A 72089-nucleotide genomic window follows, 5' to 3' on the forward strand; every position below is an offset into this window, starting at 1 on the left:
CCATTTCTAAAAATAGAAAATAGAAAATAAAAAAATATATTCATATTTATTTATTTATTTCCATTTTTGAATGCATATAAATAAAATAAATAAAATTTCTATAACTAGGAATTATATCCCAACATGGAAATTAATTATTTACTTATAAATTATATTTACATTTATATAATTGATAATTTTTAAATTCGACATGCCTGAAATCCATTTTTTTTTATTTTCTTTTTTTCCTTTTTTAATTAAATAAAAAATCCTGAAAATTTATTAAGTATTACTTATAATAATGAGAAAAATTAATTAAAAAAATCATTAATATGAAATACCCTCTCCACTCATTTCCAGAGAGGACATGAAGTGAAGGTTTTCTCCAATTTCATTTTTATTTTTAAATAATAAAAAAATATTTAAATAATTTAATATTATATTAATTCAATAAAAAATCATAATAATGATGATTACATGTATGAATGGCTTCCATTACAAATTTTGTTACTATTATTTTCATAAGTTCATGTGCATCGTGACCCTCAAGCAAATGAGAATGAAGTCGCCATAGACTTTTTCCAAGAATTTTGAGAAGCACCTGGCGTAATCAGCAGTCCCACATGGGAAAAAGGATGAAAAAACGAACTATTTTATTCCCTGTCCTGAAGGAATGCCTGGAATCTTGAGCCGCACTCAAGAAAAGTAAAGGCTCAACTGGTGACTAATGACTCTCTCCTCCTCTCTCTTTTAAGGACAAGACATCAAGGGTTGAGCCTCCAATGATGGTGGAGCATATGTGCCATAACCCATAATGAATTTCACATGGTTTTCATGGTATTCTCGTGAATTTTTCAGATCTTTCTGCAATTTGCGCCTGACCCCTTTCATTTTCCTTTTGTCTCGATGTGTTTTGTCTGGTTTTTGGGGTGGATTTTTTTGTTTTCTGTGATATGGGCCCAGTTCATGTTTTTGGGTGATATTGGTCATTCATTGTTTGGACAAGGGGTAGGATTTTCAGTTTTGTCTTTGTTTTTGGGGTTATGAGAATGAGTCAAAACCCAATGTTTGTTTGCTGAGGACGTGGTGTTGAGTGCAGAGATTGAAGGAAGAGCCTATTGTAATGTGTTTTCTTCGATTTCTGGAATGAATTTCTTGTTTTCTGCGATGCCCAACTGCTCATTCACGGTTTGAGTAAGGTATTGGAATCGGTTTTGTGTGTTTTTTTAGCGTTGATTTGTGGGATCTTGTGCTTGTTTTTGTTTTTTGGTTCATCGAATTGAGTCAAAATTCCAGTTTTTTCTTTTGTTTGTATGATCTATTTCCTGGTTTTTGAGATTCCCAGTTCATGTTTTTGATCAGTACTGCTCATTCATTGTTTGAATTGATAAGGAATAGGAATCAATTATCTCTTTGTTTTTGTCTTTACTCTTTAGTTTATCAAAGTGGGTCTAAACCCTCTGTTCATTATGTTGAGTACTTGAAATTGAGTTCAGAAATTGAGAGAGGGAGTCTATTGCAATGTGTTTTCTCTGGTTGGCATGATCAATTTCATGTTTCCGGAGGAACCCAGTTTGTGTTTTTATTAATACCGCTCTTCCCCTTTTGGGATTGACAATCACATGATAAGGGAATGGATTTAATTTTGTCTTTGGTTTTTACTCATTGAGTTTATCAAAGTGGGTCTAAACCCAGTGTTCATTATGTTGAGAACTTGAAATTGAGTTAAGAAATTGAGGGAGGAATCTATTGAAATGTGTTTTCTTTGATTTGTATGATTAATTTCATATGAATATTGCTTATTCATTATTTGGATTGATGATTACATGATAAGGGATAGGATTGGTTTTCTCATTGTTTCTGTCGTTAGTTTAGAAAAGTGAATCAAAACTTGATGTTAATTGTGTTGAGAACTTGAATTTGAGTGCAGCAATTGAGGGAAGAGGTTCCTGCAATGGGGGAATGCAATGGTGTGGAATATGTGGGGGTGGGTGTGGGTGTGGGTGCGGGTGCTGATGAATTAGCTCCTCTCAGGGTGGATAACTTCAAGAAAGTTTCAGTTCTACCACTTGTTTTCCTTATCTTCTATGAGGTGTCTGGGGGCCCATTTGGCATTGAGGACAGTGTGGGGGCTGCTGGCCCTCTTCTAGCTCTGCTCGGATTTTTGATCTTTCCCTTTATATGGAGCATTCCTGAAGCGCTAATCACAGCTGAGATGGGGACCATGTTCCCTGAAAATGGTGGTTATGTGGTTTGGGTGTCATCGGCTTTGGGGCCTTATTGGGGGTTTCAGCAAGGGTGGATGAAATGGTTGAGTGGAGTTATTGACAATGCTTTATACCCAGTTCTGTTTCTGGACTATTTGGATTCCTCTGTCCCTGCTTTAAGTGGTGGTTTACCGAGAATTGCAGCGGTTTTGGCTTTGACTGTAGTTCTTACTTACATGAACTACAGGGGCTTAACCATTGTGGGATGGGCTGCTATTTTGCTGGGTGTGTTTTCAATCCTTCCTTTTGTGATCATGGGACTTGTGGCAATTCCAAAGTTGAAGCCCTCACGATGGTTGGTAGTGGAAAAGGATGTGGATTGGAATTTGTATTTGAACACACTCTTTTGGAATCTGAACTACTGGGATTCAATCAGTACTCTTGCAGGAGAGGTGGAAAACCCAAAAAGGACTCTTCCAAAGGCACTCTTTTATGCCTTGATCTTGGTCGTGCTCGGGTATTTCTTCCCTCTTTTAATTGGTACTGGTGCTATTCCTCTTGATCGTGAGGCTTGGACTGATGGGTATTTCTCAGATGTTGCTAAAATGATAGGGGGAGTCTGGTTGGGTTGGTGGATTACAGGGGCTGCTGCAGCGTCGAATCTGGGGATGTTTGTAGCTGAAATGAGCAGTGATTCCTTCCAACTTTTGGGGATGGCAGAGCGGGGAATGCTTCCCAGCATTTTGCCAAAAGGTCGCACTATGGCACCCCACTCATTGGAATTCTATTCTCAGCTTCTGGTGTGCTTTTGCTTTCATGGATGAGCTTTCAAGAAATCATAGCTGCAGAAAACTTCTTATATTGTTTTGGAATGATTTTGGAGTTCATTGCATTTGTTCGATTGAGGATTAAATACCCGGCTGCATCTCGCCCATACAAGATACCTCTTGGGACAGTTGGGTCTATTCTAATGTGTGTTCCTCCAACCATATTGATCTGCATTGTTCTGGCTCTTTCTTCACTCAAAGTCGCGGTTGTAAGTCTTATTGCTGTGATAATCGGCCTTGTGCTGCAGCCTTGCCTCAAATGCATAGAGAGAAAGAGATGGCTTAAATTCTCAGTGAGTTCTGATCTCCCTGATCTTCACTGTGAAAATCATGAGAATGTTGAACCGCTGGTGAATTAACATGCACAGACAATACCATTACTACAGCTCAAGTGCCAACACAGGATAGGCATACCAAAAAGTATAATTTGGAAGGGGGCTCCATGGACAACTAGGAGGTGCTATGGTGGCTTTGTATCTAGCTAAGTTATTTCCCTTCTTCGAATGCTGACTGGTATGCAGCCAACACATATGTATCATCTCTATTTTTAGAGTGATGAGAGATGGTTGTGATGATTGAATAATTAGAATCAAATACGAGTAGTAAAGTTGCATTGGTGTCTCCTTTAGTACTCATCTAAGAATTTGAAACCTATATATTTGTAACCTCCTGGAGAGGAGAAGTTCCTGGTGTTCATAAGGGATGACGCCTTTGAACTGGGTGGACAATACCTACTCACTGTCGACGGGTCATGATAATATTAGTTCTGATAGCTAAAGAAACTGGAAAACTACTAGATAGTTGTTGATTTCACACATTAGCTCACAACCCTTCATTTCCAACCATGATAATTGGTCTGCTTTGAGCCTTTTAAGCCTTGGTTCATTTGCTCTAAATTTAGACTAAGATTTTAGTCTACTGTGGAGGGAAGAAATCGAGTTTGAGTTCAAGACTCTGAACAATGAATTTTTCATAAATGATCATTTGTTGGCGCATTGTGAAACCAAAATGAATGATCATTTGTTCTACTTCCATGCTGCTTCAGCTCTCCCTTAGGCAGGTAAGATCTATCATCTAGTACCTCTGTCTGAAAACTCTGAAGTTTCTATCTTGTTTGGTTTCTTAGAAAATAGTTCTGTAGAACAAGTCCATATTTACAGTTGGGCTTAGCTTGATTCTTTTGTTATTTTTTCGGATATTATGTTTCACTCCATCTATTCATTTCCCAGAAAACAGAGAAAATTCTTCCCAGAAAAGTGAATCATAGATAGAAAACCCCTTTGAGAGGTCTTGGGTACTCTCCCCAGGGGAACAATCTCATAATGAAGACATGAAGATGAAAATAGGATCACTCTGAGGAAATGAAACAGAAAAAAATACCTGTCCAAACCGAAATTTTTGCGTGATTGCCTTGGATCTTGGTGTCGAATCTTAGAGAAAACAGTGATAAACTCTGGATTAGCTGAGAGATTAAGAGTGTAAAACTTAGATTGATGAAGTATGCCTGCTAGAATTGGAGGCTGTTTATAAAGGGTTTTGTAGTTTGAACATTTGACAATAATGAAAACTATGATGTTTTGGTTGATGTCTACGCATGACAAACTTGTCATTGAGCCTTTTTGGAATCTTTGATTATGTAAAAAGACAAGGAAGTATTATTAAGAAGCCGAGGAATTTACAAATTTGGGAATTATTTTCTTGCTAAAGACGATTGTCGAAGGGCATGGTTGTATCATCATGTTACAATGGTTGTAAAAATCAAATGAGCCATTTGAAATCCAAGTGTACATTTTCATGTAGGTGTTGAATTTTCCGGTAGTGAAAAAAAATCATCAATCAATGGGCGTCACGTATACATAATCACATCTCATTATTTGAAGCTCGGCACCATTTATATAATTTGTATTTTGGTTTTATTTATTTGTATCCTTATTCAACGACTTACATTTCATTATACATATTTAACAGTTTGGAGTTGGGAGTTTGATAATTTAGTAGGTAGACACCGCTTCGGTACCTTAGCATTTTTTTGTCATTGAACTAGCCATCCATCACATAAAAAAAGGTTATTGGATGATAATTCACTATTGAATAATGGATACCTAATTAAAATTAAGAATCGTATAAATAATTTGAAATTGTAAACATATTTCATTTATAAATTTAATAATGAGGATAAAATAAAATTTTATTAAATTATTAATATTTTTATCATTTATAAATTCATGAGGATAAAATTTAAATTTTATTTTATTTTATTTTATTTTTAATTTTTAATTTATTTTGATTTCAATAGTTACATATTCTTTCATTTTATTATCTTAAAAATTAAAATTTATATGGATATATATATTAAATAAAGATTAGAAAGAAGCCTAATGCCCTTTTTTTCCCCTCTTTTGCACATCAAGGCATTATTTTGAGGGAGAGAGAAAAAAAAAAGGAAAAAATTTACATTGATTACAAGAAAATGAATATAAATGGATTTCATCAAATTTAATTTAATTTACATTTATTCATATGTCATATAGAAAAAATAATACCACATCAATATTTGAATATGAACTATCATATGAAAATGAATTTAAACAACCTATATATATATATTTTAAAAGTGATTTATAATAACTTTATTAAAAGATATTTTTGAATATATATATATATATATATATATATACTTTAGAAAGTGTTTTTACCTGAGAGTGACAAAGTTTGATATGATTCATCAACACGATATGAACCCAACATGCTTTTCACAAATTTAAGTGAAGTATAAATATGTTTGAGTCAAATTCATATCAACATGCATAACTTAATTAATAAATAGGTAATTTTTTTTGTCAACCTAACACAAATTTCACCTATGTTGATCCATTTAATAATTCTATAATTAATCTAATTATATTTTTAAACTATTTATATCATATTTGACTTATTTTAAAATAAATAAGTTAATTGAATTATAAACATGTTTAATTAAGATATTAATCACATAAACATATACAAGACTTAATTCAATATGACTATTAAATATGAGGATCTGATTATTAAATGAGTTAAATAAATTATATAACGTATTACCTGTTTCATAATTAGATAATATTTGAGTTTATATTTTTAATACGATTATTATTAGATAATATTTGGACTTGTGTTTTTGACAAATTATTATTCTTGTCGGATTTGGGTTGAATTATATGGTAGAATACCTAAGCTTTGAAACGACATAAACACAACCCACTAACACAAATTACCACCCCTGTTGTCACCCTTCAAGAATCATTCCTAAATAGATTTAAAGTTCAAAAAATCACTGTTCGGAATTAGATTTTCAACTTAAGTTATCCAAATCAAGATCAAAGCTAAAAGCCCCTTGCTTTTCTTTTCTTTTCCTTTTTTTTTCCCCTTTTTTTTTTTTTGAAGTTTTAAAATGGTTTAGGTTCATGAATCTACACTCAAATCCATCATATTGGGTTTGTTGGCCCAAAACTGGTCCTACCCAATAAATTTGGGCCCAAGCCCAATCCGCAAGATGACAATAATTGAAAAATATTAGAAAAAAAGACGACAACAACTCTTACTGTTTTAGTCCGTAACATAATTAAATTATTAAATGAATATTTAGTCGCTTCACCCAAATAATAAACTTTTATCTCCATAAAGATATTATTTATAATATTTAAATTTTCAAAGATGTCGTATGATAAACAAAATATAAATTTTATAAAATGAATCATTTTCAAATTTTACATTGATTTTCATTCTCAAAATATCAAATTAAATTGAATATTTAAACCTAAAATATTATTACATTTTTTTTTTTACTTTTTCTAATTTAGCACTTATAATTTTCAATATTTAAATTTCAAAATAAACTTGACCCAATTCAACCCGACATTTAAGTGGACTTGAACAATCATTTTTAATACTTGGGTTTAGATTTGAATAAACCAAACCTAACCTGAACTAATTTAATGTTTTTATAATATTTATAATGCATATTATCTTATATAATAATATTTCATTCCATTTTTTATTTTTTAGAAAAATATATAAATTTATATTTATTCTTGATATCTTAAAATTTGGTTCTATTTACTATTTAAATTTTCATATAAATATATTTAAAAAGTTTTTAAAAAAATATTATAAATGGATTTTGAATTATATAACTCAACTAACCTGAAGTCAACTCGATCAATCTTGAATTAATCAAATCAACTCGAGCCTAATTTGAACAACTCAAATTTAACTCGATTTTTAAAAAAAAATGAGGTTGGGTTGAGCTTATGTTGAGTACCTCGGGTTAAAGTTTGGTTTGAATTGAGTTTGGATTAATTTTTTCTTAATTTGGGTTGGACTTGGATTAGTCATTAACTTGACCACCACATCGAAATTGCAGCCCTAGTATATATATATTGAATTTGTCGAATTCTCATCCTCCTTGGGCCAACAGTGGGGTTAGAGGTAGAGGTGTCCATTGGGTCAGGCCACCCATTTTGGTCTGTGGCCCAGCACGCCAAAAGGTCGGGTCGGGCCGGCAAGGCCCAACACTATAGCAGGTTGGGTCAGCACGACCCAACACTGTAGCATGTCGGGCCGGCATGACCCAAAGGAGTGGGTCGTGCTAGGCCTAAAGAAACAACCCGTTGGCCCACCGTCCCAAGCCGACGTGCTGGTCTACTTAGCCCTTTTAAATTTCACTTTTCACTTTTTATTACATGTCAAATGTCTATAATGTCTCTCTCAACAATTACATAACGGCTAGTTTGAGGGGTAAAAAAGTAAATCAATAACTATTTTTACTTTTTTCATGTCAAATGTCAAAAGTCAATATTACCCCTTCCAACAATTGTATAATGGTTAGTTTAAATGATAAATAAGTAAATCACTCACTATTAATATTTTTATGTCAAATATTTATAATATCATCCTCAACAACTATATAACGACTAGTTTTAAGGGTAAATAAGTAAATGACTCACCAATACTTCTCTATAAATACCCTTCATTTTAATTCTTTCTCACACAATTCTCTATTCTCTCTCTTTATATTGTTTACAATTCTCTCTACTTTCCCTTTTCACAATTCTCTAAATTGAAATTCTCTCAAGTGGTAAAGATATCTACTAACTCTACAAGTGCTAAAGATATCTACCAACTCTACAAGTGGTCATCATTCATAAGGTTGAGGTATTTATATTTAGTTATTTCATTTATTTATTTTAATTCTATATATTTAATTTAATTGTTTTCTTTCTTTTATCTTATTTTTTGTCCTCTAAAATTAAAAATGGATCCTCATCACCTAGATGTAGAAAACCTTGACTTTGGTATTGATGCATGTAATGAATTTAATCCTTTTGAAGATGATGAGACTCCCACCTCCTCTAGTGTCCCTCCCTCTAACCTTCCCCAACCCAATCCCATAGGCAAAATACCTAGGGTTAGTAGACGCACATTTATAGTATGGAATCACTTCACTATAATAAATAGATAAAATACAAGAGGAGAGGTAGAAAATCTAGCAGAATGTAAGTATTGTAAAAAAAAACATATAGTTGCAAAGCTAGTGGTGGCACAGGTCACCTTAAAAGACATGCTGAACAATGTACAAAAAAACATGGTGCATTAGACCCTAGACAATCCCAAATAAGTTAAGACAAAATAGGATCTAGTACATCTTCAATGACCCCCTTTATATACAATCAACAATTCCTAAGAGAAGGGTTAACTAGAATGATAGCCAATATGGGGCTTCCATTGACATTTGGAGAAGATCCTAGATTTGAACATTTCATGCAAAAGTATGCTCAACCAGCTTATCATAGAATTCTTAGGACTACTTCTCGTAATGATGTAATTAACTGTTACTTAAATGAAAAACAATTAGTAATTGAAGAATTTAAAAATCATAGTGGTATTGTATATGTAACCTTAGATCTATGGACTAATCAAAGTAATAAACCTTTTACATGTGTGACATCACATTATATAGATTCAAATCTAAAATTACAAAAGAAAATATTAGGTTTTCGTAAAATATTACATCCTCATGATGGGCCTTCCATATATGATTCTTTGACAAGTGTTTTTAGAGAATATGGGATATAAAGAAAAATTTTTAGTATTACCTTTGATAATGCTTCAAATAATAAAAGTGTCATAAATTTATTTGTAAGAACAATTAGAGAAGGTTCACTAAGTGAAATATTTCATGTGAGATGTATTTGTCATATAATTAATTTAATAGTACAAGATGGTTTAAAATTAATATCACCCTCATTATAGGTTATCCGTTCTACTATACTATTTCTTGATTCATTTAAAAAATTACAGGAATTTTATGCTTTATGTCAATAAGTAGGTTTGAAGAAGAGAAAATTTCGTCGTGATATTGGTCATCGTTGGAATTCTACCTACTTAATGTTAGAATCTTGTGTAGGGTATCATAACATACTATCCGATTATGTCAATAGTAAGACAGGTGAAATTATAATAACTTCTGATGATTGAGAGAAATGTTTTGCTTTTTAAAATTCTTGAAGGTTTTTTATGATATTACTAACATGTGTTTTACTGTATATACTCCTACATCTTGTATAACACTTAAATGTATTTGCAATTTAAGTGATGTGTTTCGACAATATAGGGAACATCCTCTTTTTAGTAAATATATGTACAAATGGAATTTTTTTTTTTTTGAAATACTAGAAGACTATTCCATCACTTTATTGTTTAGCTGCTTGTATGGATCCAAGGGTTAAGGTTGAAGGTGTAGAAAATATTTTAAATTTCATAGTTATTTGTATGAACCAACCATCCAAACCAGAGGGTAAGATATATGAACAATTAAACAACTTATATAAATATTATGAGAATAAATATGGTAATGTCTCTTCAAGTACTATAACTCCATCTACATTTGGAAATGATCCATTCTTTATACCATTAGCTAAATGAAAGCGACAAGTTGGTTCTTCAAGTAGGTGTGATCTTTTAAAATATTTAGATACTGATTATTGTTCATACATATTGCCTAATGAAGTACCAAATTTTGATATTATAAAGCGGTGGAAATCTCATGAATCCACTTTTCTTGTACTATCTAAAATGGCACATGATCTACTAACCCCATCGGTGTCTATTGTAGTATCAGGATATTCTTTTTCTATAGCTACAAATATAATAGGAGACAAAAGGACAACTCTTACAGCAAAGATGCTAGAAGCTTTGAAGAATTGGGAAGATGGACGCATGAGACTTCAAACTTTAGAGGATCAACTTAAATAAACCTTCAAGAAATTGCATCTTAAAGCAAACAATGATGTTTAAGAGATTGATGATGATTGAAGATGAAAAAAGAAGAATGAAGATTGAATAAGAAGACAAAAGTGAATATGATAATTGAAGAATTATATGTTGTTTGTTTCTTTTAAATCTATTAAATGTAGCTAATTTTTAAAGCATATGATTGATAGTTGGGTGGGTGCCAACCTATTGGGATGTACTTAAACTATAGTGATGCAATTCTCACCCTTTTCTTTCTCATTATTTTTTCATGTAATTTGTTGAAATATTGAATAAAAGAATTATTTTTTATATTTAATTTCCTTTTATATTCCATTATTTTAAATTTATTTTTATTTTGATAAAAATAAACAAATTCAAATATAACTTTTTTTTACTATTTTTAAAAACAAAAAACTAACATTTCTATAAATTTTACAATTACAAACTCGATAAATATAAATGTAAAAAATAAAAGTATAATTATTAGAGGTGTTTAAAGTAACGATTAGCCCGCGGACTTATGGATCGTGTCGGACCACCTATTTGCCTTGCATGGGCCGACCCGACCCAACACGATTTTTAAGTGGGTCGTGCTAGCTAACATTGGCCCATAATGGCCTGGTCAATATGGGGTTATGTCTTCTTATTCAATCTTTATTCTTCTTTTTTCATCTTCAATCATCATCAATCTCTTGAACATCATTGTCTGCATTGAGATACAATTTCTTGAAGGCTTCTTTAAGTTCATCCTCTAAAGTTTGAAGTCTCATGAATCCATCTTCTCAATCCTTCAAACATGTCAAAACTTCTAGCATCTTTGTTGTAAGAGTTGTCCTCTTATCTCCTATTATATTTGCAGCTATAGAAAAAAAAAATTGATGCTATAGTAGACACTGGTGGGGTTGGTTGATCACGTGTCATTTTAGATAATACAGGAAAAGTAGATTCATGAGATTTCCACCACTTCATAATATCAAAAATTTGTACTTCATAAGGGGATAGGTATGATCAATAATCGGTATCTAAATATTTTAAAAGATCACACCTACTTGAAGAACCAACTTGTCATTTTCCCTTAGCTAATTATATAAAGAATGGATCATTTCCAAATGTAGATGAAGTTATAGTACTTGAAGAGACATTATCATATTTATTCTCATAATATTTATATAAGTTGTTTAATTGTTCATATATCTTACCATCTGGTTTGGATGGTTTTTTCATACAAATAACTATAAAATTTAAAATATTTTTTACACCTTCAACCTTAACCCTTGGATACAAGCAACTAAACAATAAAGTGATGGAATAGTTTTCTAATATTTAAAATTAAAAAAAAAATTCATTTGTACACATATTTTACTAAAAAGAGGATGTTCCCTATATTGTTGAAACACATCGCTTATATTGCAAATACATTGAAGTGTTATACAAGATGTAGGAGTATATACAATAGAACACATGTTAGTAGTATCATAAAAAACCTTCAAGAATTTTAAAAAAGCAAAACCTTTCTCCCAATCATCAGAAGTTACTATAATTTCATTTGTCTTACTATTGACATAATCTAATAGTATGTTATGATACCCTACACAAGATTTTAACATTAGGTAGGTAGAATTCCAACGATAACCACGAAATTTTCTCTTCTTCAAACCTACTTATTGACATAAAGTATAAAATTCTTGTAATTTGTTAAATGAATCAAGAAATAGTATAGTAGACTGGATAGCCTATGAGGGTGATATTAATTTTAAACCATCTTGTACTATTAAATTAATTATATGACAAATACATCTCACATGAAATATTTCACTTAGTGAACCTTCTCTAATTGTTCTTACAAATAAATTTATGTCACTTTTATTATTCGAAGCATTATCAAAGGTAATACTAAAAATTTTTCTTTGCATCCCATATTCTCTAAAAACACTTATCAAAATATATGGAAGGCCCATCATGAAGATGTAATATTTTACGAAAACCTAATATTTTCTTTTGTAATTTCATATTTGAATCTGTATAATGTGATGTCACACATGTAAAAGGTTCATTACTTTGATTAGTCCATAGATCCAATACCACTATGATTTTTAAATTCTTCAATTACTAATTGTTTTTCATTTAAGTAACATTTAATTACATCATTACGAGAAACAGTCCTAGGAATTCTATAATAGGTTGGTTGGGCATACTTTTGTATGAAATGTACAAATCTAGGATCTTTTCCAAATATCAATGGAAGCCCCATACTGGCTATCATTCTAGCTAACCCTTCTCTTAGGAATTGTTGATTGTAATGAAGGGGGTCATTGAAGATGTACTAGATCCTATTTCGTTTTGGCTTATTTGGAATTGTGTAAGGTCTAATGCACTATGTTTTTTTGTACATTGTTCGACATGTCTTTTAAGGTGACCTGTGCCACCACTAGCTTTGCAACTATATGTTTTTTTACAATACTTACATTATGCTAGATTTTCTACCTCTCCTCTTGTATTTTGTCTATTTATTATAATGAAGTGATTCCATACTATAGATGTGCGTCTACTAGCCCTAGGTCTTTTGCCTATGGGATTGGGTTGGGAAAGGTTAGAGGGAATGACACTAGAGGAGGTGGGAGTCTCGTCATCTTCAAAAGGATTAAATTCATTACATGCATGAATACCAAAGTTAAGGTTTTCTACATCTAGGTGATGAAGATCCATTTTTAATTTTAGAGGAAAAAAATAAGATAAAAAAAAGAAAACAATTAAATTAAATATATAAAATTAAAATAAATAAATAAAATAACTAAATATAAATACCTCAACCTTATGAATTATGACCACTTGTAGAATTGGTAGATATCTTTAGTACTTATAGAGTTAGTAGATATTTTTACCACTTGAGAGTATTTCAATTTAAAGAATTGTGAAAAAGAAAAGTAGAGAGAATTGTAAACAATATAAAGAGAGAGTATAGAGAATTGTGTGAGAAAGAATTAAAATGAAAGGTATTTGTAGAAAAGTATTGGTGAGTCATTTACTTATTTACTCTTAAAACTAGCTGTTATATAGTTGTTGAGAGTGGTATTATAAATATTTGACATAAAAATATTAATAATAAGTGATTTACTTATTTATCATTTAAAATAGTCGTTATATAGTTGTTGGGAAGGGTAATATTGACATTTAACATGAAAAAAAAATAAAAATAGTTATTGATTTATTTTTTTACCCCTTAGATTAGCCTTTATACAGTTGTTGAAAAAGGTATTATAAACATTTGACATGTAATAAAAAGTAAAAAGTGAAAAGTGAAATTTAAAAGGGTCAAGTGTGTCGGCACGGTGGGCCAACATGATGACCCGACACAGTGGGCCGGTGGGCTATTCTTTAGGCCCAACATGGCCCGCTCCTTTGGGCCAGCACGGCCCAGCCTGTTACAGTGTTGAGCCGTGCCGGGCCATGAACCAAAATGGGCGGCCCGGCCCAATGGACACCTCTAGGGGTGGGAACGAGAGCTCCGGGCCAACCCATTTTAAAACAAGGGAAAAAGAAAGAAGAAAGGGGGGAGGTGAATAGTTGATTCGCAAGCAGAGAATGGGGAAGGAAAGAAACTCAGAAATTGAAGATATTCACAACGCAGCCAGATCCGGTGACCTTCTAAAACTTCAATCCATTTGCAGTTCCAATCCTTTAGCAGTCAATTCCAGAGATAAGCACTCCAGAACCCCGTATCCCCCCCTTTTTTTTTTGTTCTGTTTGGGTGCTGGGAAAGTACAGGAAATAAAAGGAACTTAAAAAGAACGGGTTGAACAAGTTTATTAGTTGTTTATGGTTTGGAGAGAATTATTGAGGGCTTTGCTTGGTTTCCCTGAAAGGAAAATGCTCGAAGTTAGTTTCTAACAAATGGGTTTCTTTCTCTTGCTATTTTCTGCATTTTCCTTCTCTTTCCCTTGCTCCAAACAGAGCTTTAATGTATGATTTGTATGCTTGTTTGTTGCAAATGCTTGTTCTTAGCCCTCTGCAACTCTGTATCCTCCATTTTTGTCCAATTTTCTTTCTCGTGGCCTGTTGGGCTCTGGAAAAATAGGAAATTAAAATTTTGAACAAGTCTATTGTTAATTTTTCTAATTCCTTCACTGTTTTTGAGGGCTCCGTTTGGATTCCTGGAAAGGTGAGTGCTTAAAAATTGTGGGGCTTCTGCCCAAGTTCTGCATTGTCCCAACCTTTCCCTTGTTCCAAACAGGAATCAGTGTATGATTTGTCACAGGTTGACATCTTCCTTCATTCTTTATCAACTTTATTTTCATGACCTGTTTGGCTGATGAGAAACCACAGCAAAAAAAAAAAAAAAAAAAAAGGCAATTAAAAGAATTGAACTAGTTTATTATTAGTTGTTCTAGCTCCTTGCTGTTTTAAAGGCTCTGTTTGGATCCCTGGAAAGAAAAGGAAAGGAGAATACTGAAAATTACTTAAGAAAAAAAAAATGGGTTTCTTTCTTTGCCTATTTTCTGCATTTTCCTTTCCCTTTCCCTTGTTTGAAACATAGCCTCATTGTACAGTCTGTTTTTCTGTTGCAAATACTTGTTATAGTTTCTTGGAGGTCTGGTTTTGAGCTTGTGTGTGATTCTTCAACTGCTATATTGTGTTTTAGCTTCTCCTAACCTTTCCTAATTGTTGTCTTCTCCTGTGATTTTGTGGTTTATGAATTGAATTATTGGTTGCTTTCAATATGAGCTAGTGAGAGATGTTAAATCTTCGGACATGGAGGGAGAGGTTGAAATCTATAGGAATGTTGCCATGAGTCCAAGATGGGGATTCCATTTGGCAGTCTTGTCCCATGTCTAAAGAGAATTATCAATAACCTTATAGTGATTAGGGACTGCCTCTAGTGGGGTGCAGAGTCTTTCCAAGGGCAGAGTTTCCAGCTCTGCTTCACCATTGGGGAACTCACCTAAACCTAACGGTGGAGGCCTATTCAATTAGGGGCTCAATGATAAAAGGAATAGGGGGGGTGAGCAACTACATTGTGTTTTCCGTGGGTAATGGAAGAAGAATCAGATTTTGGTTGGACTCTTGGTGTGGAGATGAGGCTTTGTGCAACTCTTTTCTCTCTTTGTTTGCTTTGGTGGTTTCAAAAGAGGAGTGGGTGGTGGAAGTTTGGGACCCTTTGGTTGAAGGGGGGGAGTTGGAGTCCTAGTTTTTTCTAGGGCTTTCAATGATTGGGAGGTAGTCTTGATGGAGTGGTTGCTCTTGACAATCCAAGGAAAGAGAGTTAGTGCAGAAGTGGAAGATAGGGAGATTTAGAAAAAGACAAAAAGTGGGTTTTTCACAATGAAGTCTCTTTACAGTGTTGGGGAGTCGGGAAGTATAGTCCATTTCCAAGAAAAATAATTTGGAGTCCTTATGTTCCTCCCAGAGTTGGTTTTTTTGTTTGGGAAGCCTTGTGGGGGAAAGTTTTAACTTTGGATCAACTCAAAAGGAGAGGTTGGACCCTTGCTAATAGATGTTTCTTTTGTCTAGCCAAAGAGGAGTCTACTAATCACATTTTAATCCACTGCACGAAGACTAGAGTGTTGTGGAAGTTACTATTCGCTCTCTTTGGGTGACTTGGGTTCTCCCTTGCTCAATAAGGAGACTCTCCTTGGTTGGTTTGGGTCCTTTATGCCTTTTTTTGGGTGGTGTGGAAAGAAAGAAATAGGATAGCATTCGACAATGAAGAGTTTTCAGTACATAGGTTGAAGTATTCCTTTGTGTGTAGTTTATGGTCTTGGACAAAGTTGTATATGGATGTTGACCCTTTATCTTTAATCGACTTTTTTTATTGGTTGGGCTCTACGTGAGGGCGGGTGAGGTTTTTGTTTTCCCTCCAATTTTGCTCTTTTTATCCTTTCGTCACCTACTGTATACTTCTTGTATGCCTTGGGTTGCCTTTCGGGCTTCCTTTTTCTGATTAATATATTTTCTTCTGTGTTTACTCATAAAAAAAAAAAATAAAAGGAATTGGGAGGGGGGGATTTTTCTAGCTAACCAAGGTTGATGAAACAACAAAGCTATAACCTAAAATGAAAATGTGAGACAAATGAAAGATTCATGTGGGTAAAAATGGCCTTTTTTAGCCAAATAAGGTTACATGTGGGCAATGTTTGAAACTTTTGTGATTATAACCCGTGTAACCCTCTTATGGCCATGTAGGTGCCATACTAGTCTCTCTCTCTCAAGTGAAACCACATTTTCAAAATGCAGCTTCATGAGAGTTTTTATTTTCACATTTGTTTTCCTGATCTCACTTTCGCCTTCCTTTCTTCCCATTTTCTTCCTCACATCTAAAACCCTAACCTTACACTTCCCGTTTCCCTTTCTGCTCACGGTTTCTTCCCCTTTCTTTGTGTTCCTCTTCGCTTCTCAAACATTAACCCTAGCATTTTCTCCAATTTTCTCTGCCCTGCTCTTATATTTTGAACCCTAGCCTAGCCTTTACAGTTCATTGTTTTCACACCCTTTATAGCAGTATCATATTTTTCAACACCACTATTTGTTGTTCACTTGAACTCAAAATGATTTCATTAAGTGATAAAGCACTTCACTATAGAAACGGTCATAACTAATTTCTCATAAACAAAAACAAGAGACTGTTATTGAACAAAGATTAAATGAAAGAAAAAAAAAATTGATGATTGATAGTAGAAATGGTGATACAAATAACATTTTCCCAATGTACATAAGAAAAGACTCAACTTCTAATAAGAAAGGGAAAAGTGTCTTCTATACCATTATTTAGGTGGGGAAAAGGAGGGAGAGGAAGGAAAGGAGGGGGAGGATAAAGTCATTTAATTAAAATCAAATTTATCTTCACAATATTGAAACTATTTTGATTAAAATCACTTGTTAATTACATCATTATTTTTATTACTCTTTTTTCCCATCTCATTGACCTAGTTATTGGATGCTAAACAATTTTATGTATAATTCATACTAACCACTTTATCACTTTCAATTGTATATGAAAATGATGATTAAAAATATCTTAAAACATTTTTTTTTTCTCAAAGTTAGTTTCAATAAAAATAAAATAGTATTTTTTTTTCTAAATAATAATTTTAAAGACAACTTATTACTAATAATGAAAATTAGAGTTTCATTGATAATGAAATTTTATTGAACTAGAGGGAGCTTCTTTTAAATTTTATGGTATAAAGAAAGGGTATAATAAACTTTAGTGTAAAAAAGGTGAAATAAAAAAAATAAAAAAAATAAAATTTTAACAACTCCATACATAAAATTAATTATTGAATCATTGTTTGGTTTAACATGTAGATTATCACTTATAATAATTATCTATTTTCTAAAATGATATGCAAATCTTGCAATGTGAAAAGGAACATAGAGAAGTGGAAAGAAACTTTGAAGGGGAAGGGAAATGGGAAAGTGAAGCGAGGTTTAGGGTTTTAGATGTGAGGAAGAAAATTGGTAGAAAGGAAGGAGAAAGTGAGAATGGGAAGATGGGAAAGGTAAATAATTCGATATCCTTGAATGTTCAGATTGTAACAACTGTCATAACTCAATGTTAGAATGTGTTTGGCAGTGCTTTTAGGAAGCATTTTTATCTACAGGGCATGGAGCACATTATCCTTGAATGACTTCATTGTTTTAACTTAATCATCCAGTGAATTAATTCATTTTTCTCAAGATTTGCTTAGTATAACTGAATTTCATGACACAAATAAATTGATCCCATTCTTCAGATTTTGGTGTATGATACCTGACTATCAAATCACATAGAATGCACAATTTTGACGAGGAACAATGATGTTGTATGTTGCATTCAAAATTCACTCATTTCTGATTGTTTTATCATCTTTACACTCTGTATAAAACCATTCCATGATATTCATGCTTGTAAAATGAGCTTACACCTGTATCATTAGTGAGGATAATTTTTATTTTCATCACTCTTGTTGATATCTAGCAATCATGTGTTTGTTGGGGTTTCATTCCTTAACCGATAATGGATCATAGACTACATTTAGCCGCATGGGCTGGGCAGACACAGGTGGTAACCTATCTCTGCAAGCACAAGGCTGATGTTGGTGCTGCAGCGATGGACGACATGGGTGCAATTCACTTTGCTGCCCAGAAAGGACATCTAGAAGTCGTCCGCACTCTGCTTTCATCTGGGGCCTCAGTCAAAGCTATCACCCGCAAGGGCATGACCCCACTTCACTATGCAGCTCAAGGATCCCATCTCGATCTTGCCAAGTACTTGGTAAGGAAAGGCGGTAGTCTCAGTGCCAAGTCAAAAGCAGGAAAAACCCCTCTTGATCTTGCAGGCAGTGAAGAATTCCGCACTGTTTTGGTAGAATGTGAGAGGTTATCTAGGAAAGGAGATAAGAATGTTAAAGACAAAGTTGAAGAATCGGAAGAGCCAAAGCCATCAATCTTGGAAAAAGCAGAGAATTCTGATGGCAAAGTTGCTGCAGATGGGGATGGTGAAGAACACGAGAACACAGACGTCAAGAGGAAAGCTGATGAAGATAGTGAAGAACACGAGGACACAGACGTCAAGAGGAAAGCTGATGAAGATGGTGAAGTACAAGAGGACACGGATGTCAAGAGGAAAGCTGATGAAGATGGTACCAAGGAAGAAGCCTCGAAGGTACCGAAAAAGGCCAGAGTTGCTCTTAATCATCTTCTAAGCGCTGATTACACTCAAGAGGATGAAGAAAACATGTAATAGGAGTGTACAGGGCAGGGAAATTTTCATACGGTAGCTCATAAATCTTGTAACCTTTGTGCCCTTTCCTTCTGATTTTAACACATTTTTGGCTTGACTGCACCAAAAAATATACAAACTCCCCTTGGAATAGCTATATACCTAGTAGATTGAGTATTGAGGCATGGTAGAATGTATGGAAATGTTTCTATTATAGTTGTCTTTGGAAAATTTTTATGTGATATGGATGCATTCAGTTCATGATTTCTTAAATTAGCTTGCATGCATAATGAATCAAAAGAACAAAAGAGTCTCAATGGAAGAAATATAGGTTGTTTCTACAGGTAGCAGTCTGCTTATTTTATTTGCAACGGTCTAAAAACAGTCAAAAAATCGTAATTTGTTTGCAGAATCAAGCTATGATTCATCTAGACAAGAGTAAACAGACCCTTTACCACAACCCAACCATATGTATGGTTTCTAGAGTGTTGAAGCAGAGTATCTTCGTCTCTATAGCCAATAAAAACAAGAGCAGGCTACTGTAGAATCTACTCTGAGCAAAGAGGAAGAAGCCATTGGCGTGTTCTTTCATCCAGACAATACCACCTGCACCACAAAATCATTAGAGAAACATCCAACACCATACTCAGCTTGTTCTAGCTTTCAGATAAACATTTTGCAACCTTCTTTTAGAGGGAAAAGCTCCACAGAACTTGTGTTAGTCACCATAGGATCAGCAGCAAAAGGCCCCACTTTTTTTGGGCATATTTTCAGTTCTCAGGAATGGAAAACAGTACATTGCTTTGCTCTGCCCTGCCCTGCCTGCAACATACCTGCAACGATTTACACAGTTGATAGAACAGAAAAGACATGGATGTAAATGGACCAAATAGAACATCTTGCAAAATCCCTGTCAAAAACTAGACAGAATTGAAGGCAATTGTAATAATTACAACCCCAAGGAGTTGAGTATAGCAAAGGAAACATATTTTACAAAAATGGCATAAACAAGGATGGGTTTCAATTTGTACATGTATTTATACATATAATTTGAGAGAACAAATGCTAGAGAAGATTACCAAAGAGGGGAAAACAAATATAAGGAGAAATGGATAAAGCATACCACTAATGGAAAAGTAAATCCAGTTGAGAAAGGAAAGTCCGCTTGCACCCATGCAAAATGAGGATAACAAGAGTAGGCAGCTTTACCCTGAATCCCATAGGTGGCCGGTGGACCAAATGCTCAGATTTTGATGATAAATGAATGGATGGATGGAACAAGGCATCTTCTAGTTGTCATATGTCTGCAAAGGAAATGAATAAATGAAGTGGAAGATGAAACCCTGCAGATTTTGAGCCCCTCACTGCATGCATAACCTTCTTAGTTTGTTGGGAGACGCTGTGATGACATGCAATATGAACACAAACATATCTTCTTTGTCTCCCAGAGGGCTCTCAGTCTGAGTTGGAATCATAGAAGTCACTAGGACATGGGCCATGACTTCAGATTCAAGTATCTGGACCACCCTATCCATGGTTGGTTGATCCTCAGGTCCTGGAGATACACACTGGATGGCGACTGAGAGCAGCGCATCAAGGCTTTCTGACTGGACCCCTTCACATTGTGGATCCACAATCTCCCATTGCCTTTTTTCTGTAACCAGAAAATTTGACTGCAAGGCAAAACAAAAGAGATGGATCAACCAAATTGGGTAGAGAAGAACATCTGGTATTAGCCAAAATGTCCCACTTTTGTGTGAATACACGTGCGTGTGTCTGGATACGCAGCATGAGCATGATTGTCTAGAGGAAGAATGTAATGGACTATAAGCAGTTGGAGTAATATCTGTTGTATAGGGACATTGTGCCTCACTGATAATTGTATGTAATAAGAGAGATAGACAATAAATGCAATCTTCTTAGGCTCCTCTAAATATTAGAACTTTTCCCCTAGACCACAACTTGGCATCAGAAGCCAGGAAGTTTACCTCAGAAGCAGTGCTCAAAGCCTACAAGATGCTACTCCAGTGGAACTTCCCATATGAATAATGGCATCAACAACTGTACAAGCAGATAAGGTAATTTATAGACACCCTGGCTCATCTTTGCATGGGAGGAATATAAAAAAATTTCGGACAGGGAGGGACAACTAGGAAGGTGGTTGTTACCCACTTGAGAAGCCAATTTCAAGTGCTTCAAGGGCTCACCTTCAAACCATTTTGTAGTGTAAGCAGTTTGATAGAGAGTGATCAATTAACATAACACTTGGCAGTTTCAGTTGCTAGATCAGTCATTTTCTATGTTGAATTGATTTACTTTTATTCATAACTCCTATTGAAACTTGTGCACTGGACATACATCACACAAATTCCTATCCTTCTAGTGGCAACAGAAGCATATCTCCTTTAGTCTTGTACAGTTTGATACCTGGGCCCAATTCTTATCCTGAATCTCTTTAACAGAGACACTAAGAGATAGAAAAGACTGGCATCTTCTTCACATCGTTTGATTGTAATTATTTACCACAAATTTTCTTTGCACATTCATTTTCTTGCTTTCCCTTTCTACTCCATTGAAACCTAGAGCCTCATATCTTGAACTGTGATTTATAGTTTCTCATTATGCTAAATTCTCCCTTCTTGTGAAAAACTTTAACCCCATAAAGCTTGAGGGGGGTCAAGAAGGCTCCCTTCCCTGAAGATGCACAATTAAGATAAAAACCAACAATCCTCAATATGACAGCAGGGAGATCTTCTAAAAACTAGGACCCAATATCCTCCTAAAATCTAGGTAACAAACTAACTTCAAAATTAATTTTTTTAAAAAAAAAAACAGAAAATTAAAATTTCCCCAACTTTCAGGACTTATCACAAAATACCCTGATTTATTGAACAAAAATAAATCAAATAGGAAACCAAACTCTATCCTTATCCACACTCCCCCTCAAGCTGGGCAATGCATTTATGCTAAAAATCACTGTGTACCTTTCAAAATAAGTCTAAATAAAAGTTTAATCCCTTTTACCCATGTTTTTATAGATGTTTGGGATTTTTTTTCTACTTCTTCTACTTTAGGTCATAAATACTTTGTGTCTTTTATTGATGACCGTACTATGGTGAACTAGGTGTACTTGCTTAAGTCTAAGAATGATGTTCTATATGTTATTCCTCAATTTTTCATAATGATTGTCACACAATTTAATACTCAAGTTAAGGTCTTTCACTCTAACAATGGCCGTGAGTTTGTGAATTAGTTCCTTACTAATTTATTCAAAGAAAATGGAACCCTCCACCAAACAAAATGTACATACACGCCATAACACAACAGCATAGCAGAGCATAAAAACCACCACATTCTAAAGGTGGAACAAGCTTTATGCTTTACTATGCGTGTTCCAAAATGTTTCTAAGCTAAGGCTGTCATGGTTGTTGTCTTTCTCATCAACCGAATGTCTTCTTGTGTCATTGATTATCAAACTCCTTTGCGAATGTTATCACGATTTCGCTCTATTCCTTCTACTTTGAATCTTTGTCCTAAAGTTTTTGGTTGTACATGTTTTGTTCATATACACTCTCATCAAAGGGATAAGCTTAATCATCGGGCTCTTAAATGTGTCTTTCTTGGTTACTCTAATTCCCAAAAGGGGAATAAATGCTTTCATCCTCCTACAAGCAAATACTATGTCTCTATAGACATTCAATTCTGCAAAGCGGAGTCTTATTTTTCTAGAAATGTGTCTCTAGTTCCTCTTCAGGGGAAGATTAGTAGTAAGAAAGAGGAAGATTAGTAGTAAGGAAGAGGAAAGGTTATGGTTATAAAAGAAAAAGTTATGGCTTTCAGGTTAAGGGGAGGATACAAGTGATTTGGGTAAGGGGGAGTCTTTAGATACTCCTAACCCTATGTCGGTTGAGTTTGAATCTAAGGAAAGAAGGGATGAAAGACCAGTCAAATTATTCCAATAGGGTTATACAAGGAAGAACAAAGATGTTATTGTCATACCCCTTCCTTCCCCCCTCCCCCCCCAAGGCTCCAATACTTCTCTTAATGGTACTACTATGCCATCAGATGACTCTTCCGAGACTAATCTTGAGGTACATGTTCCTTCACCTATAACTTCTGAAATTGCTACCTTGAATCTACAAGTTGGTGATCAAAGTAAGAGATATCCTCTTCGTGATCATAAAAAACCTGATAGGTTGGGCTTTCTCAAAATCATCCTCTAATGTTGTCTATCTCATTTCTAATTTTGTCTCTTATAATTGTCTATCTAAGACTCACCTTACTTTTGCTCTTCAGTTATCCTATATGTCTATTCCGAGTCATTTTCAAACAATCCTTGAAGATCCTAACTAGAGTTTGCTATGGTAGAAGAAATAAAGGCTATCTAGAAGAACTCCCCTTGGGAGATGGTCAAGCTTCCTCAAGAAAAGTAGATAGTGGAATGTAAGTGCATGTCTTCAATAAAGTACAAGTTAGATGAGACAACTAATAGGTACGAAGCTAGACTGATTGCTAAGGGATACACCCAAACTTATGGAATTAACTATCAAGAGACTTTTGCCCCTATGACCTAGATGAACACTGTTAGAGTCACACTCTTTCTTACGGTTGATCTAGATTGGCCATTAAGACAGTTTAACGTAAAAAATGTCCTTCTCCATGGTGATCTGTTAAAGAAGGTGCACATGTATCCCCTTGCGAGGTTTACACCAAAAGAAGGCAAGGTATGCAAACTAAAAAAGGTTTTGTACATGATTGTTATAGATAGTAACTCCGCAAAATTAGAGAAGCTTCAAAGCTATCTAGCCAAGGAATTTGAAATGAAGGACTTAGATGCTCTAAAATACTTATTGGGCATTGAGGTGTCTCGATCCAAGCAAGAACTTTTCCTCTCACAATGGAAGTATACATTAGATCTCTTGGTTGAACAAGTAACTCCATTTGTGAACTTGTAAATCCTCCCATTGAGATAAATCATGGTTTGTCCATCTATCCTAATCAGATTCCAACAAACAAACAAAGATATCAAAAACTAGTCAAGAAATTAATCCATTTGACACGCTAGACCTAACTTGTCATATGTAGCTAGCATTGTAAGTTAATTACCAACACATGAATACAATAATCGTATCATGTTCTGAAGTCCTCTCCAAGAAAAAGTATTATGTTCTCCAAACACGGACATCTAGATATTGAAGGTTACACAAACTCTGACTTTGTCAAATCCAAATTGGATAAAAAGTCTATTTCAAGGTATGTTGCATTTATACGAGGAAATTTGGTAACCTGGAGGAGTAAGAAACAAAATGTGGTCTCATTGTCTAATGCAAAAGTTGAATGTCATGCGCCCCATCATGTAACTACGGAACTTAATTGGCTAAGAATTCTCTTAAGAAAGTTTAGATTTGGTCCCAAAAAACCTATGGTGCTCTTTTATGTTAACATGACAGCTATTGAAATTGCAAATAATCCAGTACAACACGACTGAACCAAGCACATTGAACTTGACAGGAACTGTCATCAAGGATAACCTAGACTCTGACGTGATGAAGGTTCCCTACATCAAAAGTGCCAATCAATTGGCCCATATGATGTCTCATGTTGTTACTAGTGGTCAATTTATGCATCATTATCCAAATTCGGTATGTGCAATATCTATGCACCAACTTGAGGGAGAGAGTCAGCATATATTCTAGACAGATTCTGGACAGTGATTTACAGTTGTGTATATTCTATACAATTGTGTATACAGTTGTAGTTATATTGTTGTAATTATTAATTATAGAACTGCAATTGTTTTATATACTTGTCCGTTATTATCTATAGTTGGCTATCCTAAAATAGCCTTTTGTACTCTGTATAAATACCCGTGAGATATATGAAATTATTATTCAGCAATTCATCAAGTACCATTCCAGTCCAGTGGAGCCATTTTAGGAATGCTCAACAACAACTACCAAGCTTGATACTTCAGTTCAGCCAATCTGAGGACAGAGAAATTTGGGAGAGAACTTGTAGCTTTAACAAATCTTCTAGAAAGGGTGTTTTTTTTTGGTCTTTTTGGAAAAAGAAAATTTCTAATTTGAATTCAGCAGAGAAAACTAAAGAAAACTGTTCTTTCTATCAAACTTTTGTAAACCATATCATGTTTCACTGTGCTTGCTTTTCATAGGTTTATCATGACTCTTTTGTCTCTAATGGATCTTCCCCTTTCCCCTCTAGTTCTATATTTGTAGGCAATAAGATACATATTTTATTCTGCTTCATGGTTTTGCAAGCATATAGATATAACTTCTTTTCTAATGCCTATTATTTTTCTGTCCATTTTTTTGATAGGTATAGATAATCACACAGGAAAGACATCCTAAAGGAGGCAAATCCAAGTACACAAAATATACACAAAGCATCCTCAAGAAAACATGCCAAAAACAAAGAACTAAAAATAAATAAATAAAATAAAATAAAACATTGTCTTGAGCCCTCAATATCCCATCCTATCAGTGACATCCAAGAATTTGTCAGGGATCTTTGGATATTTTTCATTAAGGGGGCTTTTCCAGAGCCTGAATCCCTCAAAGATCCAGCGGCTCCAGTCCTCCCTAAGGAACGATACCAAATCAAAGGGGCTATCCTCCTCTAATGTACATGCATTATAATAGAAAGCTAACCATAAATGTAGTAAATGAATATGATGGGAGTTTAATAAACAAGTATAAACCTGGATTCCATCAATGCATCATTCCATTGTAGTTCTCTTTGGCGTAGAATTGCAACATATTCCAACAGAGGGCTCCCTCCTGACATTTTCTCATTGTAAGATGAAATAAGGTCTACAGTGTCAATAGAATAAGTATCAAGCAGAAAGCATCCAAGAGACTTTAGAAATTAGATGATTCAAATCATACAAATCATTTGTTGAGTAGAACCATTTAATCCTAACAAACCATTATCCTCAACACCAAACCATGTTTTTACACAATGCATAAGCCAACTAACTTAAAACAATTAGAATTCTGTGTGATATTATGTCATAATCTTCGAATCTTGTAAGTAGATGATGTCACAAATATATAATATAAGTTTTGAAATACAAAATTGGTTTATGACAAAGCTAAGAATAAAGGGGAAAAAATATGAGATTACAGGAAGGAACCAAGGATATGCAGACCTCAAGAAAAGCTGTCACTGCGGGATTATTGAGTAGAGAAGAGACTGAGCATTGTGAAACTGAGCTCAATGAGAAGAGTTTCATTGAGCTACCCAAAATGAGAGTGTTGGACGATTACTTCCAAATATTCTTACTTTCCTCTTAAACTCATGCTCCTCCGCTTCTGATTCAGTGCAAAACGTCTTGCCATAGCAGGGTTATAGAATTTTCTCATATGCTCTGAAAGCTTATGGATGGCTTGGAGATCACCAATCATTGAAAGCTGCATCAAAAAGCAGTCAAATTTCCGATATGGCAATTTTATTCCCTTGTTTACAACCTCGTCTAAGAGAAAACATGCATCTTCCATTTTATTGCAATTAAAAAGCCCTTCAATCATCACACAGTAAGTGTCAGTATCCCGTGCACATCCCCTCTTATCCATCTCATGCCACGTCTCAAATGCCCCATCAGGTTCACCAATCTCAAAAAACATTGAAATCAGCATATTGAAAGTATGCACACTAGGCACACACCCAGCCTCAATCATCCTGCCATAAAGCCCAAGTGCTTCCTCGCTCTTTTTATTTTCACATAGTACATCAAGAAAACAATTATAAGTAACAATATCAGGACGATACCCTTTATTTCCCATCTCTTCCAAGAACTTGTAAGCTTCCTCAACCTTTCCAGCCAAACACATCCCTTCAATCACTTGCTTGTACGTCGAAACATCCGGAAGGACACCACTGTTTATCATATCTTTAATAAGTTTAAAGCACTCCTCAGTTCTATCACTCTGTACAAGAGCCAAAATCATGATTGCATATGTTTTTGCAGTAGGAGAAGACATGGTTGAACCCTTTGTTCTCATGAACTCAAAGAGTTCAGTTGCCTCTGTCACCATCCCTGCTTTGCAGAAGGAATCAATTGCAGTATTGTAAGTAAAACTATCTGGTGTATGACCCATTTCAATCATTTCTTCCAAAACCCTCATTCCTCTACTAGGGTTTCTAACCCGACACCACCCAAAAAACAAAATATTGTAAGTATTAGCATCAGGCTTAACCTTGTTCTTCACCCTCCTGAACATGGCTTGGGCATCCTCCACAAGACTGCACTTGCACAAAGCATCAAGCAGCAAGTTCAAGGCATTAATTTCTGGTTGGGTCTTCACCCTTATTTTCTTCTTCTTTGCAAATTTATGAAGATGGGCCAAATGCTTTTCTGTGTATTTCCTCAAAATCATCAACAAAACCTCAACTGGAACTGACTTCTTGTCATTTCTCTTCATATAATCAAGCATATCACAAACAATCCGAAACTGCTTCACCTTGTACTTTGTGCTGGATAATATGTCAATCATTTCATTGTATGCTCGGGGCTCATGCGAATAACAGTCTTGATGACCTGCCCACATAAAGAACCTAAAAGCCATTTTCTCCTCAAAATGAATCTTACCTAGTATCTCAATCACCAAGTCAGTTGTAAGCTCTACGCCAACCAGGTCAAGTGCTTTTTCCATGTCACTCTCAGGATTTGCATTATTAGCAATAGCTTTGTATAATTTATCAGCATCACTGACTAAAACTCTTTCCTCAACATCATTTCCACCAACAAGATCAAAGGTTTGGTTTACCGAAATCAAACTCTCTTCAACCCCATTTCTAGTAACAACATCAAGAGCCCTGTGTTCAGGATTTAAACTTTCCTCAACCCCATTTGTACTAATACCATCAAAATAAGCTCGGTCTGCCAAACTCGAACTTTCACCCACACCCTTTTCTGAACTTCCCTCAACACCATCTTCTAAACTTTCCTCAACCCCTTTTCTGCCAACAAAATCAAATGCTGGGTTGGCAGAATTTGAAATGGAATTCGAACTTCCCTCAACCCCATTTCCACTAATGAGATCAAAAGCCCTATTCCCCAAAGTTGAAGTTGATTTTGAACTTTCCTCCCCATTGCTACTAACAATATCAAAAGATCCTTTCACTAAATTGGAGCTTGAATCTGGACTCGAATTTGAAATTCCTTCAAACCCATTTCTACCAATAAGATCAAAAGCTCCTTTCACCAAATTGGGGCTTGAACCTGAACTTGAATTTGAACTTTCCTCAAACCCATTTCTAGGACCAATGTGGAAAGCTCGATAACGGTCTATTGATTGCAGTTGCAGACGTAGAAGTGGAGTCACAGTATTACCAATTTGGAAGCGTGAAGGTATGGTAGAAGAAGCACATAAATATGAAGAAAGTTTGATAAATCGCCACAACTGCATTGCCTATCTACCAAAATGAAATGAAACAAAACTTCAGATGTTGTGAAGGAAACGACTTCGAACCTGTCTCTCCCTCTGTTCTCCCCCTTGCTCTTGTGGGGTATTTTAGGGTTTAGATTGAAGAAATCCGAGGAGATGAACGGAGAAACTTCTCTGACGGTAGAGATTTTTAATTAGAAACGTTTTCGGAACGTACCCGAAAAAATTATCGGTTAAATACTCGGACTAGCCGTCACAGTTAATAAATATATAATTTATAAATTATTAAAATTAAAAATAATTATAAAAATAAAAATAATAATTTATGTATTATTTAAAATTTTAAAAAAAAATTAAAAAATCAGAAAATTAATTTCAAATTAAAATTTTCAATTAAAATCATAATTTTAATTTAAATTTTGAAATTTTATTTTTAAATTAAAAACTTATTTTAAAATCAAAAATTTATTTAAAATTATAATGTTTTTATTAATTTAAATTAAAATCATAAGTTTTAAAATCATAAAAGAAAAAGATAATAAATATAAAAGAAAATAAATAATAATGAGATATGTTTTGAAAATAACATTTATTTGTAGTGCTTTATTTTCAATAAGTCCCCATATTTGTATAATAATTTTTTTAAATAACTTCTAAAAAATAAGTAAAAATAATTAAAAGATATTCTCTAAATTTCTATTTTTAAAATATTGTTTTTTGAAAACGGTTATAAAAGAAAGGCATGTTTGAAAACTATTTCTTAGAATAATTTTTTATTCTTTAAAACAAAAAAAAAACACTAAAAATATGCTAACGTAGCAGCTAGGGCAACCGCAAGGGGTTGCTAGGAAAGGGAAAAAGAGCTTTTCTACTCATCAAAACAACTTCGTTTTGATGCTGAAAATATATATATACTAGGTTGTATTGGACTATTCGAAAGGAATTGGTCGGTTCACTGGTCAAACCATCGGTTCGGCCCAATTCATCAGACCAAATCGGAATTGTGATCGACCAGCGGTTAGATTGCTCGAATCATCCGATCTGATTTAGTTTTTAAAACCATGCATTTCGAACATGTTTGACAACTATTTTCGAAAACGGTTCTGAAAAATAATTTTTAAAAATAGTTTTTGAAAATTGTTTTATAGTGTTTTATAAAATAAAAGTCTATTTAAAAGCCTAAAATGTATTTAACTTATTTTTAATATTTTTAAATATGATTTTAAAATAATTTTTATGTCTAACATTTAATTTTTTATCATTCTACTTTGTATAATTATTTTTTAAGACAACCATAAAACAAGTGAAAAAAAAAACAATTAAAATATGTTCTCCAAAAACACTGTTGTAGACCCCCATTTGGGGCTCGTTTTTCAGCAGCTCAATTTTGCCAAGTGTCACTATCCCAACGGGCCACATGTCACGTCCTTAGTGGCCATAAGAAATCAACCTCACTTTTTGAAGCTGCAGTAGGCCTTTGACACGTGGAGGAGCTTTTTGGAAGGGGGTCCCGCAGGCTGTCAGGAGGCGCGGATGAGAGAGAAGGAAAGGTGGCTACAGAAGGGGTGGTGCAGGAAAAGGTGGCTGCTGTAGAGATCGTAGGAGGTGACAGCATTGTAGGAGTGCAAAGGAGTGGCTTGCAAGAGGAGACACCAATCAAGAAAGAAAGGAATGGGGAAAGAACAAAAGAAAAAAAAGGAGAGTTTTTTGAGGAGGGATTCACACAGAGAGCAAAAAAGAGGTTAGGAAAAGGAGAGGAGTTTTTCTGGGAGTTCTAGAGAGGAAAGGAGTATTGGTTGAACTCGAAGAAGAAGCTAAGAACAAAAGAGCGTGGAGTTGCTGGGGGGTCCAGGACACAAAGCTGAGAATGGAGATTTCCAAGTATGACCATTTGTTTTTTTTGTATATTTTCCTTTTTTTTTCAGACTGTCTAGGTCTGATTCTCAGTGATTTTTCATTTCCGTTTGTTGGGTTGTTCTGTTTTGGTGATTATTGTTTGAATGTTGGAAGAGTTTGCTGTGTTTTATGCCCTATTCTGATGAGTATTTTTCCATCTTAACTCACTGCACGTTGGACCCATGGATGAAATGATGAAATGGGACCGATATGCTGGTTAAAGTCTTCATGTTCTTCTTCTTGTTGCTATCCTGTTATCTCTTTGTTTTCTTTTCCTCCCTGAGTGCATACTCAAGGCTCCAAAGTCTCAACTGCTTTCCGTGAAACTTCAAGGCTCTTAACCTTATGGCTAGAATCTGGGTTTTCAGTGATGATGAGAACAGGCCTTCTCGGTTTTCTCCAAGCTTTCACAGTCAGCAAACACCCGAGGTTGCATGCTACCAGGCATATTCGCCGGTTAGATGTGGAGACACGTCTGCTGGTGGCCTGTCCATTGTGTTTATGTCCATGCACATGTCTTCACTCTGCATGACCCCTATCTCTATTCTCATCCAAGCGTGTCGTCATCTCATCCCCATGTTTTTTTTCCTTTATCCACCATACCCATCGTTCATCTATCCACTTCTCTCTCTCTCTCTAGGTAGTCATACCCATTTCCTCACTCAAGCTTGCAGGAATCAAGCATCCTCCACCCTACCCATTTTCCTCTCATTTATTCTCCGGATGTATCATGTCCGGAATCTTATCCGGCCAACATCCCACCTTATCCGGATGTCTCACGTTCGGAATCCTATCCGACCAACACCCCACCTTATCCGGATGTCTCACGTCCAAAATCCTATCCGGCCAACATCCCACCTTATCAGGATGTCTCACATCCAGAATCCTATCCGGCCAACGTCTTACCTTCTCCGGATGTCTCACATCCGGAATTCTGTCCGGCCGCGTCCTACCCCTTCTCCGGATGTCTCTCATCCGGAATCTGTCCGCCGCCATTCCTACCTTTCTCCGAATGTCTCTCATTCGGAATCTGTCCACTGCCATTCCGCCTTATCCAGATGCCTCACATCCGGGATCTGTCCGGCCGCGTCCTACCCTTCTCCGGATGTCTCTCATCCAGAATCTGTCCGCCGCCATTCCTACCTTTCTCCGGATGTCTCTTATCCGGAATCCGTCCGCCGACATCCCACCTTCTCCGGATGCCTGACGCCGGATGGGAGAGGGGGGGCGATTCAACTTCCCCCGTCAGGCATGTCCGGATCCTCGTTTTATAACTTCTTTTTTTAAACCATTTCAAAGCATCCTATCTTTCACCCTTAGAGTTTTTAAGATCACCCAAGAGTCCCATTTTTAATAAAAATTGGTTGCCACTTTCTTTCTGGCAAACCATTTTCACACCTCCTCTGTTTTAAAATGTTTTGAAATAAGTATAGATTCAATCACGTAATTCCGAATAATGGAGTTTATGGAATTAATTCATGCAAAAATAAACGGGCTTTGGTGGGGGCCCTACATAAGTGACTTTATAATTGACTGATTGACTTGGTTATCATACATGATTTATTTATTCTGCTCTATGACATGCTTGAAATTATTCTTTAATTATGCACTGACCTCACTTTTTGATAAGCGCATTGTGGCTCATTGCCCAGGTACGTATTTATTCCCATTCTAGTCTTTCTATATTCTTACTTTGATTCTCATATGTGCATGATAGTTCCGGGTATTCATTGTTTTCATCATCAATTGCCACGTCAGCTTCATTTTATTAGTAGAGGCCCGACTTTAGGGGCTTAAAGGGGTGCTACGGTTTTTACCGTACCTTCCCGATAAGCAACCTGACCCCCGAACCCGATCCGATTTTTCGCAGACCGTCTTTTCCAAAATAAGGAGTCACATTTAGGGTTTTTCTTTCTTATTTTGTTTACCCTTTTAAAAATAAAACAAAAATAAGTGGCGACTCCAAGTAATATTTTGATTTTATAAGTAAAATCATTTTTTTTTCAAAATCAAAATCGAGCTCGTCGTCGAGTGGGAAACGCATTGAGCCGAAATACGGGGTCCACAAAATGGCGACTCCGCTGGGGATTTTTTTAGAGGATCAAGCTTGAACTTAAGATGAAGCAAACATGGCATTTGATGAGTCGATCAGTGAGTACCTGTCTCTTGATTGCACATTGGGTTTTTTGATGCATGCTTGGATATTGTGTTGTGACATTGATATGGTTGATTATCTTGATTGGGGCTTCGGATGTCGCTTTTTCTATACTTCATTGCTAGATTAATTTGGTACATCGACATGCCGATTATCATAGGTTGCTCACCTTTCCCGATTATTCTGCTCACTTCACATGCATAGACTCACTATTGTACATCGTTTGATTTGCTGTGTTGTTTCTCTAGCTTGCGTATTATCTTGATCGTCTTTTAAGCATGATGTTCATATCGCTATTCATCCTGATAGTTGTAGCTTTTTGTGTGGACATGAGTGATGTATCATGTACTCTGCTTGACTGTTTGATGCATGACTGCCCTCCCTCTGTATGATTGCATGTCGCCTGTCTATGTGGGTCGCACTTCTATCCTCTTACCTCCAAATCTCTTAGTCTCGGTCATTTCCTTTATTTCGGTTCTCACTTTTGCAAGTGTGAGACCTTCTATGTGCTTGCTCTCTGACCGAGCCAGAGATCAGGAGTAGGGTCTAGCGACGGGCTATATCGATGCACGGGAGCATTCTGGAGGAGAGCGACACTTTGATGTCGATTGGAGTCCGATCATTGAAGACCTGTATACCCCGAGCTAGGTTTCATGGATAGTTGTGCGACCAGTGTGTTTCCTCTTCTGCTCTAGATTCTTAGGGTTTTCGAATGCATCCACACCATCACTGTGCACTCTAGTCGACTATTAAGTGTTGAGGGTTTGAGCGATTTCACTATAGGAGCCCCTTGTGATGTCGAGGTAGTGCATGTGTGGATGTGATGACCACCTTGCATGGAAGCAACCCGTTTCTTCGGAGGCGTGCAGAGGGTTGCATACCGCCAGAGGGTATGATCGCTTCTGCTAGGAATCTTTAAAGTCCACTCATATCCATTTAGAACCACCTTGACCTTGTAGGTTATACCGTAGATCCTTCGATTAGGACTCCCTCCCTACACGTGGGTGCATCTGAGGGCCTTCAGAGCCTCTTTAGTTACAGTTCGGATCCAGTATTCCCTCTTTTTAGTCTCCAGTTGAGAGTGCTCGGAGATCGGTATGAGTTTGAGTACGGTTGGATCACCTTTCGTCTTGTCGCCTTAGTTTGTGTTTTTCACTTGATGAGTTTAACATGTTTTCTCTCTAGGGTTTTCGTTCTCATTTCTTGGCTCGACACACCTCTTCACTTTGTTGTCACTCACTCGATACTTTGGGATATGTTCATTGATCATCTTTTTACACTACACACCTATCACGGGCTCAATACCTCATTCTTTGTTTGATCCTTGGTTCGATTTTCAACTCGATGCTCATATTTTCATTACAGAAAGGTGAAAGACACATTTTCATATTCACACATTTTTCGAGAGATTCGCCTTGATCACCTTATCATTTTCTCTCTTATGGAGCTTGAGTTGAAGGTCGAATCAAGGATATTTTGGTCTAGATTGAGTATCGATCTCGTGATAGTGTTGTTCTTCACACCCCGTTCACTTTCTTCACACCTCGATCATTTTTTGGATCATCGATAGAAATTATTTAGTCATATTTGTAGTCATCTCATGTTGGACACTCCTATGACTCGAGAGTCTCTATCGTACATCCAGATTTTTTATTGTCACCATATGATTGTGTATCGCACCCTGTCATGTATTGGGTTGTATTGTATCATGCATTGGTCATTGTTCGTTGCATCTCGTGTCGTGTTTGAGTCGTTTTGTTTGGGTTCTTTTGTAGGAGTCTATTTGTAGTCCCAGTCTTGGTTCAATGCCCTGGGTTGAGTAGGAGAGAGGTTGATTCGTATCTCTGAGCTGCTATAGACGAATTCATAGTCAATTTCGATTGGTTAGCTTATCGCTTCTATGGTTTCGATTCAGGGGGCATTGACCAGTTTGAGTTAGAGGATGGATACTCAGCAGAGTAGGCATGTAGTGCTCGAGGACACGCCATCTGATTTAGTGACACCACCTATTCTACCTGTTCAAATGCCAGCTACACAGACTTTGCATGATCAGGCTACTGACATTCCACCTATTGTCACACCAGTTACCATTGTTGAGGATCCTCGTTCTCGTATGGACAGACTCGAGCAGAGGATTAGACAGATGAGAGATCTTGATGAGATGATTTCATGGGATGACCCTGACGATGTGCCAGTGGCCACTTTGCCAATCGGTTTCAGGATGCCTGATATAGAGAGATATACGGGTGTTGGATGTCCTCGTATTCATCTTAGACTTTATAGCACAGTTATGAGGGCTCTTGGTCTAGTTGAGGCACAGTTGCTCACTTTGTTCCCATTGTCATTGAGCGGCATGACACAGAGATGGTACGCTTCATTAGAGACATCTCGTCGGAGAACTTGGGAGGACTTAGCACAGGAGTTTCTGAGACAGTATTCATTCGGTGGTGATACGAGCGTTACATGTAGAGAGCTCAAGTTTCTTAGACAGGTATCAGATGAGCCTATTTCTTCTTTTGTCTCCCGTTGGAGGGAGAAGGTTGCGAAGATGATTGAGCGACCTACCGAGAGAGATCGGATGAGCATGTTTTTGAGGAGTTTGCATCCTAGGTTTGCTCGACATCTGATAGAAGTCCCATTCCAGGATTTCAGATCATTGGTTCAGGCTTTGTTCGATATAGATGATGGCATGTCTAGAGGATTATGGTCAGATATTACTCATTCCCCACATACTGAAGGGAAAGGAGTTGTTGGATCATCTAAGAGCTATGGAGGCGTATGTTTTGCAGACTTTCAACATCGACGACCTGGTTATCATCCCTATGAGAGATCATTACAGATACCTATGAGTGATTTCCCACCCTTACAGCATCGTCATCCTCATTCAGTTCAGCAGTACCCTTCTGTGCATCCTCATATTGCCGCGGTGCAACCTTTATTTCAGTTTCAGCATCCACATACTAGTATCCCACGACATGAGCAGTCTCGTCCCCATCGGCGACGTCAGAGGACTTATTCTGATTTGGGGATGCCTTTGGATAAAGCTTTTGAGCCACTCAGATCTACCGGTTTTTTAGTACCATTGGCCCCTAGGCCACTCCCGAGTACCTTGCCTCTGCGTTTTCGTGCTCATGAGTTTTGTGCATTTCACCAGATGGTAGACCATCGTATTGATTATTGTGCTTCTCTACGTCATACCATACAGGATCTTATTGACAGTGGTGCGGTTAGCATTCCTGTATCGACCACGGATACTGATCCTGGTCTAGATATGACTGCTGACTCATTTCCAGCCTAGTCCATACATGCAGTTCCTCCTTCTTCGGGCTTATACCATCACGTTTTGGACACCCAGGGCACTGATATTCACAGGACACTTTGATACCTTGTTGGTGTATTTTGGGGCTACATTTTTAGTTGGTCGTTTGAGTTTTTGTTCTCTTTTATTTTATATTTGAGTCCTGTTTTATAGTTAATGATTCGTGTTCATACCATATGTTTCGAGAGTAGACCTTATTGTCTTATTAGCATGATGTACTCTCATTTCACTTAGTAATATTGTTGCTTTCTTGGGTATGTGTTTCCATCTTCTTTTTATTATTATCATTGTTTCGTACTATGCATTTTATGTGTTGTTATGTTGAGTAGCATCGTGTGTTGCTTTGTTTTGTCACTTGCATGTGTTTGTTTTAGAGTCTTGGACAGTTTTAGTGTCGTGACTGGTCCCCGAGCAGAGATTGATGGCATGATGGTTATGATATTTTCAGAGTACATTGAGATTAGATTTCTTCAGTTGAGGTTCACCATGTCGGATGAGATCGCACCCATTACTCTTACTACTCTTTACGAGATGATGGTGGATTTGACAACGAGGGTTCAGAGGATTGAGCTTATTTTGTCAGAGTATCCATCGTCATCGAGAGGAGCTCCAGGAGTAGCGAGGCCTTCATTGCTACATTTAACTTCATCGGCATCTGTTACTTTGGGTGCCTCGCATCCATGACCTCACCCACATTCAATGCTCTAGCAGCGTTCCTCATCCATTTCATTGGCTACATCGACACAAGCTCCATCCCGGATTTGGGGCGCTCCAGTTATTACAATTCCTCAGGAGCGACTTCACTCTCGTCGACGATGTCGGAGACACTTTTCAGATTTGAGCACACCCTTGAGCAAAGTTTTCGAGACGTTCCAAGCCATGGGATTTTTGGCTCCTTTGCCTCCTAAGGCACTTCCAGATCCTATGCCTTCACAGTTTCGACTTGATTTATATTGCACGTACCATCAGTCAGTAGGACATCACACTGGTCGTTGCACTGCTCTACGACATGCCATACAGGACATTGTTGATTCTGGGACGTTTGGGCATCCTCAGTCTAATATGTTTCCTATTCCTACCTCAGCTCAAGCCATGCATGCAGACGCTCCTTCACCACCAGTCCTTGATCTTATTGACTTGGGCGATTGACTCATGTTTGACTTACCTTGATATGGTGACGCTCAGATTTTGTTCCTTCTGTGGCCAGAGATGTGACGATAGGACCAGTCACTGTTTTTGTTTTTGTTTGTTTAGTCTTGTTTTGCTTTGACTTTTAGAGACTATAACTCGATTCTTGAGTATTGTCTTTATTATCCTTCTTTTGCATGATGTACTCATCGGATTATCCCATTTGATGCATTTTCTTTTATGGACATATGCTTGTGTTTTGTGATATGATGTTTTGTATTTTTGACTTGAGGCATCTCTTCACTTGCACGTTGTGGTATTGAGGCTTGACCTATCATGGAGGATATTGAGCCTATTAGCCTAGGATCAGAGATTTGACCTAGGAAGTTCGAGACTATGACACATCTTCTTATGATCAGAGCAGTACCTTGCTCACTTCCCGCACCTTGACTTTGTTTTGACCTACATCCACCCATTGTGAGCTTTGCACAGCATCACCCTTGAGACCATTATATGACCTTTCCATCCTCGTTTTTTCTCTAGCTTTGCACATTCCCTCTCTAATCCGACCAGGTAGAGTGTGAGGAGTTTGAGCCCAGGGTTGATTTGGCATGGCGGGGGTTGGCTTATGATCTTCGGATGGCTTACGATGTGAGGATTGATCGATTGCTTGATGAGACTGTCACTTATTTTGCCGTGAGTATAGAGATTGATCTTGTATGGTGAGAGTTGGCTTGTGATGGGCAGTCGTGCCTGATGAGATCACCGTTTACTTTGCTTTGGGAGGATCATCTTTGAGATTATTATGGAGCATTTGGAGTATGGTTGGAGCACGATTCTAGAGGGTTGACATGGTTATATCAGATGGACATCGATCTCTAGTATTGATCATTTGAGGGCTTGAGAGCACGATGTATGAGACCGTGGTCGCAGGATGGGTGGCCTTCATTTCAATTAGCTCACACCCTATTACCTTCATTGATACATAGCCATTGCTAGCCCTTTGAGTCTCGCATGAGCATCATAGTTTTTTCTTTCTTATAGCCTTGCTCACCTTCTACATCGAGATAGGGGCCCCTCAGTGTATGCATGCATTGTTTAGGAGTTTCATGAGCCTTAGACCTGAGGGCGCATTTTTCTCATTATTTTTTCCTATCATTGAGTCATTGCATTTCATCACATCGTTGGTTCTTCATCCTCTTCTTTATTATATCTGTCGTTTGTTCCGCTTCATCTTGTTCCACCCCGAGCGGTAATCCTCCTCAGTTCGTTACATGGAGGGTAGTCATGTCATTTTCCACTATCTATCCTACGGATGTTGATCCAGGGATCCTTAGTTTGAGAAGGTCATCTCGTCAGAGTTTGAGAGCATGTTTATCCATTTTTTACCTCACCTTTGGGGCTTCTTTCTTTGTTTGCGTTCAAAGCATGTACATTTTTGTTTATATGTAAAAAAAAAAAAAAAAAAAAAAAAAAAAAAAAAAAAAAAAAAAAAAAAAAAAACGCATGTGTGTATTATTCTCTATCATTGGGTATGTGTATATTGGCGTTTGATTGAGTATGTTTGATGATGAGAGTTCGTATGTGAGCTTTCCAAGACCTTTCTATTCTTCGTATTCATTTTGTTGTATGTTTTGAGAGCGAGATGAGTGGCCTTCTCTTAGGAGCTCTGGGTCATTGTCCATTCCATCATTGTGTTCGTTATTGACGTGACCTCCTTTCATATTTGATTTGAGCGGATCATCACTCGTTCTCGTATTCTGTGCTTCATCATCATCCTCGTTTTCACTTATAATCCATCATTTTTCTATTTCACCTCTTATTCCGTTCTTACCGTGACCTCTTTTTTCGGGCTTGGTACCCTCTTCGCACCATCATTATACATCTCGTCATTAGTTCGGTTTTTCTTCATTGCATCATCATTTGTTACCATGTTCACAGTAGGCATCTTCAGGTCCATGGCTCACGATATTTTCTATATATGTTGCATTTTATACATAAGGGCATGAGTTTTGATCATTGGGTATTTGGGCCTAGTTTCCCTTCATTTCTATCACCTTATCACCCTAGCCTTCATTACATCATGAGTCTTAAGACCACCCTGAGGCTATGACATCACACATTGTGTTTGACAGCTCTTATGTGAGCGATACTCGGGATTGATTCGAGAGCATTCTGTTTATGATGGACTAGGAGTTATGGTATGACCATACACTGGGGCATAGCCATCTCAGAGAGTTTTTCTATTGGATGACCCTTTTGTCGAGGCATACTATTCTCAGTCGATGACGGATTTTTGAGTCATGTCCATTCCTCGGAGGATATCAGATGTCCTTTTTCACATTGGAGCATGAGACATGATTGACGCATTTCATCTGGTGTACTTTACACAGGGGCATACCCCTTTCGGTTGATGACGGTTTTTTTAGGCATAGTTGTTCCTTGGAGGCGATTAGATTCATTTCACGTTGGAATACGAGATATGATTGGGTGATTTCTTTGATGTGATTATAGGGGCGTAACCTTCTCATCATTGTTGACATATTTTTGAGATGATTGGATCAGGACACGGGCACTTATGAGAGCATGCAGCGGAGTTTAGTTGTTTCAGGGTTTGCCTTATACTGGGGCATAACCCTTTCATCGGCGGTTGATCTTAGAGATATCAGTTCACATTGAGACATGTTTTTTCTCTAGAGGAGGTCAGATACTCTCTTCACATTACCACGATGACTTTGAGGAGCAGAGTTTCATTTCGATCAGATGATGCATGATTGGTTGCACTCCTCTCATCGACGGTTGATTTGGAGATGCTTACACTGGGGCATAGCCCACTCATCGATGATGATTTCATGAGATGACAGTTTATGCCAGACACACTTCCTAGTATCTTATACTGAGAGCTTACCCGTTTCGAGATGATGCATTCACACTGGGGCATACCCACCTTGCTGATTTTGACATTGGGATTCCACCTCCTGTTTATGATTGTTGCTTTCAATGGATCATAGAGTTGTTGGCACCCTGGGCTCAGTCTTCTCAGCATACTTGGTCCGACTTGGGTACCCATTCTCCTTTGATACACACCCATACATCCTTCATTGGACACCGTTATACCTGCACCCATCTTATCAGAGCCTTACATATTTTGAGCCCACATATTTCATCGTCTTACATGACCTTATCCTTTTTTCTTGTGATCCGAGGAAGATGTGGACTAGTCTTGAGCTTTCTGGTTGAGTTTTCACATGCCTTTGGACGTTATGTTCAACATCTCCTATGATGGTAGGGCCTATTAGATTGTTGATGTACTCATATTGATAGTTGACATGTCGTGTCTTGATTTGCTTACATTTCAGATCTAAAGTTTTGGTCAGCACTTGTTTGATCCGTTATTTTAGTTTTGCTTCGTCAGCATAGTTTCGATGATGCTTGGACTTGTTTTAGCATTTGTTCATTGAGCCTATGTATTTGTTTTTTCATTGCATCATCATTGAGCATATCCCAGAGTGTCTTGTTTGGTGACATTCTGTATCTTATGTTGGTTACTATCTTACACTGGGGCATACCCCCATCCTTGAATTCATTAGATCTTTTGCGGATTTTCTCATTGCTCATTCTATTTCTTGATCTTTATGGGTCGTCACACTAGGGCATACCCCCATCCTTCAGTTCATTAGATATTTTGCGGGCTTTCTCACTGCTCATTCTATTTCTTGATCTTTATGGGTCGTCACACTGGGGCATACCCCCATCCTTGAGTCTACCAGATCTTTTACGATTTTTCTCATCACTTGATCCACTTCTTGATCTTTGCGAGTCATCACACTGGGGCATACCCCCTTTAGCGCTTTTCTACTGGGGCATACCCCCTCTCTTTGGGTTTACCATGTCTCGTTTTGATTTCATGGTTGTCAGACCCATTTGTCGATCTTTACGAGTTTTCGTTTAGGGCATCCCCCTACTGTCATTTCGTTTAGGGCATCCCCCTACTGTCATTTCGTTCAGGGCATCCTCCTATTGTCATTTCGTTTAGGGCATTCCCCTACTGTCATTTCGTTTAGGGCATTCCCCTATTTTCATCTTGTTTAGGGCATCCCCCTACTGTCATTTCGTTTAAGGCATCCCCCTACCATCAGTTTCGTTTAGGGCATCCCCCTACCATCATCTTGTTTAGGGCATCTCTCTACTGTCATTTCGTTTAGGGCATCCCCCTATTGTCATTTCGTTTAGGGCATCCCCCTACTGTCATTTCGTTTAGGGCACCCCCCCTACTGTCATTGTTTAGGGCATCCCCCTATTTTCAGTTTGTTTAGGGCATCCCCCTTTGTTTCAGATTTATCACCACCATAGATCAGACATCTATGAGCTTTGATCAGTTTTTCACCATCATAGATTTTCATTTATGAGCATTTATTTCAATTCACCACCATAGATCGGACATCTATGGGCTTTGATCGGTTATTCACCCTCATAGATTTTCATCTATGAACATTTATTCTAGTTATTTCACCACCATGGATTTTCATCCTTGGGCCTTTGAGATTATCACCACCATAGATTTTCATCTATGGGCTTTGATTAGTATTTCACCATCATAGATTTTCATTTATGAGCATTTATTTCAGTTATTTCACCATCATAGATTTTCATCTATGAGCATTTATTTTAAGTTTTTCACCACCATGGATTTTCATCCTTGGGCCTTCAAGATTATCACCACCATAGATTTTCATCTATGGGCATTTCAGTTATTTCACCACCATGGATTTTCATCCTTGGGCTTTCAAATTCACCACCATAGATTTTTATCTATAGGCATTTCAGTTATTTCACCACCATAGATTTTTATCTATGGGCATTTCAGTTATTTCACCATCATAGATTTTCATCTATGAACATTTGTTTCAGATTCACCACCATTGATCGGACATCTATGGGCATTTCAGCTATTTCACCATCATAGATTTTCGTCTATGAGCATTTGTTTCAGATTTACCACCATAGATCAGACATCTATGGGCTTTTATAAGTTTTTCACCATCATAGATTTTCATCTATGAGCATTTGTTTCAGATTCACCACCATAGATCGGACATCTATGGGCATTTCAGATTCACCACCATAGATTTTCATCTATGGGCATTTCAGTTATTTCACCACCATGGATTCTCATCCTTGGGCTTTTAGTTTCACCACCATAGACAGCATCTATGGGCATTTCAGTTATTTCACCACCATGGATTTTCATCCTTGGGCTTTCGAGATTATCACCACCATAGATTGGCATCTATGGACATTTTTATTGTATCACCACCGTAGGTCTTCACCTATGAGTTCTCTAGTTTAGTGTTTAGGTTTAGTTTTTTGGTTTGGCTTCCAGAGCTATTATTTTCCCAGTTTAGCATGTAGAGTTAGTTTTTTTGGTTTGGCTTCCAGAGCCATTATTCTTCTAGTTTAGCGTTTAGAGTTGGCTTTTTTGGTTTGGCTTCCAGAGCTATTATTTTCTCAGTTTAGCATTTAGAGTCAGTCTTGTCACTCAGAGTCACATCTCCTGGCATTCATATTCACTGGCATTGCACATCTTACCTTCAGGGTTTTGCATTCGTCCTCGGCTTTCCTCACTCCGTTACCCGGTGCTTATCGCATATTCATCTCGTACTCCAGGGTGGTTCGACCATTACTCATTTTTGACATGGTCTTTCGAGTCATTTTTGGAGATATCTTAGAGGGAGCCTAGGTCCTTAGTGTAGCTTTAAAGGCGCTTTGAGATATGTTTTTCTTTTAGGATTAGAGCCTTTGTGTTCGTCTGCTAGCTTGAATGAGTTTGCGTTTCACTTGTGTCCCTATAGGGGTCTCCTTGGTTCTTCGGTAGAGTTCACTTCATTTCACTCACTATTCACACTTTCTTTTCACTTCAGTGTTCATATTCCTTACACTCATGAACTCTACCGAAGAGGGGCATATTTGTAGACCCCCATTTGGGGCTCGTTTTTCAACAGCTCAATTTTGCCAAGTGTCACTATCCCAGCGAGCCACGTGTCACGTCCTTAGTGGCCATAAGGAATCAACCTCGCTTTTTGAAGTTGCAGTATGACTTTGACACGTGGAGGAGCTTTCTGGAAGGGAGTCCTGCAGGCCGTCAGGAGGCGCGGATGAGAGAGCAGGAAAGGTGGCTGCAGAAGGGGTGGTGCAGGAAAAGGTGGCTGCTGCAGAGATCGTAGGAGGTGACAGCATTATAGGAGTGTAGAGGAGTGGCTTGCAAGAGGAGACACCAAGCAAGAAAGAAAGGAAGAGGGAAATAACAAAAGAAAAAAAAGGAGAGTTTTTTTAGGAGGGATTCACGCAGAGAGCAAAAAAGAGGTTGGGAAAAGGAGAGGAGTTTTCTGGGAGTTCTAGAGAGGAAAAGAGTATTAGTTGAACTCGAAGAAGAAGCTAAGAACAAAAAAACGTGGAGTTGTTGAGGGGTCCAGGACACAAAGCTGAGAAGAGAGATTTCCAAGTATGACCATTTGTTTTTTTTTGTATATTTTCCTTTTTTTTTTTTTCAGACTGTCTAGGTCTGATTCTCAGTGATTTTTCATTTTCGCATGTTGGGTTGTTCTGTTTTGGTGATTATTGTTTGAATGTTGGAAGAGTTTGTTGTGTTTTATGCCTTATTCTAACGAGTATTTTTCCATCTTAACTCACTGCATGTTGGACCCATGGATGAAATGATGAAATGGGACCGATATGATGGTTAAAGTCTTCATGTTCTTCTTCTTGTTGCTATCCTGTTATCTCCTTGTTTACTTTTCCTCCCTGAGTGCATACTCAAGGCTCCAAAGTCTCAGCTGCTTTCCGTGAAGCTTCAAGGCTCTTAACCTTGTGGCTAGAATCTGGGTTTTCAGTGATAATGAGAACAAGCCTTCTCGGTTTTCTCCAAGCTTTCACAGTCAGCAAACACCCGAGGTTGCATGCTACCAGGCATATTAGCCGGTTAGACGTGGAGGCACGTCTACTGGTGGCCTGTCCATTGTGTTTATGTCCATGCACATGTCTTCACTCTGCATGACCCCTATATCTATTCTCATCCAAGCGTGTCGTCATCTCATCCCCATGTTTTTTTCCTTTATCCACCATACCCATCGTTCATCTATCCACCTCTCTCTCTCTAGGTCGTCATACCCATTTCCTCACTCAAGCTTGCAGGAATCAAGCATCCTCCACCCCACCCATTTTCCTCTCATTTATTCTCCGGATGTATCACGTCCGGAATCCTATCCGGCCAACATCCCACCTTATCTGGATGTCTCACGTCCGGAATCCTATCCAGCCAACACCCCACCTTATTCGGATGTCTCACGTCCGAAATCCTATCCGGCCAACATCCCACCTTATCAGGATGTCTCACATCCAGAATCCTATCCGGCCAACGTCCCACCTTCTCCGGATGTCTCACATCCGGAATTCTGTCCGGCCGCGTCCTACCCCTTCTCCGGATGTCTCTCATCCGGAATATGTCCGCCGCCATTCCTACCTTTCTCCGAATGTCTCTCATCCGGAATCTGTCCGCTGCCATTCCGCCTTATCCAGATGCCTCACATCCGGGATCTGTCCGGCCGCGTCCTACCCTTCTCCGGATGTCTCTCATCCAGAATATGTCCGCCGCCATTCCTACCTTTCTCCGGATGTCTCTCATCCGGAATCCGTCCGCCGACATCCCACCTTCTCCGGATGCCTGACGCCGGATGGGAGAGGGGGGCGATTCAACTTCCCCCGTCAGGCATGTCCGGATCCTCGTTTTATAACTTCTTTTTTAAAACCATTTCAAACCATCCTATCTTTCACCCTTAGAGTTTTTAAAATCACCTAAGAGTCCCATTTTTAATAAAAATTGGTTGCCATTTTCTTTCTGGCAAGCCATTTTCACACCTCCTCTGTTTTAAAATGTTTTGAAATAAGCATAGATTCAATCCCATAATTCCGAATAATGGAGTTTATGGAATTAATTCATGCAAAAATAAACGGGCTTTGGTGGGGGCCCTACATAAGTGACTTTATAATTGACTGATTGACTTGGTTATCATACATGATTTATTTATTCTGCTCTATGACATGCTTGAAATTATTCTTTAATTGTGCACTGACCTCACTTTTTGATAAGCGCATTGTGGCTCGTCGCCCAGGTACGTATTTATTCCCATTCTAGTCTTTCTATATTCTTACTTTGATTCTCATATGTGCATGATAGTTCCGGGTATTCATTGTTTTCCTCATCAATTGCCACGTCAGCTTCATTTTATTAGTAGAGACCCAACTTTAGGGGTTTAGAAGGGTGCTATGGTTTTTACCATACCTTCCCGATAAGAAACCTGACCCCCGAACCCGATCCGATTTTTCGCAGACCGTCTTTTTCAAAATAAGGAGTCACATTTAGGGTTTTTCTTTCTTATTTTGTTTACCCTTTTAAAAATAAAACAAAAATAAGTGGCGACTCCAAGTCATTTTTTTTTTATTTTATAAGTAAAATCATTTTTTTTCAAAATCAAAATCGAGCTCGCCGTTGAGTGGGAAATGCATTGAGTCGAAATGCGGGGTCCACAACTGTATTTTTTGTTCTTAATAATAGAAAATAATTTTTTATTGTCAAATATATTATAGTGTTTTTTTTTGTGTTAAAGAATAAAAAATTATTCTAAGAAATGGTTTCCAAACAGGTCTTTCTTTTATAACCGTTTTCAAAAATAGTTTTTTGAAAATAGAAATTTAGAGAATATCTTTTAATTATTTTTAAAATTTTATTTAAAAAATAATTATACAAATATAGAGACTTATTGAAAATAAAGCATTGCAAATAAATGTTATTTTCAAAACATATCTTAAATAGGTTAATAACACAAAACAAATGTCTCTTATTAAAAACGTAAAACAATTTTCTATTATTGAAAACGGAAAATAGAATATTTTTAGGGAAATTTTAGTTATTTTCACTTATTTAAAAATAATAATTATACAAATATGGACAATAATTAAAAATAATAAAAACTAATAATAATAATAATAACTAATAATTAAATAGTGAGTGGGCCAAAATATCACATGTAATTGGGATTTAAAAACTAAGGACAAAATTGAGCTCAAAATTAATGTAAAAAAAAAAAAAAAAAGTGAGAAGGATTTTGGGGTTTACAATGTGCATTTTTTGTTTTGATGTTTTGTCATTTCTAAATATTTTTATTCCTATTTATTTCGTGCACACCCCTATTATTCTCTATTGTAGAACAACATTTCTCTTAATCTTTTACCTATGTACCATGTTGTTTTCACTCTTAAATTTTGCTTTAAATTGATTCATGTTATTGATGATGTGAATTTTTTAATTATTTATATTCATTGTTAATAATTTTTTAGCTAACCTTTATTGTTTTATGAAAGTTAACTGTGAAACCAAAGTTTGGTTAATCTTAATTTTGATAATAACAAAACAAGGTTTAGAATTAATAGTTATATTTTAAGTGTGATTAGGTAAGACGATTTCCAAAGTGGCAATTACAAAGACAAATCAAGTCAAGGAGAAATCATGAAGAAGAAGACCACCTCAAAGAGAAGTGTTTTTCAAGACTCAAGTTTCATAAGATCTCTTTGTAAGGTTGTTGGTGCACTAGGATTTTCATGCATTACATTCTTTACTTATGCACCAAAATCATCCAAAAGTTATTTTGTTTTAAATATTTTAAGAATTGGATGATTTCATGTTTTCAACTAAAACCTTGTGTTAAATGTCTTTCAAACTTGTTTTAAAATGTTTTAAGTTGAAAAAGTTGGTTGTTGAGCCAAAAAACGGTTCAACCGGGTGAATCAAGTGAGGAATCGATCGACCGCAAGCTCAACCGGTCGAGGTCCGGGTCGACCCCCAGCTCAACCGGTCGAGGGTGCAAAAAAACTTTCTCTTTCTTCCAGAATGGTTGTTCAACCGGTCAAGGTTGAACCTCAACCGGTTGAGGTCCAGTTGAGGTCCGGTCGAGGTTCAACGGTCACCTGCCAAGCATTAAATGCTAACGGCTAGTTAACTAGTCAACCCTTAGCTCAACCGGTCAAACCCCCAAACGGTTAGTTTGACTTTTCTCTTCTATAAAAATGCTCAAATCTTCATTGTTTAAAGAGCTTAACCTTCCCAAACATTTCTTGAATATATTTGAGCCTTGGAAGAGTTTTTTAGTGCACCATTATTCTAAAACTTGCATATCCTTAGTGCACCTTTCAATCTTAGTTTTCTTGTATCATTTGAGCTTAAAGTTCTTACACTAGGATTTTTGTGAGATCATTTATTTGTAAATCTTTGAGAGGAAGTTTTTTAAGAGTGGGATATCTCTTGAGAAGTGTAAAGGGTGCTTGAATCCAAAAGTCCAAGAGGGTGAATTGGAACCATAATCTAATTGTATTGCTTGAAGGCTTGGGTTGGAAGCCTTGAATTAGTGGAACCTCAAGCTTGGGATTGAAGCTAGAGGAGAGTGGATGTAGGTCGGGTTGCGCCGAACCATTATAAACTCTTGTGTTTACATTCTCTCTTCCCTACTCTTTAATTTATATGCAATTGTTTTTATATTGCTTATTATATACTTGCATATAATTGTCTCTTACATTCACTTAGTTTAAATTTGCAAAAAGAGACCATCACCCTATTCATCCCCCCTCTATGGTGATTACTATAAGTTGGATTAACCTAATTTTCCTAACACTAACCTTTATTGTTTTATGAAAGCGCCTAACTCGCTCCAAGACACACTTCTCTTTTTTCTCATTTGTTAGATTCCATTCGATATATCTTGCTTGACTAGTTTGTTGATATATTTTGTTACTTTTTATTATTTTATATTCATGATTAATTAATCGTCATAATTTTCTCCTCTCATTAATATATACTTTTATTTAGAATCTAAAAAGGTGTTTCGACTTATCTCATATCTTCTTGACAGATAACTTAACCCTAGTTAATTTTTTAAAGACGATGAGTGGTAACGCACGTAAAAATAATGCGAGTCTACCACTTTTTATAAGTCAAATATCCTACCAAAGCAACCATTTACTTCTACACAAAACCTAAATATACCAACAATATCAAAACCATCATATTTTTCGAAACATGAGGGTCTTTAAAAAATCATCATTTGACCTTTCCCTACTAACAATTTGTTTCTGGACTCCTTTTGGGTTATTTGTTTACCTTTTTCAACTCATAATTTATAGCTAACAATGGAAAGTAATTAGCTCTTTACAATTTAACTCATCTTTTAAATGTTATTGTAGTTTTTTTCAAAATACTTAAGGTTATTTTCATGGATAATGGTATTTTTGAAACTTTTTTAACCAAATAATCCTTCTTCAAATGCTGCCAAGTGGCAAGTAAGTTTTATTTAATTATTAAAAATTTTAAAAATATCATAATTTCCTTTATTTTAATAAAACCATTTTGGTTATCCCTCTTCCGGTCTCTTCCTGCAGACAGAAACGCCCCCAACCATTGGAGACGGTAAGCCCAAGGCCCCCAAGCTACTTGTAAGCTATTAAACCTTAAACCCTAGCCGAAAAGCTCATTCAAATTATAAAAGCCTAATCCAAAATCCAACGTACAAGAGCCAAAGCCCCCAAACTATTGAAGACCTTGTGGGAATTTTGCTCCTGCGAGCTCTGAAAACGTCCTCCCGTCCAGCAGCAGTGCCAATCCTTCGCCATTTTTGTCACTGGACCATCACCTTCCTCTGTTGTCCCTGCCCTCCGTGACCCTGCTTCTCCACCTTCATCGAGGTCTCTTCAACTGTAGTCATCGTGGTCACTACGCCACCATGAACCACCCACTTCTCCACCACTGAAATGGACCATCCGAAGGATGAATTCTTCACTGCCCAAGCTCCTCAAACACGTCTTCTCCATCCACAATTTCCGTTGCTCGTACTCTTCTTTCTCTGTGACTGTGGTTCACCAAATCGCAAAGGCGTTTCACCACAACAACTTCAGTTTCTTCAACTCTGGTTCACTTCCAAATCTACAGCCCGCCCACCTTGAACCAGTCGTCTTCCAACTCCGCTCCAACCCCACCTCCGCCCTCCGGTTCTTTGAATGGGCTGAGAATTTTCTGGGTCTGCGCCACCCGGTTCAGTCCTTCTGTGGCATTGCCCATGTGCTGCTCCGGCACCGAATGTTTGATCCGGCAACGCGGGTTTTTGACCGAATGGTCGGGCAATTCGGGAATTTGGAGGTTTTGGGTGAGTTTCATGGCAGTTTTCGGAATTATGGTTCGAACCCGAGTACAGTTTATAGCTTTTTGTTGCATTGTTATTGTAGGAATGGCATGGTTGATAGGGCTGTTGATACTTTTGCTTGGATGTCTAAGATGGGAGTTTCAATTTCGCATTATGCGGCATCAGAAATGTTGGATTTATTGATTGATTCAGATCGCATAGATGTTATTCTTGAAAATTATGAAGAGATGTGTAAAGGCTTAGGTGTCTATGAGTTTGTTTTCAACAGTTTTCTCAAGAGGGGTGAGGTTGAAAAGGGGTTGAATTTTCATCGGGCATTGGTTGAAAGAGGCTTAGTTCCCAAGACGGTTGATTGTAATAAGAGCTTGAAAGGCCTTTGCATGGGAAATCAGATAGGCGTTGCTTCGGATTTCTTTGATATGATGGTAAGGAGTGGTCCAAGCCCAAATTTGGTGACATTTAGCACGTTGATTAATGTGTATTGTAAGGAGTTGAGATTGGATGAGGCATTTAGTCTTTATAATCTTATGATTGAGAAGGGCATAGTTCCAGATTTGGTTATTTATAGCATTTTAATTAATGGTCTTTTCAGGGCAGGAAAGTTGGAGGAGGGAAATTCTCTTTTCTCCATGGCTTTAGCTAGAGGTGTTAAGATGGATGTGGTGATTTTCAGTTCAATTATGGATGCATATGTGAGGTTTGGAGATTTGGGAAAGGCAATTGAGGTATATACAAGAATGTTGAAGGAAGGGATCTCTCCAAATGTGGTTACTTACAGCATTCTTATAAATGGGTTATGTCAAAATAATCGTGTCCTAGAGGCTTGTGGGGTCTTTGGTCAGATTTTGAAACAGGGTTTAGAACCGTCAGTGTTGACTTATAGTAGTCTCATTGATGGCTTTTGCAAATCTGAAAATTTGAGAGATGGGTTTGGTCTGTATGGGATTATGCTAAGGAAGGGCCACGTTCCTGATGTTGTTGTCTGTAGTATGCTTATAAATGGTCTTAGCCGACAAGGGATGATGGATGAGGCTCTCAGGTTTTTCTTCCAAGCTGTGAAAAGGGGTTTAACACTCAATAACTATTTGTTTAACACCTTAATTGATGGCTGTTTTAGATTGAAACGAACAAGGGATGGTGTGAAGATGTACATCCTCATGGGCATGTATAAAGTAATCCCAGATGTAGTTACTTACACTGTGCTTGTTAGAGGGCTTGCGGAGCAAGGGAGATTGGATGAGGCATTGGCATTGTTCTTCCAATTGCTGAAGAAGGGGTTTTCACCAGATCATATAATCTATTGCACTCTCATTGATGGATTCTGCAAGAAAAGGGATCCAGCAACTGGATTACAGATTTTCAAGCTGATGCAAAGCAATGGAATATTTCCAGATATTTGCATTTATAATGTTCTCATTAATATGTTTTTCAGGGAAGGCTGTGTGGAGAATGTGCTGGAATTATTGAGGGAAATCATTAAGTATGGGTTAGAACCCGATATCGTGACATACAACACAATGATATGTGGTTACTGCTCTTTGAAAATATTTTCCAAGGCCATTAAACTTTTTGAAGTTCTGAAATGTGGACGGACCAAGCCAAATGCTATTACTTTTACCATTTTGATTGATGCTTATTGTAAGGATGGTAGAATGGACGACGCAATGTTGATATTCTCCTCTATGCTGGAAAGGGGTCCTGAACCTAACATATTAACATATAGTTGTTTAATTGATGGCTATTTTAAAACTGAAAATACAGAGAGTGCCTTTGAGCTTTATGAAAAGATGCTCGGTGACAGAGTCTCTCCAAACATTGTGAGTTATAGCATCCTCATTGATGGTCTTTGCAAAAAGGGGCTAATGGAGGAAGCATCACTTGCCTTTCAATGTGCTATAGGCAGGCATTTGTTGCCTGATGTAATAGCCTATGGGATTCTGATACGTGGTTACTGCAAGGTTGGAAGATTAGCTGAAGCCATGATGTTGTATGATCATATGTTGGTAAATGGCATCATGCCAGATGATCTTTTGCAAAAAGCACTTGCAGAGTATGGTTTTCAAGATAGTCAGGCAAAAAATTGTGTACTCAACTGAAAGATGGGAAGTCGGGATCTTTCCTATTACAGTCTGCTGATGGTTGTCTGAATGGAAATTGCAAATGTGGTGAATAAGTTCCTGCTCATACTTCCTAAAAATTTACTGCTACAATGGACATTAGTGTAATATTCTAATCTGTACTTGTATTTCTTTGTGCACATGCATTCTTCATTGTAATCAATAGTGAATAATATAGCCTGGGATTATGTTTTACATGAAGAAAAGAAACATACTCTTGGATTAGAGAGAATTTGTATTAATATTACCTTTTGTATGCATGAATAACTACAAGTGATTTGCTGTTCCAATAAGTGCAGTTCACTTACTGTTTGCTTTGCATTGACTTGACCTTTTGAAAAGCAATTTATTTCATAAATTTTTAGATTAAGTATCCCATTTTCTTGTCTAAGCATCAATTTATTCTACGGTATTTCCAGAATCTCCCCTGAACTCGCTAGTTTGTCCAGTCAGCGGCATGGGGGATATACTTCAAAATAAGAGGAGTAATGATGACTTATTCCCACCAAACATTTTGGTGGCAGATGATCTCTCAAGTGATGTCAATCAACATTCAGTCAGTTGGCTATTGAACCTTTCCACTAGATGTTGTAATAATCCATCCATTATTTCTTTCACTGATCATTTCCTTTCCTGACATAAAACTAAGTGATGGATTTAGTCAAAAGAGTAAAGACTGATGATATGTGTTGGTTTATTTTCAATAGCAATGCTGCCAACAGAGGATTCCAGGCTAGTTATTTATATTTAGCTAAGGTTTCTGTATATTGAGCTCTTTGCAAAAACGTTTATTCAACGACATCTTCAAGACAATCTGATATCTGAGCTGTAGGCATTGGTTTGTGTATATTGAGCTCTTTGCAGAAACATTAGTACACTGACATCTTCAAGACAATATAATATCTGAACTGTAGGCATTGGTTTCATAGCTCTCAGTCCATGAGAAGAAGCTGATCCTCTGGATTGAGGTATAATTGATTTCATGTACTGTCATGTTCATAAAACTTATATCCATGGGATTTCAATTAACAATACTTAGTGATTCTGCTGTTTACAATCTTATCTTACACATCATGAAGAGCCGTTGCAAAAAGAGAATAGATTTGTAAATATTAAACCAATTAAAGACTCTGCATGCAGATATTCATGAATGAGAGTGTTGGATGGGTTATTCCTCCTTAGCTTTTCTTTTCTGTGTGAATACTTCATATTTCAATTATTACCTTTTGTATCATCCATTTGCTTTGTAGGCGGTGATAAACTGCCATGCAAATCACTCAAACATAGCTAGGCATGGAAGCCATGAATGATGCATCTGGACACGGTGTGAACAAAATGAAACAAGAATTCACAAAACCAAATAGTTTCAGTGATGTTTCACAAAACCAAATAGTTTCAGTGTGATATTCTGAATCAATTCATAAAATTGATGTCTCCTTCTCATATCTTCATCTACTTTCAACAAACCACATATGGGTAATGTGGATTATATTTCTTCTGTTGTTAGCATGCTAAAGGGAATGCTAGGTGCAAGGAATATGGGAACCAGATTGAGAAAGAAGCTGCTGAAGATAACTCTATTGGGTACTATGGTGCTTCAGAAGTTGTACTGTTTAATATTTTGGGTGAAGGACAAGGGAATAATATTCATGATTCATCAGGAACCTTTCAAGAAGTATCTCCTGTTCAAGTCAAGGATCATGGGTATTTGCAAATAAATGTGGGATCTGTGGATCTTAACTTAGAGGGTTTCGCTACTCCAATGAATCCAATCCAATTGGGCACAGTTTCTCAATAACCTTCACAATTGAGCACAGTTTCCCAATAACCTTCACAAAGCAAATATTCTGCTGGTGTATTATTAATCTCAGCCAGTCAGCGTGTTATGGTCCCAGCAATTCAGGTCAACTCTAGGCATTTGCAAGAGCTCCAGGATGCAAGTTGGAAGTGGGAGGAATTCAGAAAATGCTTCCAGAGCAAAAGGTATACATTTCAATGCCCTCTACTGCTTGATTTATAGTTCTAATAGTTCTAATTCTATTTACATCTCCAGAGATGCTTAATTCAACTTACAAGTAGTAGTTTTACTGACAAGTCACATTACTGAAGCACTTGTTCCCCCTACATTGTATCATTCACACCATCTATCATCTAATACAATCAATGCTTGTACTGATTAATTGTTGGAAGCTGAAGAATATGAAGTGTATGAAATCTAAGATGGAGGAAGGTTGGGATGAGAAACTTCTTAAACTTTTTTACTTTTTTATCTATACAGATGGTTTGAACTGTGTAATTATGGTGCTTGACAAGTTGTGAAATCAATACCCTAAAAAGCACTCCTATTCAATAAGTTGATTCACGGCCTAGATGGTTTCTTTGGAAAGGACAAGACAGTAGTTGGTGAGCATTTACAGAGGTAGAAGTCGATATCTGGAATAGAGTGCATATGGACCTAGGCAGCCAACTGAAACATCTAGTTAGCCTCCTGATGCCCTTTGGTTTGTTTGTGGGATTACTCCTTGGGTTGATGTATCATAGCGCAGACCCCTCAATTTGGGTCCTTAGGCAGACATATTTTGGCCACCCTAGGAAGCTTCTAGACACCTTTTTGTGCTGGCAGAAAGAGACACCTTGGAGTATGGGATTTCACCTGCTGCTGGTTTGTTACAGAGAGAGTGTGGCACAGAGAGAGGGACACGTAGAGAGAGAGGAGGATTTCTCTGGTTTTGTTTGAGAGAGAGAGGGAGGCTTAAGTAGCAAGAAAAAGTTAGGGAGAGAGGAGAAGAACAGAGGGAGGAGCTTGTGATTTCTTTGCTGGTTTTTGGGGAGAGAGGGACATGTAGCAGGGACATTCTTGGGCTGTTTTAGAAAGAGGGCGTGTCTTGAGTAGCAGTCAGAAAAAAAGAAACCAGGGAAGGACCAAGAGGAAAGGAAACAAGAGCAAGCAGAGAGGAAGGAGAGGGCGAGGGAGGAAAACCGAAAAAGAAAAGAGAGCAAGGAAGAAAGTCTTCCAGAGGGAGAGCATTGAGAAGTTCAGCAATCTTTGCTGCTTAGAGGACTTCTGAGGTACTTTTTCTGGGTATTTTCTTGTTCATCTTCACTTCCTATGTTCTTCATCTTCTCCTTTTGCTGCTTGGGGCTTTGTTTGTTTGTTTGGTTATGGATGATAGAGACCACATGTGAGTTATGCTGATTTCTGATTTGTTCATAAGCTTGTTGTTTTTTGTTTCATTCGCTTTTTTTTAACATTATTTGAACTCAGCGAAGCTCTGTTTCATGTGTGTTATCTGAAGATGTTGGCTGCCTTTCTCTTGTTTGAATCTTCTAGTATCTTTCCCACCAGTCGAAGCCCATTGAAGGCACAGGAAATGTGGCTTCTCTTTATTCATATATTGTTTGTTTGCTTCTTTTTTTGTTTTTCTCTAGTTCCCCTCTGTTCTGGTCTCTGTTCTTTCGCTCTGGTTTTCTAGTGAACTCGATCTGGGGAAGTGGATTGATGGATTTATCAGATGGCGAGGTATGGCTTTGGGCTTGTTCTTGGGGAATGCATTGATAGACATATATGCAGAGAGTGAATGCATTCAAGAGGACCTTGGTTACTCACCTGGGTACATCTTATTTATCGACTAAGGCTGGGATGCATGCTGTGTTGTTGAAGGAAGTAGAGTGACTGTGTTCTCAGCTATGAAGAGACATGCATGCTGAGTCCAAATTCCATGCATCAGCCGTGTTCAACCTTAGATACAGATGAGCATTCGCATGTCCAAATTGGAGATCTTTTGCAACAGACCAACTATTGCTGCCTTAATTGGTTTTGGGTTGGATCTAAGCTCGGGAAATTCTGGTGGAAGTAGTACAAATGCTACAAAGTCTTCAGATGATGAGTCTCCGCTTAACAAAGTCAAGACAGAAGAAAATGAATGTGTCTTTGTTAAAGTGATGCTGGGTTACGGTAAAGGCTGTGTCATCTTCTATTTAAACATGAACATGGACAGTGTGACTGTGTCTCTTAACAAGGTGGATGGTTCTCAGCTTGCAATGCTTGTTCAGGAAAGTCTCCTGTTGAATCTTAAGGTTTAACCGACTTCTCTTCCCAATGCATCTCCAAGTCTCCTGCTGCAATAAGTGTAGAATCTCGGAAGGATCCTCATCCTCTTCTTCATGACCATATCAATCATATGCTTATTGCAGCAGGTTGGTCTATTGAGAAGCATAAAACGAACAGTAGGCCTCGTGAGGATCTGGTCTTTCTCCTTAGAGAATTTGCGGCTGGAAGTCTCCATCCTCTTGTGATTTACATGAAAGTTAGTAACTGTATCACTCTACTGGATCCTTTTACTCTGAAGCACTCTTCCTTGGAAGCCATACTTGCATGAATCTCAATGTTTGCATGCATTGAGAGCATCTAGAAGATGTGGGGTCAGTTCCTGAATTCAAAGAAAAATGAAAACCAACAGAAAGTTGTTCCATCAGCAGTAGGCCAAGTGGAAGTGCTAGAGGTCTGCCCCATACTCCATGATTGATTGGCCAAGAGCTGTGTTTACTCAGCACAATAATGTGATTGGAACGCTCAATGATCTTTTGCTATCAAAGAGTTCAGAGAGCAGTGTCATCTAGTGAAGCTTGCACAATGGGAGAACAGATACTTAGCCTTATCCCAAACAAGCCAGTTATTTCTATCATCGGAGCAAGGTCCATGATTTGAACAACACAGCCTTTACTTTCAAGGCTTGGGAGGTAAGAGTCATCGATCTGAATCAAGGAGTAGTCTATGGTGTGAGGATGGACAAGACCAAAATGCATGAGGAGCTCTGCAACGGGTTTGATTATGATGGTGTGTTTGGAACCACCGTGAACCCACTAAATGATGCTCTGCAGAACTCCATACAAACCCATGGAAACTGCACTCTCTCTTGCAAGGAAAAGGGGCATGGAAATTGTTGCAGAAAAGCAAAGTTGAAGACGGGTTTATCTGGATTCAATGGAACTGAAGAAGAAGGTCGTGGTAATGGTCACCTCTTCTTGAGGATGATCTGGAAGAGGATGGAAGTTCCAAAGATGGGGAAACCAATGGTTTCTTGAATTTGGGAAAGCCTGATGATGCAGATGTGTCCAGAGAATTAAAAGATTGGTTATTAGTTCTTGAAGGTACACAGGAGATGGCAGAAAGATGTTAGTTTTGCAATGATGAAAATATGGGCTGAGAGAGAGATATTGCAATCCTTGCATCATTCATTTCCACCTACCTGGTATACATATTTTAAGACACAGAATTCTCTTGCTTGGTGATGGAGTTCAGCCCCATGGAGGTGATTTGCACACACTAGCCAGAGACAACCAAGGAAATATTTCTCAGAGAATGCTGCCAGGTTTCATGTGGCAGAAGTTCTCTTTGCTTTGGAGAAGTCACACATGTTTGGAATCATTTCATGGACCCAAGACGATAGTTCACACCGGGAAGATGCCTTATGCAGAAGTTTCGGGTGGGGAGCTATGGATAAATATTCTGCATAAGTCTCTTAAACATGGCCTTGCATCCAAATCCTGGACAGATTATCTTCATTTGACAGAGAGAGGCAGGGATGGATCCAGAACAGACCTTCTGACCTTCATTAGGATTCAAGAGCGCTTCTCCCAAATACTGACTCCCATAGTCAGAGCTTCTCTCAAGTACATTTACCCCTTTGTGGCCATCACTCTTTTTGTATTCTCGTTGTTATGCACACCAATTACGTCCAACAGCCTGATTGTTCCAGTGAGTTCTCTAGAGTTGAAACAACAGAAGCCCAGCTCATGCAAATTAAGATAACTAGTGCTGGCCTGTGGTCATGAAATGAGTCAGAATCTAATGCAATCAATGTTCCTGACAAGGAAACTGCAACTGACAGTTTGAACGCTAATTTGGATGGAGATGGATTGACTTTTTTGGCTGCAAAGGTTTGGTTAAATTGGATTGGTTCAGGTGTCAGGAGGGGCAAAATGGCATTGAAATTTTGGAAAAGTCATATGGAACATCTTGAACCTCAAGCAGAATTTTCCCATTGCTGGTCTGGTTCTTGTCATGTTTCCTAGTCCAGTTTGATTGAACCAGTGGATTTGGGACTCAGAAATACGGTGATTTGGGGGGCGTGAGAGAAGGAAGAAGAGCAGGACTTTGGGAATGCATGGCAACCCTCCAATGCTATCTCTCATGCACATGCTCCCCTTTCTTTAGGTGTGGTTCACATTTATCTTGGGATAAAAGTGGTGATGCACAACTACTTTCAGTGCCTGACTCAGGCTCTTTCCCCCATATTCATGATATCTTGATTCAGAGACCTATTCCTTGGAACCATTACCAGAATGCTGTTACATCTAGCTATACTTTTGCTTGGTGGGACTGGAAAAGATGGGACAAGGAAATTGATTGGATGGCTCTCCAAGGCATCAATTTGCCTCCGACATACAGAGTAGCTGTGGAACCTAAACAAACTCATTCTCAAGAATGTCTTCAAAATTCTCCTGTATCTGCCAAAGTTGGTGACTGTATATCTTGAGAAAACTGCTTTGAGAGGGTACACCTTTTTATTGGAGTCTGCATACAAGTACAACTTTGGGGTAGGTTGCAGTCACTATTGGAAGCAAGTGATGTCAAAGTTGATTCAATTGATGGATTGTCTTGAAGTAGCCAAGGTTTGGAGGGAAGAGAAAATAATCAGGTGGTGTATGTAATCCCTGCATGTTCAACAGACAAATTTGTTCTTCTCAGATCTTATTCCATAACCTCGCTTCCCCACCTTTGCAAGGCCACCTTGGTGTGCCATTTTCAAGCACATGTGTCCCTTTGCCAATCATGCAGTTTCTTGGTTTTATAATGCCCCTTTTTGCATGCTTTAAATTTGATTTTAAATCCTGTTTTCAATCAACTTATTTCCTTACCCTTTTAATTCCTCAGAATTTTTTAGATCTCCAAAATCCAGTTTTGATAAATTGTTTGCCACCAAATTTCCTTCTGGCATGCATTTTTTTTTCTTGATTTTTCTCGATTTTATAATAAACATGAATAAATTCTATAATTCCAAAAAATAATGGAATTTCATTCAGATTCCTATGATCCTTCTTCCATGATCATTTGGAAGATGGACTTTATAGAATAAATTCATGCCAAAAAAATTGGGCAGTGGTGGGACCCAACATACATGATATTCTCCTCTTATTATTGATCCTAAATGCCTTGTACTTATTGATATTAATTGACTTTGCCTTTCCATTATGATATATGAGATGTTTTATGCTTATTATCATCCACTAACCTTGTTTCCGTGAAAGCGCTTTCGTTCGTTGCTAAGGTACGTTCCTACCTCCATCTTGTTTATTCATTCTCCATTATTATGCTGTTTAGCTATATGATATATCTTATGATTACCTTGGTATCCATTGATTTCTTAATTAATAGTCATACTTGCCTTATCTTGATTAGTAGAGACCTAATTTTAGGGCTTAGAGGGGTGCTACGGTTCATCACTCTATCTTCCTGATAGGTAACTTGACCCTTGGACCCATAATCGGTTTTTCATAGACCTACTTTTCCTTTTAAGGAGTCACACTTAGGGTTTTATTTCTTATTTTGTTTTCCCTTTAAATATAAACAAAAATAAGTGGCAACTCCAAATTTTCAAAAATCAAATTTTCACAAATAAGAAAGCAAATCCTGCCATCGAGTGAGGACACACATGAAAAATGTGAATCCATACATAGTTACAGTGCGAAACAAAACATGAAACAAGCCCTAGAAAAATGTGAAAAGGATATAAAGGAAAAACAGTTTAATAAAGATTGCTTGGACAGGAATGCCTGATTCAATGCATAGGGGATTATTCTAGTATTCTTTCTTTCATTTTTCTTTTATCAGATATTATGACTGTATTATCTATAGAAGGACTCAACTACAGAAAAGGATGAGGTGTCCTTCAAATTTGGAGAATGTATGAGAACAAAGATAGACGAAATGGAGGATCCAATTGGATTTCAAGGGAAAGACATTCCCAACAAAAAGAATGGAAGTGGGAATTCCTCTTTTAAAATCAACCCATATTACTAGGAAGATTTAAAATCCTTTTTGTTCATGGATCATATTTCCATGGCCTTCTTCTCTTCTGGGACACCAATGATGAGTTGTTGGTTATCCCTCTTCACCTGATGTTGAAGGAACTCATCAGCTTTGTCTCTTTAGGCTTTTTTGTAAGCTAGAATCTCAGCCTCACTGGCCAGCTTGAACCCAACTAGAGTTGAGAATGACCTGATGATTCTCTCTCTATCGTCTTTTAAGAGCTTATCATTCACCAGTATTCATTTGTCTAGAATTTGGATGTCAATAAGTAAGGAGTTTTCCAGGGTGCCTGTCAGTATTAACTTGTTGAATGTGAGTGCTATAACAGTCACTGGAGGGGGTAGGTTGTCAGATTATGTGGGTTCGCCTGCCAAAAAGAACCTCAAGCTTAACTTCCATAGGTGCTTCTTGGATAACCCTAGATTCCAAAGTGTCTGGTAATAACATGTGTTCTTCCCCAGGTCAAAAACTGATCTCCTTCTGATCCCAAAATCTTGTAATTTCTCGAGACAGATAGCTCATAATGTGGTTGTGATGGCTCTGCCCCATAATGCTTTCCCCATAAAGTTCAGCTGAACTCCTGAAATGATATGACCAACTAGTTTCTATAGGTGTTGGAGCAACCTGATTAAAGAATAGTCTCTGCCATACTCCAGTACAAAGGGGCAGAGGAAGGAAAAGACACCCAGCTTACCAAGCACACAAAGCAACAGTCAGGTTCATAGCTTGGTAGAACATTCTAAGTTGGCCAAATGAAGGCACTTATTTCTGGAAGAGTCTTAGTTGATTGAATGAACTTGGCTTCAGGGAAGGAAATAGAGTAATCGTTTCTTGAAAGTGGATCGAAGAAAGATTTGAGTGAAAATGGACCTCTTTAACATAATGCCCAGTCTCTCATCAGATGTATAGCATAATGCCCATTCCATTTTGACAAAAGACCCACACCCAAGCCAAGTTCCTTGGCTTTGGGTTGGCTATCCCAATCATGAAGAGACAGTGAAAGGAAAGATAAGTCATCAAAATTCCATGTATGGTACTTATAAGTGGAATAAAAGCTTGCAATGAAGAAACCTTTCGATCTAGACATGATGTGGAGATGAAGATAGGGGTTGCAGAATGGCTAGTTCCCCTACCATAGGTCCCCCTAAAATTTGATATGTCATCCATCACCATCCATGAAACAAAACTAGTCATTCCTGATAACAAGAAATATGGTTTTCCAAGAACACCTATGTGGATTCCTGATCACACAGTTGATATCACATCTGTTACCATGTGAATCATAGATGCTCATAGTCACCTAATGCCATATGGAATTTCTTTCTTGTGAACCTCCATAACCACTTGTAGATGAAGGCTCTATTCCTCTTAGAGAGTCAACTTAAGGCTGGATTCCCTGAGCTTTGGTCCTACAAATCTGATTCTACCCAATCTAGTGTTCTTTCTGACCCTCACTGTCATTAGCCACAGGAAATCCTTTTGAATTTCTCCATTCTGGAATCTATCCCACTGGTAGGGTAATAGTAATAATAAGCTAATATATGCTTTAATAGACCCGAATCAATGTGATCCTTCCCTCTGCAGATAGGTCATCTTCCTTCCACCCATCAAAATTACTAGAAGCCTTCTCCATTGCTGGATCCCAAAACTGTGACCTGGTATGGCTGGTAGGTAAGGGGCCACCAACTTGACCAGTAACCCTCTGAAGAGATTAATCTCCCCAAGTGAAGATCTATGCTTCTTGTCACGCCTGTTTTGATTCTATAGTTTATGATACTCTGATTTATTGCTCCATGCAGCACTGCTCGTTAATCTAGGCCATGAACCCATCTCAAGCAGGCTCAGCAGCTTATGAATCTTCATATTTAATGATAGTTTTCACTTTTCAGTCTCAAGTGATTCTTTTTCCTCGTCTTTGGTGGACCAGTTCGCCAATAGCTTGGTACATATCAATCTTCTTTGTGATCTGATTCAGTCTACGTACATAATCTGGGACTGGAAAACCAATCTGAACACCGCATTCTCTTCCCTCAATAGTAGGAGCCAGATTTTTCATAGAACCAAATTTCTTGACAATGCCTTCTAGGAGTTGGGAATGACATAGCAGAGCTGAGAAGAATCATAATCATTTTGCAAAAACAAACTATGAAAACTAGTGGTTTTACTTCTTTATCCAACTGAAAAGGGCCTCTAATATTCTTTGCATAACCTCTTCCATGTTCAAAGATCTTAGGTGGACTGCTTAAGTGTATCTGTATCTGCATCTGCTTGCAACTGCTCATCATGTTGTACAACTTGTCCTTCAACACCCAAATGTCCTGGCCCTTTTTCCACACTTGATGCTGTTAGATCAGTACATACACATGTATTACCAAACTGAGCTGGGCAAAACCTGACTTAATATCAATGGGTGCAGCAGTAGTAGATGTGACAGTATGGTAGCTTAAGTGCTAAAAACTTGATTTTGTCTGAACATGAAAGCATATCTAATGCTCCGTTTTCTATAAGTAGATTTATAAGCTTCCTTTGAGGGCATATTTGTATGTTGCAACAAACTCTTTGAATATTTCATGTTCGGCCTTTCACTGTTGCTCTTGAACTTTCTTTGTTTCTCATAGGCGATTTGTACCTTTGTTTTGTTGCTTGTTTTGTAAATGTTAATTGAGGGAGCATTTGGGATTTTTTAACAGAACTATGTGGCTCCATTATATTCCATGTTACATTTGAACTTGTATTCAGTACTACATTCATACTGGACTGAAGATATTGGATTGGGTTTTTATTGATTACTTTGCTCTCTCCTTTTCTGGTAACTTTCTGTTTCCATGGACACTTTATCTTTCAGGCTTGATGGGCTAGACAAATATTCCATGGCTCACTCCACAAGCATCTCCAAGGCAAGCCGTTCGATGCCAATTTCCCAGGCACTCAAGCAGAGTAACCCAGGTGATTATTCTGCCAACTCTGTTTACATCAGCTAAGAAAATATCCTATTTTCAAAGTTGTTGTGAAGAGTAATGATCTGAAAACAAACAAACAGGTTTTTATGGATACCCATCGTCTCTTGAGAGGTCCAGCCAATTTTCTGGGAAAATCTCTAGTACTGGGAAGCTGAGGAGTTGGAGCTTTTTAGTTTTCCAGGCTGGAGGTGCCTTCTGGACCTTGTAGATGGGTGATTCTCAGCAGGAATACGTGTCTTGGACATGAATTTTGTTGTTAATCTTACCCTGCTGAGGTTAGAAATATTAAACTAGACGTCAGGATTTCATCATCTTTTTTGTGGAGTGGCAGAGAGGGTGAAAAGGCTCTGGGTTTTTTTTGCCGTTGCCTGTAGTGTAAGATGATTCTGAGTTTGTTTTATATTTTTAAATTTTCAAATCAAAAAGAAAAAATAAAAATCGAAATTTAAAAAAAAAAAAAATTAAACTCAATAAATTTTTATGAAATGGTTCTTCAAATTTATTAATCTCTTCTTTCCATATAAATAATACAAATCTAAAAATGGTTAAGTTTTCAACTAATTTTTAGGCCATGTTTGGTTTCCGGAAAATGTGAAGGAAAGTGCAAGGAAAAGAAAATAGAGAGAAAAAGTGAAAAAACTAAAAAATGAATTTAAAATTAATATATTATTTTATATGTTATTTCAAACCCATTTTTCTTATTTTTTTTTCTCTTTTATGTAAAGATTAAATCATTCTTAGATGTATAAATTTTTAACTAATTTTAATTATATATATATATATATATATTATAATTATTTTTAAAAGTCCATGAAAAATGACTGAAAACAACTTAAAAAAATATTTTTGTTGATAAGAATATAAAACCATTTCTATTTTCTAATTATCACACGTATCATCTTATGTTTTTGTTTTGTATAATAGAAAATTATTTTTTTTAAAAATTATCAAACAAGATATAAATATACTTTCTTTTAGATACAATATTTTTGTGCTCCAAATAGAGGTTTAGTAATTAGATTTTTTTTAAAATTATTTTTAAAATTTCTTTACTAAATTCTTAATTTAAAAACCAAAACAAAAAAAGGGGTTGTGAATATTTTTATTTTTTATTATTTATTATTATTATTATTATTATTTACAAAAGTTAGAATAAAGAATATTATTCAAATGGTATGTGTCAATCAAGCCCTTCCCCAAATTCATTGATAGTGAAGCCATCATACCCTTTGAATTATTGAAGAATTTGGGAAGCTGAATTTTTCCATAAGATAAAAATTTAATATTAAAAAGCACAAATGAAGCCATTAGCATCTATAGATTAAGGGGAAGAAACCAAGCTTTGGTAAAACAATAATTAAACTAAGTTAATTAGAGATGTCACTATGAATATATAAACACTCTTGATTCTCTCATCATTTCCAAAGTAGGCTAGAGCCGGCTCCACACACATCTCCATCATTATAAACTTTAATTAAACAAATGTCGACATTTAAACTTGTTTAGTCAAATACAAACCCTAGATATTCCTCGAAATTATGCCGTTTTAGGGTTTGACTTGATAATTTTGAGTACTTAACATTGATGAGATTGATAATTTTAAGTTAATTCATGTTGCTTGTATTTTTTGCATTGTCTCATCTTATCATCATCCTTCGAAACATAGACTTCAAATATATGTTTAATGCTCGTATTTTAACAATAATGTTTCCATTTTTCTATATAATGAGTATAGGGTTTAATAAATTCGGTCGAGTAAATTTTAAATAAAGTTAAACCCGACACCTCTAATTCCCAAGCGGTTTGTACAAACAAGCTAATATATGCTTTAATAGACCCGAATCAATGCGGTCCTTCCCTCTGAAGATAGGTCATCTTCCTTCCACCCATCAAAATTACTAGAAGCCTCCTCCATTGCTGGATCCCAAAACTGTGACCTGGTATGGCTGGTAGGTAAGGGGCCACCAACTTGACCAGTAACCCTCTGAAGAGATTAATCGCCCCAAGTGAAGATCTATGCTTCTATAGTTTATGATTCTCTGATTTATTGCTCCATGCAGCACTGCTCATTAATCTAGGCCATGAACCCATCTCAAGCAGGCTCAGCAGCTTATGAATCTTCATATTTAATGATAGTTTTCACTTTTCAGTCTCAAGTGATTCTTTTTCCTCGTCTTTGGTGGACCAGTTCGCCAATAGCTTGGTACATATCAATCTTCTTTGTGATCTGATTCAGTCTACGTACATAATCTGGGACTGGAAAACCAATCTGAACACCGCATTCTCTTCCCTCAATAGTAGGAGCCAGATTTTTCATAGAACCAAATTTCTTGACAATGCCTTCTAGGAGTTGGGAATGACATAGCAGAGCTGAGAAGAATCATAATCATTTTGCAAAAACAAACTATGAAAACTAGTGGTTTTACTTCTTTATCCAACTGAAAAGGGCCTCTAATATTCTTTGCATAACCTCTTCTATGTTCAAAGATCTTAGGTGGACTGTTTAAGTGTATCTGTATCCGCATCTGCTTGCAACTGCTCAGCATGTTGTACAACTTGTCCTTCAACACCCAAATGTCCTGGCCCTTTTTCCACACTTGATGCTGTTAGATCAGTACATACACACGTATTACCAAACTGAGCTGGGCAAAACCTGACCTAATATCAATGGGTGCAGCAGTAGTAGATGTGACAGTATGGTAGCTTAAACGCTAAAAACTGGATTTTGTCTGAACATGAAAGCATATCTAATGCTCCGTTTTCTATAAGTAGATTTATAAGCTTCCTTTGAGGGCATATTTGTATGTTGCAACAAACTCTTTGAATATTTCATGTTCGGCCTTTCACTGTTGCTCTTGAACTTTCTTTGTTTCTCATAGGCGATTTCTCAACGCCAATTTCCCAGGCACTCAAGCAGAGTAACCCAGGTGATTATTCTGCCAACTCTGTTTACATCAGCTAAGAAAATATCCTATTTTCAAAGCTGTTGTGAAGAGTAATGATCTGAAAACAAACAAACAGGTTTTTATGGATACCCATCGTCTCTTGAGAAGGTCCAGCCAATTTTCTGGGAAAATCTCTAGTACTGGGAAGCTGAGGAGTTGGAGCTTTTTAGTTTTCCAGGCTGGAGGTGCCTTCTGGACCTTGTAGATGGGTGATTCTCAGCAGGAATACGTGTCTTGGATATGAATTTTGTTGTTAATCTTACCCTGCTGAGGTTGGAAATATTAAACTAGATGTCAGGATTTCATCATCCTTTTTGTGGAGTGGCGGAGCGGGTGAAAAGGCTCTGGGTTTTGTTGGCTGTAGCCTGTTGTGTAAGATGATTCTGAGTTTGTATTATATTTTTAAATTTTCAAATCAAAAAGAAAAAAAAAAAATCGAAATTAAAAAAAAAAATTTTAACTCAATAATTTTTTTATGAAATGGCTCTTCAAATTTATTAATCTCTTATTTCCATATAAATAATACAAATCTAAAAATGTTTAAGTTTTCAACTAATTTTTAGGCCATGTTTGGTTTCCGGAAAATGTGAGAGAAAGTGCGAAGGAAAAAAATGAAGAGAAAAAGTGAAAAACACCAAAAAAATATTCATTTAAAATCAATAAAAATATTTTATATGTTATTTCAAACTCATTATTTTTTTTTCTCTTCTATATAAAGATTAAATAATTCAAGAATGGATAAAATTTTAATTATATATTTTTTCTTATTTTTATTTTATATAATTATTTTTTAAAAGTCCATGAAAAATGACTAAAAACAACTTAAAAAGATTTTTTGTTGATAAGAATATAAAACTATTTCTATTTGTTAATTATCACACATATTATCCTATGTTTTTGTTTTGTATAACAAAAAACTGTTTTAAAAAACAATTATCAAACAAGATATAAATATATTTTCTTTTAGATAAAATATTTTTGTGCTCCAAATAGAGGTTTAGTAATTAGAATTTTTTTTTAAAATTTTTTTTTAAATTTCTTTACCAAATTCTTAATTTAAAAACCAAAACAAAAAAAAGGGGCTGTGGATATTTTTTATTTTTTTATTTTTATTATTATTTTTTAAACAAAGTTAGAATAAATAATATTATTCAAATGGTATGTGTCAATCAAGCCCTTCCCCAAATTCATTGATAGTGAAGCCATCATACCCTTTGAATTATTGAAGAATTTTGTATTTTTCCATAAGATAAAAATTTAATATTAAAAAGCATAAATGAAGCCATTATCATCTATAGATTAAGGGGAAGAAACCAAGCTTCGGTAAAACAATAATTAAACAAAGTTAATTAGAGAAGTCACTATGAATATATAAACACTCTTGATTCTCTCATCATTTTCAAAGTAGGTTAGAGCTGGCTCCACACACATCTCCATCATTATAAACTTTAATTAAACAAATATCGACATTTAAACTTGTTTAATCAATTACAAACCCTAGATATTCCTCGGAATTATGCCGTTTTAGGGTTTGACTTGATACTTAATTTTGAGTACTTGATCGATAATATTAAGTTAATCCATGTTGCTTGTATTTTTTGTATGGTCTCATCTTATCATCACCCTTCGAAACATAGACTTTAAATATATGTTTAATGCTCGTATTTTAACAATAATGTTACCATTTTTCTATATAATGAGTATAGGGTTTAATAAATTCGATCGAGTAAATTTTAAATAAAGTTAAACCCGAGACCTCTAATTCCCAAGCCATGGTTTGTACAAACAAACCCCAATTTGTAGTGTCTCAAGTTCATAGATAACCCTAAATTTAATATGGTGTAAAATGATAAGTAATATTATATTTCTCGATAACGTCTCTTTTTCATAATCCCACATCTTAATTGCATTAATATTTTCTAAGAATAACGATCTTTTTTTTTCTTTTGAAATTATAGTAATTTTCACAAAACATTGTATCGATGATTTCTAAAACTTAAAATAAAGTATTTGACATCATGTCGTCACTTACTAACAAATTGCAAGTCAAAGATACCTCATTTTAAATATGATATTTGAATTTGTTAATGAAAAAATTGGTATGTGATTAGGTCATCGCTTAAGCTTGTCATGTTATTTTTGTCACTAATTAACATGGTCATTAGTGACATCACCTCCTATAAATATACGTATCAAGTGGCAAAACCTATGATTAATTCATTAATTATTTTTATGCACCATCTTTATACTAAGATTAGTATAATTTTCTCTCTCTCCTAGATGCCACTAAAAGTTAGATTTATTTTTTACTTGCTTATTTTTTAAAACAATATTTTATTATTTTCTTAAAATAAGGGTATGTTTGACAGTGATTTTAAGAAACGTTTCTAGTTTTTCTAATACTTGAAAGATAAAAATTTTAAGTGTTAAAAAGAATATACTTCCTGAAATTATTAACAAACACACTCATAAGTGTTTGATATGTTACTTTTAAAATGACTTCAACTTAAACTTCCCAATCTTATTTCACAAAGTATTTTCATATTATTTTTTCAAAACGAGTATTGTTATCATTGGTTCTCAAAAGATGCAAGTTAAAAAAAAAAATTCCCATATTTAATTTTAGCATAAAAAATACAAAAAAATAAAATAAAACATAAACAAAATTAGTTAAAAACTTATATATATTTAAATTATTTCATTTTTTATATAGAAGAAATAAAATAAAATGAATGAGTTTAAAATAGAAAATAAAAATGATTTATTGATTTGAAATCTATCTTTAATTTTTTTTTCCCTCTTTTTTCCCTTTTATTTTTCCTCAACATTTTCTTTTTCTCAAAATTTTGGGAATCAGCTAAGAGTCTTTCTTCCATGGTGCATTAAAATTCCATTTGGTAGTGATTCTAGGAAGTATTTTTAGCCTAAAAAATATTTTTAATAAAAAATTATATATTTAGTAAAATTCAGGAAACATTTTTAAAAATCTGCAAAATCATTTATAGTGTTGAAAAACCACTTATAATATTTTTTAGAGAAATACTTGATAAGTGATTTTCCAAAAAATATTTTCAAAGAAAATACTTTCACTAAAAACATTTCAAAACTATCCTCAAATTCTCTATCAAATTGCCAAGGTTGCCCAAATAGTATACATGGCATGCATCCATTTCAACTACACCCACCATGCATAATTATGGAATTTATTTTCAAAGGAAAAAGAAGACAATGTTGTATGATTGTTATCTCATTACCATGCTAATTTGTATGGCTTTGGATGGGATGCTTCTCTTGTCCTAGAGCTTATAGATACTTAAGACATCAATTTTCACAACTTCCATGATCAATAATGGTTTTGCAAATCTTTCATAAATTATAAGTACTATGAAAGATAATAATTTTCGGTTGATCTTCGGAATTTTGATAATTCAAAAGTAGCGTACTCCCTCACAATTATGGTGTATTTAGTATGTTGAAATAAAATAAAAATGAAAATAGAATGAGAATAGACGTAAATTACAACCTGCAGAGAGGAATCAAAAACTTTATGAGAAAGTTTTTTTTTTATTATTATTCCTATTCACATTCTACAAAACAATCCAAATACAATAATGAATTAATAGGAATGAAATTGATTTCTCCTTTTCATTTTCTTATTATAGCATATAAATGTGACCTTAAAGCATCATCCCTATCACCTTATAAGATATCATAATTTTATTTCTTGCCAACATTATTAATTAGGGATGACAATAAGGCGAGATAAGTCACCCTTATTCACATTGTTTATATAAAATTATTCTCAGTTATATACCAATAAAAATTTAAATGCGGGGTGGAGTGGATATGAAATTTTTTCGTAATTACCCTATCCCTTCCTTATATGATTAAATTTTATAACTTATTTAGTTTGATTTTTTTTATTTTACATATATTAATATAGAAAAAAATATAACTAGTTTAAATTTAATTTTATATATAATTAAGGCAAGGTCCGAGGTCTTTTTATTATTATTATTATCATAAGGACAATTTTGTTATCTAAATTTCACTAAACATAATAAATTTTTGCATTTTTAAAAATTAAGCATTTAAAAAAAATTTGTTTCAAAATTTCAATCTTAAGTTTTTTGTGCTAAACATCAACTTGAGGTTTTGAAAAATGGTCAAAAAGTGGAGACAAGTAGAAGGGAATACTTAATAAAATTTAAATTAATATTAAATTTTTTTTAAATTGAAATGTAAGCGTCCAAGGTCTAACTACATAGTAGTGTTTAAGTATTAATTTAAATTTCATTATATGATGAGCAAAAAAATCAAAATGTAAATTATTTTGTTTTGTAAACTTCTCCATGTAAAATTATAATTGAATCTAAAATATTTGATAAAAAAAATCAAATATAATGAAAATTAATTTTAAAAATCAAGAGAAAAAATGAATTTTAATGAAATATATTAAAAACAAATTTTTAAGATTAAACTTATTTTTCTTTTCTTTCACTCTATCTTTCTCATATTTTTCTCTTCTCTTTTGTTCTCATCATTCTCTGTCTCAAATTTTCTTAGAATAAATGGATATTTGGCAAACTAACTTAATAACTTAAAGTGACTTAATAACTTAATTTAAATTATTAAGTAAATTACATATATTTGATAGAATAACTTAATGATTTGACTTAAAGTAAAAAATAATCTTAACTAATAAGTAAATCATCTTTACAATCTTTTTTGTTACTCCACGATCTTCATTGACATTCGATCTCATTTACCCTAATTATAATTTATGATGATAAATATGTCAATTTGATGGCTTAGAATAAATTTTAATTTAATTTTATCAAACAATGTTAATATTTAAAGTAAGAATTAAGTAGTATATTTTTAAAATCAACAACTTAAATATAATTTAACTTAAAGTTAACTTAAATCATTAAATAATAAATATTAAAATTTACCAAATATCCGTAACTAAAATGCAATTTACATAAAGCTAAGGAAATTAAGGAATTGCCAAAACTCACAAAAATATCTTGATAAATCAACAAAAAAGTTTTTTGTTCATACTTATTGTTATATAATTATGAAATGTATTTTTGTTTTTATTTATGTTTTAAAAGTAGAAAATAAAATTACCAAACGTGTTTAATAGTTAAAAAAGTAAAAACAGAATTAAAAATTATTTTTGCTTCTAGTTTACTCTATCAGTAAATTTTTGTTCATTTAAATTTATTTATTATTTTCCTTTAACCACAACTCATAATAATTCAATAAGTGGTGCGGAAAAGCATGAAAACAAAGAAAAAAAAAAATGTAAAGATGAATTGGAAAAATGTGTTATGTCAATTGTATCTTATTTCAAATTTTAAATCTTGGTTATTCAAATTAGGGATCGATTTTTCTTTCAATACCTGCCCCGTCCCTAATGGGACGAGTGGGTTTGGGTATAGTCTTGTCCCACCCTATCCCACCTTATCACATCTCAATCATATATATAATTAATTTTAAAAATTAATTTAATTTAATTTTTATTTTCTTATTTTTAATAAATAATAATAATAAATACTTTTCAACAAATAAATTATAAAAATTATAATATTATAATTATTTATAAAATATATTTATTTAATAAAATTAAAAAAATTTAAAAATATTTTTTTAAAAAAATTAAAATATAATTTTTTAAAATTTTAAAAATTCTCAAAAAAAAAGTTAAACGAGCAAGACGGGGTAGGTATGGAAAATTCGCATACTCGCTCTACCTTGCCCTCTTGTTTAATTTTTTTTTTAATAGAATAAGGATAAAAATTATTTTGAATAAACAAGGTGGGGTTTGAATGAAATCGCCCTATCTTGAACTTGGCCTGTTATCATCCCTAATTTAAATGTATAATGAAATATGAATATTTGAACGATGGTATAAAAATATCATATTAGATACAATGAGATGAGAACAAGATACTAAATAATAGGAGGATTAAATTACAAAACGGTATGTTTACACAAATGTACAAACTTAAAACAAAAAATTTACAAAATAATGACATCGATGAGAATTACACACAATACATTACTGTAACCATAAATTTTTGTGTATTTAATTTTTTTTTTTTAACTTTCTTTTAGATGATGTTTGATTTTTAAAATATATTTTATAAAATGTCATTATTGCTTTCACTATGAAAAATATAAATAAAAATAAAATATAATTCAAATTAATTAAACATTTATGTAATTTTTAAATTATTTAATTTTTATTAAAAAAAATCTTGAAGTGTCATATAAATTTTTTTTTTTCTTTTCTTCTACCCTCCCATTTTCTCTCAAATTTCTTGGAATCCATCGTAGCCTTAAACTCTAAGAATCAAAAGAAACTTACTAAGAATTTCATCAATAGAATTGGGAAGTGTGAAAAAGAAGAAAAAATATGTAGAAAATGAATAAAAAAATTTGTCCACAATTTTGACCCCACCCCATTGAAAACGCCCTCCCAGCGGCCACCTTATTTAAATAGCGAAAAGGAAAGGTCATTTTCATGGCTGCCGTCAGGCCATCTCTCCTCTGGTCAAGCCTCCTAACTTCTCTATATTATATTTTATTTTACATATAATATATACATACGCTCCTTGAATGCTTCCACTTCCTTTCCCTTCAATTGGGTATGTAAATTTTTATCTTCACACTGTATATAACTTGAATGCATGCATGAAATTTTGTTTTTCCTCAAATGGGTATAGAAATTCTTATCTTCTTGTCCAATTGTATATATATACACATACATGCCTTGAATATTTCCACAGATTTTTCTTTCTTTTCCTCCAAATGGG

General features: G+C 36.0%; 3 protein-coding genes and 1 pseudogene across 11 annotated transcripts; 3 read left to right on the forward strand and 1 right to left on the reverse strand.

The window, feature by feature from the left end:
* Positions 1 to 3826, forward strand: part of LOC117910117 — a 4301-nt pseudogene extending 475 nt beyond the window's left edge.
* Positions 3827 to 13845: 10019 nt separating this feature from the next.
* LOC117910114 (poly [ADP-ribose] polymerase tankyrase-1-like) lies at positions 13846 to 19246 on the forward strand. The gene is made up of 2 exons (XM_034824177.1): positions 13846 to 14022; positions 18311 to 19246. The coding sequence occupies exons 1-2, from the start codon at positions 13889 to 13891 to the stop codon at positions 19023 to 19025; spliced, it is 849 nt and encodes a 282-aa protein (XP_034680068.1). The 5' UTR covers positions 13846 to 13888; the 3' UTR covers positions 19026 to 19246.
* A 52-nt stretch (positions 19247 to 19298) lies between these two features.
* On the reverse strand, positions 19299 to 28635 carry LOC117910112 (pentatricopeptide repeat-containing protein At1g73400, mitochondrial). Of its 6 annotated transcripts, none has more exons than XM_034824174.1 (5): positions 26173 to 28635; positions 25723 to 25801; positions 20214 to 20677; positions 19688 to 19826; positions 19299 to 19610 (listed from the first exon to the last, which is right to left on the reverse strand). In XM_034824174.1, exon 1 carries the CDS (start codon positions 28430 to 28432, stop codon positions 26303 to 26305), a length of 2130 nt encoding a protein of 709 aa, XP_034680065.1. In that variant the 5' UTR covers positions 28433 to 28635; the 3' UTR covers positions 19299 to 19610; positions 19688 to 19826; positions 20214 to 20677; positions 25723 to 25801; positions 26173 to 26302. The 6 variants fall into 6 exon arrangements, with proteins under 6 accessions (XP_034680065.1, XP_034680063.1, XP_034680062.1 ...); XM_034824172.1 differs by having other exon boundaries at positions 19688 to 19837; XM_034824171.1 differs by having other exon boundaries at positions 20128 to 20677.
* A 19803-nt stretch (positions 28636 to 48438) lies between these two features.
* LOC117910107 (putative pentatricopeptide repeat-containing protein At1g31840) lies at positions 48439 to 52615 on the forward strand. Of its 4 annotated transcripts, none has more exons than XR_004650542.1 (2): positions 48439 to 51372; positions 52519 to 52615. XR_004650542.1 is itself a non-coding variant. In XM_034824166.1 (2 exons), the coding sequence occupies exon 2, from the start codon at positions 49241 to 49243 to the stop codon at positions 51245 to 51247; it is 2007 nt and encodes a 668-aa protein (XP_034680057.1). In that variant the 5' UTR covers positions 49065 to 49154; positions 49234 to 49240; the 3' UTR covers positions 51248 to 51580. The 4 variants fall into 4 exon arrangements, 2 of the variants coding, with proteins under 2 accessions (XP_034680055.1, XP_034680057.1); XR_004650541.1 differs by lacking the exon at positions 52519 to 52615 and adding an exon at positions 51688 to 51702; XM_034824166.1 differs by lacking the exon at positions 52519 to 52615 and having other exon boundaries at positions 49065 to 49154; positions 49234 to 51580.
* The last annotated feature ends 19474 nt before the right edge of the window (positions 52616 to 72089 follow it).

Source organism: Vitis riparia, unplaced genomic scaffold (genome assembly GCF_004353265.1).
Source record: "Vitis riparia cultivar Riparia Gloire de Montpellier isolate 1030 unplaced genomic scaffold, EGFV_Vit.rip_1.0 scaffold611_pilon_pilon, whole genome shotgun sequence".
Lineage (NCBI taxonomy): Eukaryota > Viridiplantae > Streptophyta > Magnoliopsida > Vitales > Vitaceae > Vitis > Vitis riparia.

What these genes read in the sequence shown, in the direction of transcription:
- LOC117910112 (XM_034824173.1), bottom strand. Translation starts at nt 28,432, where the DNA reads ATGCAGTTGTGGCGATTTATCAAACTTTCTTCATATTTATGTGCTTCT.
- LOC117910107 (XM_034824164.1), top strand. Translation starts at nt 48,779, where the DNA reads ATGAATTCTTCACTGCCCAAGCTCCTCAAACACGTCTTCTCCATCCAC.
- LOC117910114 (XM_034824177.1), top strand. Translation starts at nt 13,889, where the DNA reads ATGGGGAAGGAAAGAAACTCAGAAATTGAAGATATTCACAACGCAGCC. An exon ending in GATAAGCACTCCAGAACCCC is followed by an intron (nt 14,023 to 18,310) that starts GTATCCCCCCCT and finishes AATGGATCATAG; the next exon opens with ACTACATTTAGCCGCATGGG.